The sequence below is a fragment of the Zea mays genome, chromosome 3 (assembly GCF_902167145.1).
Source record: "Zea mays cultivar B73 chromosome 3, Zm-B73-REFERENCE-NAM-5.0, whole genome shotgun sequence".
Taxonomy (NCBI): Eukaryota; Viridiplantae; Streptophyta; class Magnoliopsida; order Poales; family Poaceae; genus Zea; species Zea mays.
Window position 1 is genome coordinate 35,098,451 of NC_050098.1, and position 72,089 is coordinate 35,170,539.

Here is a 72,089-nt window from a genome sequence, read left to right on the forward strand (position 1 = left end):
CACTTGAATCACCAAGGTCTTGAGTCGGTTGTACATAGCTTGTGGCTCCTCTCCTTGGTTGAGGATGAATCGACCGAGCTCCCCCTCAATCGTCTCCCGTTTGGTCATCTTGGTCACCTCATCTCCCTCGTGCACGGTCTTGAGCACGTCCTAAATCTCCTTGGCGCTCTTCAACCCTTGCACTTTATTATACTCCTCTCGACATAGAGAGGCGAGGAGTATAGTAGTGGCTTGGGAGTTGAAGTGCCGGATTTGGGCGACCTCGTCCGAGTCATATCCTTCATCCCCTACGGATGGTACCTGCGCTCCAAACTCAACAATACCCCATATGCTTGCGTGGAGTGAGGTTAGGTGATGCGGGGATAGCATAGGGGGATCTTACTAAATTTCTTGCGCTCATGGCGCTTAGAAGTGACGGACGGCGCGTCGGAGCCGGATGTGGAGGGCGATAAAGAATAGGTCTCGTAGTAGACCACTTTCTTAATTTTCTTCTTCTTGTCACCACTCCGGTGCGACTTGACGCGGGGAGGTGATTCCTCCCTTCCTTTGGCGCCAGACTCCCTTTGATGGAGCCTTCCCGTGGCTTGTGGTCATTTCCATCTCCCTCTTGGCGGATCCTTCCAGCATCACTTCGAGTGGTTAGACTCTAATGAAGTACCGGGCTTTGATACCAATTGAAAGTCACCTAGAGGGGGGTGGATAGGCGGAAACTGAAATTTACGACTTTAAACACACTACAAGCCAAGGTTAGCGTTAGAATAAAATCCGAGTCCGGGAGAGAGGGGAAAACAAATCAACCAAGAAAGTAAAGCGGATGACACAGTGATTTGTTTTACCGAGGTTCGGTTCCAATGAACCTAGTCCTCGTTGAGGTGGTCACAAAGACCTGGTCTCTTTCAACCCTTTCCCTCTCTCAAACGGTCACTTAGACCGAGTGAGGCTTCTTGCTTAATCTCATGGGTCACTTAGACCCCGCAAGGACCACCACACAATTGGTGTCTCTTGCCTCGCTTACAAAGCTTGAGAGTAAGAAGTGAGAAAGAAAAGAAAGCCAAGCCAAGCAAACAAGAGTAACAAGGAACACAAAGAATCCTCTCACAAGTCCTAATGCGCTAGAGTTGAGTTTGAGACTTTGAGCGGATCGATCACTTGAATTGTGTCTTTGGAGTGAAGTGCATTGCTCTTGTATTGAATGCACTGTTGTGAATGCTTGGATGGTTGGAGTGGAGGTGGTTGTGGGGTATTTATAGCCCCCAACCACCAAAACAACCGTTGGGGATGGCTGCTGTCGATGGGCGCACCGGACACTGTCCAATGTGCCAGCCACGTCACCCAACCGTTAGGGTTCTGACGCAGTCGACCGTTGGAGCGCTGACTTCTGGTGGCACCGGACAGTTCGGTGCCTCACCGGACATGCACTGTTCCTTGTCCGGTGCGCCTCTGACCTCTGCTCTGACTTCTGCTGTGACAGAACCTCCCAAGTCATTAGGCTCACCTACAGTTGTCCTTGTCCATCGGACCTCGGACAACCCTGCAGGGGCACCTGATCACTTGACAAGTTCGGCATCTGAATTCTTTACCTTGCCCAAGAGCGTTTCACCCGTCACGTAGATATTACAACACATCGGAGGAACGAGTATGCGGAAGCAGTTACAACAACTTATTTTATATTAAAGTATGGATAGAGTAGTATTATTACAGACCAGTAAAATATAAGAGTGCTGGAGTAATATTATTACATATCTTGGGAGGCAAAACCCCCTCTCGATTAATAGTAAAAAGTTTTTAAAGGAGGACACTTCCTCCCGAGGCTTCAGTCTTGGTTTTCTTCCTTAGGCACCACCTTGGAACAAAAGCAACAAAAAATTGCTGCTTCCTCACCTACAACAACATGGGTTCGAAAACCCTGAGTACGGAGTGTACTTTCGCAAGTCTTACCTGTCAAAATAAAAGACTCTCAAGGATATGCTGGCTTAAGGGAGTCAAGGTAAGGCTTAATCAATAATCAAGACTCTTGTTTGCAAAAATGCTTACTAATAGTGGATCCTTAAAAGTCCAGTTTTATTAGCAAGTTAAGTCATTACCTGAGTTCTAGAGTTCTTTCTATCCTAGTTCAAGCACTTGACCTATACTAGCCAATTTCTTATCAACCCTTCTTGTTCACTGGATTGCTACGTGTAGGGCAGTGACCAAGTCTTCATGTCCGAGAAGTAACGGCGATCCGAATCGATTAATACTCAGCTGAGGATCTCCAATCACACGACATATGTAGCACTTAACCCTTGCATATGTCAACTCGCCACCGGGGTTCTTAAGACCAGATCTGGTTCACGCCAACCGAGAGCACAGATACACCACCGTCCAGCCTCTTGCCACGGAGGGTACAAGCTACTCTCGCCATCTCTCCACTCTCATTGCGTGTTATCTTATTCTGGTATTAGTCTGCCTGAGGCAAAGCTTACCCATGATGAGGCATGTGACCAGTTAAAAGGACCTCGATCAGCAAGCCTACATCGACAAGGTCCTTAATCGACTCACACGGAGACACTACACCGAGACTCCCTTCTCGTGCAAGTCAACCGCCCGGTCTCAGCTTTATCATTTCAAACCCAAAGTTTGGTACCTGGCAGAGGTACATCTTTTCCGATGTTGAACCCATCACGACCATGATGGATCCACCATCAAGTTTTATTTTGAAAACATCCCACCCACTTGAAGTATCATCTTTTGTCAAAACAAAACATTTTGTTTTTCTAGAGCAAAGCTAAGCATAAGAAAGACCTTTTTGTAAAACAGGGGATCAAGGAAAGGTAATCAAATTCTCAAGGAAGGAAATGCAACAATTTGTTTAGCACACAAATCCTATTACCTAATGCATCAAGCAAGTGAGAAAGATTTTAAAATAGCAAGGAGGTGGCAAATGCACCGGGGCTAGCCTTGTGTTATAGGTGAGTCGGGCTCTGCTCCACAGATGTCAAAATAAAAGCAGTTCTCGGCCTGAGGTTCTTCAGGTGGTGGTGGTGGTGTAGCTCTTGCTTCTTCAACTTCTACTTCTTCTTCGTTTTCTATATACCACATATACATAATCATGAATGCTCATGTAATGCTCATGAAAATGCAAAGATAATTAAAGTATATTATCTAAGGTCTTTAATACAATTTTCCTTCATGGGACTCCAGGAAACTAGGGTTTTTGGAGTCAACAGTGAAGTTCATAGGACACACATTACTAGAAGACTAGGGTTTTGAGGTTTAGGCATCAAACATTGTCCAAATCATGTCAAACTTTACACAAGGCTTCTAAACAATATCTAAAGCTTATCGAAAAAGTTTAGTGATTTTTGGAATTAGTAATCAATTTCTAAATTCTAGAAGTATAAGCTTTGGCTATTTTAAATACTCCATAATTTCCTATTTGGACTAAAAATCATGCTACTATTTTTATTAAATACTATAGAAAATTAGGAACCTAGCAAAATTGGTCTCATATTTTTATCAATTTTCTACAATTTTCTAGAAATTCTCTAATCCTGGCAGAAAAAGAAAAAGAGCTAACAATAATGGGCTGAATCTGGCCCGAGCCGGCCCAGCTAAGGCAGAACGCGCCCGCGCAGTGGTTTTGCACCGAAGCCCTCAGGGGTTTGAATAACTAGGAAAAATCCTGAGCACTGTTTGACTAGGTCGCTGACGTTTGCAAATAAACCCTCGCACTTCTATTCCTTCACACCCCGAGGTCCACGACGTGGAGCGGCGGAGAACCGAGCTCCGGCGAACTCGTACCGGCCACGACACTTAATGATCGGTGCTCTAATTTGGCTGAGACCTAATTCGACACCTAACAAGTGTTTCCCCTCAATCAATTACACAATCCGAGCTCTAAATCGTCCTGCCCACGGAGACAGTGCGAACTATGGATGAACAAATGTGTCCCCAACGATCTAGGGCAATCTAGTTTAAATCAATGGGTCAGGGAGCATCAGTGGCAGGTAAGAATGCTGAAACAATATAGCAGAGGGTATGATCGGACCTGAAACGAGCTAGCCACGGCGAAGACTCTTTCACGGTGGCGGAAAACAGATTTGGGGGGACTGAGCAATTCGTGGGCTCAGGTGAGTAATTGGTGGCACGAGCGGGTGGGTTGGATGCTGGAATACCTAACAGAGCTGAGGGGGTGCTCAAGTTATAGGATTCTTGATAGGTGGCTCGTGAATTTGAAGGAGACGTGCGGCGACTGGAGAGGGGGAAGAGTACTGGCGCAAGCGATTGGTGGCATTTACCGTGGCGGGCTCACCGGCGATGACCGGACGTGCTAGAGCAAGTCACTACAACGAAGTATAGCGTCTAGGCACATGTCATCCGAGCGGCAAACGGCTAACTCCGGTGAACTTGTCCACAACGGCTGTGACCCAGGCGGGTACAACGACCGGAGTAGAATAGTGGCCGGAGTTCATCCACGGCGCGATATTTCCTTACTCCTCTGCATTATCTAACTGCGCCGAGCACGAATCACCGCGGCGGGCGCGAATTCAGGCACATGGTCGCTTGCGGTGAGTTCTCTGCGCTGGCGTTCTGATCCGGTCACTGTACCATTGAAACTCGATTCAGAGCGCCTGACCGACCGACTTGCAATGCCTAGATCTCGAATTTTTGTGCAATAACTTGCCAATACATATGTAGCAAACTTGTAGCCCTTCATACCAGCTACAATTCTGCTATAGCAACTACCCTCAATGGAGCAATAGATCTTACTGAAAATCAAGCCCTAAGTTCATCCAACTTCACTGTTACTGAAAGTTCAGACCTAAGGATGACTGACAGCACAACTTTGGGCTTATTTTTCTCCAAACTTTGTATGTAAACAAAGCTTAGTTACTTAAGCAAAGTTGTTCTCTTATTATAGCTCTAGACTTTTGATGTGTTGACCCTAGGCAACTTCCTAATATTTTTAGAACTACAGAGCTCCAAAGTCAGCCTTGTGCACTGAATTTCAGACTTTGCCATATGAGAGGAATGGAGTGGCTTTTTGCAAATAAGCCCATTTCACATCTATTGACTTGGAAATCCTCAGATGTGTGAACCATATGCTTTAGGGTACCCTAATTCCTTGGTTTTTTACACTTAGGTCCAAAAGTGTGCAACATTTACATATACCCCCCTAGGGTTTCTATTTGGGGTTTTCAGTGGTCCTTTTTAGGGTTTCAGGCACTTCTAGGGTTTGGATGCCACTTGAGTTCATTAGGTGGGATATATTATGATTATTTCTCATGAGTTTTGAGAATTTAACTCATTTAGGCTTTATTGACACCCTAAGCTCAGTTCAGGGTTAAGTACCCTACCCTAGGGTTTTACCCATGACCAGTCATATCAATACAACTTGTTTGAAATTTTTGCCTAGTGAATGCATTCTAAGTGTAACAATCACATGATATGTTGATGATCATGATGTTATGCTCAAGTTTTAGTGGTAGTAACACCAGGGGTGTTACATCCTTCCCCCCATAAAAGTATCTCGTCCCGAGATTTAAAAGTCCTAGGGCAAGTAATGGAAAAGGAAATGTGTCATATTTTTATTTCCTTATTTTTGGTACAAGGCAGTGGTGGTGTGGGGTCTACTTCTTTATTACAACAAGTGTACATATCTCACAATTACATGAAGCTAAAAAGCCTCGGAAATTCTCTTCTAGAAAGTCTTGGGTTTCCCAAGTAGCTTCATCTTCGGTGTGTTGGTTCCATTGTATCTTATAAAACTTGAGAGTTCTCCTTCGGGTAATCCTGTCCTTTTGATCTAAGACTCGAATAGGATGTTCTGAATATGTCAAGTCTGGTTCTAAGGCAACATCCATCACTTCAACGGTTCGATCTGGAACCCGAAGACACTTCTTCAATTGAGACACATGGAACACGTTGTGCACAACAGACAATGTTTCGGGTAATTGGAGTCGATATGCCACTGGTCCACATTGTTCAAGGATAGGAAAAGGACCAATGTACCGAGGTGCAAGCTTCCCTTTTACCCCGAAACGGGATACACCCTTCATTGGTGGGACTTTCAGGTAGACATAATCTTCAACTTGAAAGTACAAGGGTTTGCGTCATTTGTCTGGATAACTCTTTTGGCGAGCTTGGGCTTCTTTCAAATTATGTATTATTCGTTGAACCTTCTCTTATGTTTCTTTTACGATATCAGGCCTGAAAAACCATCTCTCTCCTGGTTCAGACCAGTTTAACGGAGTACAACACCATCGTCCATACAAAGCTTCAAAGGGTGCCATTTTGATGCTCTCTTGATAGCTGTTATTATATGAGAACTCCGCTAATGGTAAGCAGTCATCCCATTTCTGTGGGGATTCCAGAACACATGCTCGCAACATATCTTCAAGTATTTGATTTACCCTCTCAGTCTGCCCATTAGTTTGTGGATGATAGGCCGAACTGTAGAGCAACTTAGTACCTAAGGATTTGTGAAGTTCTTCCCAGAATTTGGATACAAATTGAGGTCCACGATACGACACTATTGTCTTTGGAACACCGTGCAGACTGAGAATACGAGCAATATATAGTTCCGCATATGTGGCCATTGTATACTTTACCCTGACTGGAAGGAAGTGGGCGATCTTTGTAAGTCGATCAATGATAACCCAGATGGAATCATATCCTTTTGCTGTCCTAGGTAACCCCACAATGAAGTCCATACTAATATCCTCCCATTTCCATGTTGGGATAGGTAAAGATTGCAATGGGCCAGCAGTTTTCATATGTATGGCCTTGACACGTCTGCAAGTGTCGCATCTTGCCACATAGCGTGCAATCTCGATCTTCATCTTGGTCCACCAATAATGTTGCTTTAGATCATGATACATCTTAGTGCTTCCGGGATGAATAGAATAGCGACTAAGATGTGCTTCATCTAAAATTTGCTAGCGGACTTCATCATTTTTGGGCACAACTATGCGGTTGTTAAACCATACAACGCCTTGATCATCTTTTATGAAGGAGTTGGCTTTATCGGCCTCCATTTTCTCATGAATGTGTTTCATACCCTCACCATTTCTTTGTGCATCAATTATTCTTTGCAGAAGAACCGACTAAAGCTTCAAGTGATTTAAAGTTCCATGTTGAATCATTCCCAGGTTCAACTTCTCCATTTCTTGGCATAATGTAATGTCAGAAGTCTTCATCGTAAGACAATGATAGGAAGCCTTGCGGCTGAGTGCATCTGCCACTACATTGGCCTTGCTTGGGTGATAGTGAATTTCCAATTCATAATCCTTAATCAGCTCAAGTCATCTCCTCTGCCTCATATTCAGCTCTGACTGGGTAAAGATGTACTTCAAGCTTTTATGATCTGTATAAATATGACAGATATTCCCCAGCAGATAATGACGCCATATTTTCAGGGCATGAACCACAACAACTAATTCTAGGTCATGAGTTGGATAATGTTCCTCATGCCGGCGCAACTGTCTTGAGGCATACGCTATAACTCGGCCTTCTTGCATCAAGACACAACCTAAACCACTGCCTGATGCGTTATAATACACATCAAAAGGCTTTTCAATGTCCGGTTGAGCTAATACCGGAGCAGTGGTCAATAACACCTTCAGCTGCTCGAAGGCTTTATCGCATCTTGAAGACCAATTAAGTTCTGTATCATTCTTTAATAAACTTGTGATTTGCTTCACAAGCTTGGAAAAATCTGGAATAAATCGGCGGTAATAACTAGCCAGTCGAAGGAAACTTCGGACTTGATATATAGTGGTTGGTGGTTTCCACTCCAAAATATCCTTGACCTTGCTAGGATCAACCACAATCCCCTTGGCAGACAATACGTGTCCCAGAAATTGAATTTCCTCCACCCAAAATGCGCATTTACTGAATTTAGCATATAATTGATGCTCCCTTAAGCGCGTTAATACGATCTGCAAATGCCAAGCATGCTCCTCTTCATTCTTGGAATATATCAAGATATCATCAATGAAGACTACCACGAATTTATCCAACTCGGGCATGAATACCGAGTTCATAAGATATGTGAAGTGGGCAGGAGCATTTGTTAATCCGAAAGACATAACCAGATATTCAAATAACCCATACCGCGTAGTGAATGCGGTCTTGGGTATATCTTCGGGTCGGATACGGATCTGATGGTAACCCGACCTGAGGTCAACCTTGGAAAATACCCAAGCTCCGGTAAGCTGATCGAATAAGATATCAATCCGGGGAAGAGGGTATTTATCCTTAATTGTGACCTCATTAAGGGGTCTATAATCCACGCACATTCGAAGCGTTTGGTCCTTCTTCTTGACAAAGATGGCTGGACAACCCCAAGGTGACGAGCTAGGTCGGATGAATCCCTTTTCCAGTAGATCTTGTAATTGTGTCTTGAGCTCTGCCAACTCATTCGGAGGCATTCGGTACGACCTTCTAGAAACAGGAGCCGTACTGGGCTTCAATTCAATCACAAATTCTACATCTCTCTCTAGAGGCAATCCAGGCAGATCTTTCGGAAAGACGTCCGGGAATTCACATACTACCGGAATATCTTGGATCTCCAGTATGATGGCTTCATAGACTCTGCCAAATGGTTTAGCTGTAGTAGCTACGGGAATGGACAAGAGAACCTCTTCCTGGCCATAGCTCAACCCGATGGTTCTCAAATCAGTGTTGAGGATAGCTTTGTGCTGGGCTAACCAATTCATGCCCAGAATTACATCTATATCTTGGCCTTTTAGAACAATCATATTGTGGGAAAGTCCCGTTTAGCCAATGTTACGGGCACATGGAAAGCCACTTCTTTAGTGAATATTTGTCCCCCAGGCGAATGAATAATAAACCCTTCCCTTGATTCGATGCAGGGAATGCAATATTTTCCACAAACCTCTTGCTTATAAATGTATGCGAAGCACCGGAATCAAAGAGAATGACTGCAGGGTGATTGGCCACGAAAAACGTACCCATCATAACCGGCTCTCCCTCCGGTGTAGTGGCCACTTGTGTATAATAGATTCGCCCAGTTTTCTTCATATTCTTGCCCGCTGCATTATTTGTCGTGTTTCCCTTGCCTTGGCTGGAACTCCTCGGGTTCTGCTGATTATTGGAGTTGTTCTGCCTCGAATATGGGCAGTCTTTGATGAAATGTCCATACTTCCCACAATTGAAGCAGCCAGTTGATGAACTCGGGAGTGCAGGGAAACGAGCACCAGGGGCACTCGGCTGAGTTGTTGAAGTGGGGGCAGTGGCAGGGTGGATGAATACATGTTGTTTGAAGGGGTAGGAGGGTGGACGAGGTGAAGAATGGTTTTGATTGAAAGGTCAGATCACCAACCTTTGTCGCTTTTCAGGCCCTTGGTTGGACCTGTCACCTCCAAAGCCCTTTGATTTTCCTGGGCCTACATACTTAGCTTCAACTGCCAGCGTTGTGCTGACAGCCCTGCTGTAGGAGAGGTCGAGGCAGGTGGCCATCTTCTGTTTTAGCGGGTCATTAAGGCCTTTCATAAAACAGTTCCTCTTTTTCAGGTCAGTATTGACCTGGTCAATTGCGTACTGGGACAAATGATTGAACTTGTTGAGACCAGCTTGTTTGAGTTTCATGAATTCTTATTGCTTCATATGGAGCACTCCTTCTAGAATGTAGTGCTCCCGAAATGCCAATTTAAATTTGTCCCAGGTGACTTGATGTCCGGCAGGCTGAATGGCCACATAATTTCCCCACCAGGTGATGGAAGGGCCTCTTAACTGTTGAGCCACAAATAATGGCTTCTGGGTCTCTGTGCATCGGATGAGTCCAAACTTCTGCTCAATGACCCAAACCCATTCGTCAGCTTCGAGGGGATCTTCGGCTTTGACGAATAGTGGGGGGCGGGTTTCAGAGAAATCCAAGTACGATGTTTCGCGAGGTCCCTGTGAGTAAGTCCTCTCGCCTTGTTGTTGAAGTTGTTGTCTCGCCATTTCACGTAGGAAGCGGGTGTTGTCAGCGATCGCGGTGACCAAGGCAGCGATAGCCTCGGCCAGCGTGGGTGGTACCGGCGGTGGATTGGGTGTATCATCTTGACCACAGGATGTTCCCGCGCCGTCATGTGCATGAGTTCGAGATGGCATCTGAAGTGAAGAAATATTTGGAAAATATCGCATGCTGATACATACCATCATTTTACATTACTTAAGATGTAATGTTACAAACTCAATGTACAACTTGACTTCATTACCTATTTTACATTAACATTATTTCTAAATTATACTACTACTAGTATTTATTATCCTTAGCAGCTTCGTTGTCGGGTGTAGGGGTCCATTCATCAGCCAGGTTCATTGAAGGAGGAGGCTTGAAAAGATCCAGTTCCCCACCAAATGCTTCACCTGCTGCTCTAGAAGGTCCAGCTCCCATTCCGACAGGGTCGGCAGGTACGTCGAGGTGCAGTCACGAATACAATTCATGAACTTCCTCATGCAATGTATTGCAGTACACCTGCAAGTTATCAACGGTTGTGTTAAGCCCCTCCACACGGGCTCGAGCTTTAGCCTCCCGGTCCTAAGCAATGGAACACGAGTTGACAGCCCAATCGAGTGCCAAATCTCGTTCGGCAAGCTCATCTTGCAGATGTCGGATATCAGTTCTTAATTCATTTATGCGCTGACCATCCTCAACCCACACATTGTTTCTTTGGCGTAGCTCCATTCGAAGCTGCTCCACCTAGGCTTCTAGATCTCCATTGGGATCATTGCTGCCGCTGCTGCTATCCTCATGCCTTGGAGCCAGCTGATGGCGAGGCACGCCAATCGGTCTAGTGGACTTGCGCGCGGTTTTCCTTGTGCGCGGCGGCATATCTCCATAAGGGGAAAACTTTATTAGTACAGTTTTTAACATGGTGCATGTATAATTACAGAATCAACCTTAGTTGATTCACAACCTTCTATACATTGCACTCTACTATCTGGTCTTTAAAATAAGTACTTCAGAAGGTAGTTAGATAAGAAGGAAAGAAATTTTCTTAGATAAGTCTTTGAAAATTCTTTTTGAAAATGCCTCATAACATCTGCAAAGATGGGCTTCGCTTCGATACCAGCTGTGACAGAATCTCCCAAGTCGTTAGGCCCACCTATAGTTGTCCTTGTCCATCGGACCTCGGACAACCCTGCAGGGGCACCTGATCACTTGACAAGTTCGATATCTGAATTCTTTACCTTGCCCAAGAGCGTTTCACCCGTCACGCAGATATTATAACACATCGGAGGAATGAGTATGCAAAAGCAGTTACAACAACTTATTTTATATTAAAGTATGGATAGAGTAGTATTATTACAGACCAGTAAAATATTAGAGTGCTGGAGTAATATTATTACATATCTTGGGAGGCAAAACCCCCTCCCGATTAACACTAAAAAGTTTTTAAAGGAGGACACTTCCTCCCGAAGCTTCAGTCTTGGTTTTCTTCCTTAGGCACCACCTTGGAACAAAAGCAACAAAAATTTTCTGCTTCCTCACCTACAACAACATGGGTTCGAAAACCCTGAGTACGGAGTGTACTTTCGCAAGTCTTACCCGTCAAAATAAAAGACTCTCAAGGATATGTTGGCTTAAGGGAGTCAAGGTAAGGCTTAATCAATAATCAAGACTCTTGTTTGCAAAAATGCTTACTAATAGTGGATCCTTAAAAGTCCAGTTTTATTAGCAAGTTAAGTCATTACCTAAGTTCTAGAGTTCTTTCTATCCTAGTTCAAGCACTTGACCTATACTAGCCAATTTCTTATCAACCCTTCTTGTTCACTGGATTGCTACGTGTAGGGCAGTGACCAAGTCTTCATGTCCGAGAAGTAACGGCGATCTGAATCGTTTAATACTCAGCTGAGGATCTCCAATCACACGACATATGTAGCACTTAACCCTTGCATATGTCAACTCGCCACCGGGGTTCTTAAGACCAGATCAGGTTCACGCCAACCGAGAGCACAGATACACCACCGTCTAGCCTCTTGCCACGGAGGGTACACGCTACTCTCGCCATCTCTCCACTCCCATTGTGAGTTATCTTATTCTAGTATTAGTCTGCCTAAGGCAAAGCTTACCCATGATGAGGCATGTGACTAGTTAAAAGGTCCTCGATCATCAAGCCTACATCGACAAGGTCCTTAATCGACTCAAACGGAGACACTACACCGAGACTCCCTTCTCGTGCAAGTCAACCGTTCGGTCTCAGCTTTATCATTTCAAACCCAAAGTTCGGTACTGGCAGAGGTACATCTTTTCCGATGTTGAACCCATCACGGCCATGATGGATCCACCATCAAGTTTTATTTTGAAAACATCCCACCCACTTGAAGCATCATATTTTGTCAAAACAAAACATTTTGTTTTTCTAGAGCAAAGCTAAGCATAAGAAAGACCTTTTTGTAAAACAAGGGATCAAGGAAAGGTAATCAAATTCTCAAGGAAGGAAATGCAGCAATTTGTTTAGCACACAACTCCTATTACCTAATGCATCAAGTAAGTGAGAAAGATTTTAAAATAGCAAGGAGGTGGCAAATGCACCGGGGCTTGCCTTGTGTTATAGGCGAGTCGAACTCTGCTCCACAGATGTCAAAATAAAAGCAGTTCCCGACCTGAGGTTCTTCAGGTGGTGGTGGTGGTGTAGCTCTTGCTTCTTCAACTTCTACTTCTTCTTCGTTTTCTATATACCACATATACATAATCATGAATGCTCATGTAATGCTCATGAAAATGCAAAGATAATTAAAGTATATTATCTAAGGTCTTGAATACAATTTTCCTTCACGGGACTCCAGGAAACTAGTGATTTTTGGAATTAGTAATCAATTTCTAAAATTCCAGAAGTATAAGCTTTGGCTATTTTAAATACTCCATAAATTCCTATTTGGACTAAAAATCATGCTACTATTTTTATTAAATACTATAGAAAATTAGGAACCTAGCAAAATTGGTCTCACATTTTTACCATTTTCCTACAATTTTCTAGAAACTCTCTAATCCTCGCAGAAAAAGAAAAAGAGCTAACAGTAATGAGCTGAATCTGGCCCGAGCCGGCCCAGCTAAGGCAGATTGCGCTCGTGCGGTGGTTTTGCACCGAAGCCCTCAGGGGTTTGAATGACTAGGAAAAATCCTGAGCACTGTTTGACTGGGTCACTGACGTTTGCAAATAATACCTCACACTTCTATTCCTTCACACCCCGAGGTCCACGACGTGGAGCGGCGGAGAACCGAGCTCTGGCGAACTCGTACCGGCCACGTCACTTATTGACCGGTGCTCTAATTTGGCTGAGACCTAATTAAACACGTAACAAGCGTTTCCCCTCAATCAATTACACAATCCGAGCTCTAAATCGTCCTGCCCACGGAGACAGTGCGAACTATGGATGAACAAACGTGTCCCCAGCTATCTAGGGCAATCTAGTTTAATTCAATGGGTTGGGGAGCATCAGTGGCAAGTAAGAATGCTGAAACAAGAGAGCAGAGGGAATGATCGGACCTAAAACGAGCTAGCCACGGCGAAGACTCTTTCACGGTGGCGGAAAATAGATTTGGGGGGACTGAGCAATTCGTGGGCTCAGGTGAGTAATTGGAGGCACGAGCGGGTGGGTTGGATGCTGGAATACTTAGAGTCGAGGGGGTGCTTAATTTATAGGACTCTTGATCGGTGGCTCGTGAATTTGAAGGAGACGCGTGGCAGCCGGAGAGGGGGAAGAGTACTGGCGCAAGCGATTGGTGGCATTTACCGTGGCGGGCTCACCGGCGATGACCGGACGTGCTAGAGCGAGTCACTACGACGAAGTATAGCATCTAGGCACGTGTCATCCGAGCGGCAAACGGCTAACTCCGGTTAACTTATCCACAACGGTTGTGACCCAGGTGGGTACGGCGGCCGGAGTTCATCCACGACGCGATATTTCCTTACCCCTCTGCATTATCTAACTGCGCCGATCACAAATCACCGCGGCGGACGTGAATCCAGGCGCATGGTCGTCGGCGGTGAGTTCTCTGCGCTGGCGTTCTGATCCGGTCATTGTACCATTGAAACCCGATTTAGAGCGCCTGGCAGACCGACTTGCAATGCCTAGATCTCGAATTTTTGTGCAACAACTTGCCAATACATCTGTAGCAAACTTGTAGCCCTTCATACCAGCTACAATTCTGCTATAGCAACTACCCTCAATCGAGCAATAGATCTTACTGAAAATCAAGCCCTAAGTTCATCCAACTTCACTATTACTAAAAGTTCAGACCTAAGGCTGACTGACAGCACAACTTTGGGCTTATTTTTCTCCAAACTTTGTATGTAAACAAAGCTTAGTTACTTAAGCAAAGTTGTTCTCTTATTATAGCTCTAGACTTTTGATGTGTTGACCCTAGGCAACTTCCTAATATTTTTAGAACTACAGAGCTCCAAAGTCAGCCTTGTGCACTGAATTTCAGACTTAGCCATATGAGATGAATGGAGTGGCTTTTTGCAAATAAGCCCATTTCACATCTATTGACTTGGAAATCCTCACATGTGTGAACCATATGCTTTAGGGTACCCTAATTCCTTGGTTTTTTGCACTTAGGTCCAAAAGTGTGCAACATTTACATATATCCCCCTAGGGTTTCTATTTGGGGGTTTTAGTGGTCCTTTTTAGGGTTTCAGGCACTTCTAGGGTTTGGATGCCACTTGAGTTCATTAGGTGGGATATCTTATGATTATTTCTCATGAGTTTTGAGAATTTAACTCATTTAGGATTTATTGACACCCTAAGCTCAGTTTAGGGTTAAGTACCCTACCCTAGGGTTTTACCCATGACCAGTCATATCAATACAACTTGTTTGAAATTTTTGCCTAGTGAATACATTCTAAGTGTAACATTCACATGATATGCTGATGCTCATGATGTTATGCTCAAGTTTTAGTGGTAGTAACACCAGGGGTGTTACATCTTCCGCGAACTGTAGCGCTGTCAGGGGCACTGTGCAGTCGACCGTTGCGCCGAAGAGTCGTTGCTCCGCTGGTGCACTGGACAGTCCGGTGGCACACCGAACAGTCTAGTGAATTATAGCGGAGCGGCGCTGGAGAAACCCAAAGCTGAAGAGTTCGGAGGGTACGACACACTTGGGTTTCTTTGCTCCTTTCTTTTTGAACCCTTTCTTTAATCTTTTTATTGGTTTGCGTTGAACCTTTTTGCACCTGTGGAATATATAATCTAAAGCAAACTAGTTAGTCCAATTATTTGTGTTGGGCATTCAACCACCAAAATTATTTATAGGAAAAGGTTAATCCCTATTTCCCTTTCACCTGGTGTCTTGGAGCTCTAAGAAACAAACTTCTGTTGCCCTATCCACTGCTGATGCTGAGTATGTTGTTGTCGAACAGTGTTGTGCGCAACTACTTTGGATGAGGCAAACCCTCAGAGACTTTGGCTACAATCTGAGTAGAGTCCCACTCCTATATGATAATGAGAGTGCAACCCGCTTGGCGGATAATCCTGTTGAACACAGCCGCACTAAGCACATAGATATACGACATCACTTTCTGAGAGACCACCAACAAATTGGAGATATCAATATTTACCATATTAGCACCGAGAACCAACTAGCCGATATCTTCACCAAGCCTTTAGATGGGAAAAGGTTTTGGAGGTTGCGTAGTGAGCTAAATATCTTAGAATCGCGTAACTTGGATCGATCTATACCATACATGTGTTTTATGCCTTTGATCATGTTACTTTAAGCATTAATGACTTTACTTACTTTTGGTGCTCAAGTTCTACAAGTCATCCCCGGACCTCACAAGTCCTTATGCAAATGTTGCACATGTTTAGGGGGAGGATGTGCTACAACTTGACCCCTTTGAGACTAACATGTTTGCTTAAGTGATTTTTTTTGATATAGTCTCAAAGTTGAATTGAAAGGGAAAAGGTGAACTTGGACAAAGAAAGGGATTTCACTGCATTCTGGTATCAATGTATCTTGTCCCATGTTCTTCTATGTTCTCATTGCCTTTTGCTCTTCTTTGACACTTTGGTGAGGCAATGGGGTTAAAGGGCCAACAAGTTCTCCTGTTTTGGTGCTTAATGCCAAAGGAGGAGAAATTAAGGCCAAAGCAACTGCATCAGCCAACCACTTGTGAATTTCAAAAATTGTAGAGTTAGATTCTTGGTGTTTGATCAAAACCCTCTTATTGCAAGAACTGTTCTCTTATGGGGGAGAAATTAGATTATGGGAAAAGGGGGAGTTTTTGGCATTTGATCAAATTTACTCTTGAAAGATCTCTTGATTTGCCAAAACAAGTGTTTTTGACATAGAGACAGGAAAAATAATTTGTTTTGTGAAAATAAACCAAGTGGTGGCAAAAGTGATCCAAATATGCCAAATTCTATGATAATCTTATTGGTCTTCAATTTGACATAAATCTGCATTTTTTAGCTCTTTTAGATATGTTACTTCAAAATGAGTTGCTTTTTAATGTGTTGGCATAAATCACCAAAAATGGGGAGATTGAAAGGGTTCCGTTTTTGAGTCAAGCTATCCCGCTCCTGTCGAGGCGAAGATAGAATCGACTGAAGAGCCAAAACTGAAGATAGCAGTGGAGCGACTGAAAACCCTGAGTCCATTGCAAGAAACTAAAATGTCGAAGGTTCAAAGGATTGCTTCAGTAACTCCGAAGAGAAGGAGGATGGCCAGTGATTTGGACGCTGTTATAGAATCCACAAGGGCGCTAACTCCTGCTTCCGCCGAAGCACCTAGCACAGAAGGCGAAAATACGAAGAAATTTGTCGAAGCTAACATTACACAAGTTGCAGCTGAAGCTGGGCCCTTGGCTGCCGCCGAAGCAAGACCCGCGGAGGCTGTTGAAAAGGATGCTGAAACAAGACCTTCGGACGCCGCGAAAGCTCTGTTACTGTTAGAAAAAGAGAGGGCTACCGAAGAATCTGAGTCTCCTGCCCCTAGAGCATCTACTGAGGAATTGTAATTTATAGTGCGTCATGCTTCAGAGAAAAATTATCAAAAGAGCAAATTGCCGAAGCGCAACATTACGCTAGAGATATGCAATACCCTTGAGGATCCTTGGTGTATGGTGGGGATGATGAAGATGACTTCCTTTATTGTCTGCCTAACAACAAAGAAATTCATGTCTGTCAAGAGATGGCAGAAAATATAGGATATCCGAAGCTTGAGTTAGGATTGTCTGCAATGTCGAAGGACCAACTCGCAGATAGCCTTGCTTATAATAGTCTGAAGGTGGGAACACTTTTAACTTGTTAAAAAGCAGATTATTTTTGTAGTTTATTTCCTTTTCAGTATGTGTTCATCATTTATTTTTGTAGGGCTTAATTCTGAGCAAGGCTTTAAGGGCCCAAAAGAAAGCCGAAGATGAAAGCTGCCAGCTAACGCTTGGAAATCTTCGATCAGAAGTTATTACACTAAGGAATGAAGCTCTTGAAAAAGACAAAATACTACTCTCCTTGGTGGATAAACTGAAAACTAGCAAGCCCACCTTAACGCACAAGCCGAAGCTCATAAAGCCGAGGTTGAAGATTTAAAGAAGCTCGCTGAAATGAATGAAAATTTCGAAGTTGTGAAAACAAAACAAGAAATAAGTGAAATGGAAACAGCAAGGGTGCAGAAAAATATTGAAGAACTTCAGGATTTCAAAGAAAAATGCTACGAAGTATCCATGAATTGTGCGAAGAAACTTAAAGATAGTTTTGCAAAGGTGGGTGCATACTCATCAGAGCAAATATTTATCCGAGGCGATCCCGAAGGAGTTATTCAATCGATCGGCGAAGAGGTCGAAGCTTTTGAAGAAATACTCAGTGATCGTGGAGATTTTTGTGCCTTCGCCAGTGCCCGAGGGGTTGCAGCAGTTTTGGAGAAAACTGGATGTGAACATGTTAAGGTTGCAGCCTAGGCAGAAGCTATCTTCTCTACAGATGATACAAAGGAACCTTCAACCAAAGCTACTTTGATGGGCGGGAAGTTCTATTCCGATATCTGGATGAAGGGTGGTCGTGAGATGGCCGATGAAGCTATAAAAAAGAGTGAAAAAGAATCTCATGATGCACAAGTGGAGGCAAAGGAGGCTGAAGAAGCTACTGAACGCACATTGATTATATGTATCCCCTTTTTAAAAAAAACTTTTTGTCTCGTTGTTTGTTTATAACTTCGAAAATTCATCATTATGCCTTTTATTACCATCGGCCTTTCGCCACCACCAGAGCCATACAATCCTGAGGCGGATCCAATAATGAAAGAGGCTTTAGATGTAATGAAGATTGCTAACAAATTTGTTGACGAAGTCGTCGACAAACTTTTACATGAAGCCGCCGAGAGGATACTGAAGGAAGACTAAATTCTTATGTACTAGGAAATGTAATATTTGTATATGGGTCAAACATCAAATATTTATATGTATATTAATGTAATATATTTCTTTGTGATGCATGAAATTTGTGTACATACAATTTTTGAGCCTTCGACGAAAAAACACCTTCCCTTCTTTTCATGCTTCACAAAGAAAAATTGCCCCCTCTATTAATTGAGTACCTCATACTTTGCCACAACTGTTGTATGATAACATTGCTGGCGAAGATTTCCCTATTGTGTAAAATTGTGTCTGCCGAAGGTATACTTTGTGCTTCAGCACATTGTTTCATAATCCATCGAATATTTCTGGAGGAGCATTTTTCATTTTGCACAATTTTCTTGTTGATGCGATATGATGTATGATGTAATGCTATGCGAAATGATGTGATGATATGATGCAATATGATGTTTATGTCGAAGATAAGCACCCACACGAAAACACACCCAGACTCTACATTTCTTAGGAACGACTTTGGAGTCTCTTCACCTTTTACGTAGGCGGTATTTTAGCTCTGCATTCCCTTAGGAACGACTCTGGAGCTAAGCCTTACATCCCCTGAGGAACGACTTTGGAGCTTCTTCACCTCTGATTTAGGTGGTATTTAAGCTCTGCATCCCCTTAAGAACGACTTTGGAGCTTCTTCACCTTTGATTTAGGTGGTATTTTGGCTCTGCATTCCCTTAGGAACGACTTTTGAGCTTCGGAACTTACTCTGCGCTCCCTTAGGATCGGCTTTGTAGCTTCAAAAATTAATTCTGTCACACTCGATGATGTAACGATAATATTATTACATCAAGTTGAAAATTTATCCCTCCTGTATTGTTTTTCTTTCAAGAAAATATAAAAGGCTGAAAGAGTTAAGATTCATCAAATCATCATATTCCTTGGCCGAGCCACTATAGTCTTTTTAGTAAATATGCTTCGACTCAGGCACAATATTGTTGACTGTGTGAGCTTCGGACTCCTCCCTAAGGTCGCGCTGTTGTTGAGTATGATTGCGCCTTTCTGGCTGTTGATTGTGGATCAGTGGTGGTGGTGGTGGCAACTAGGGCCAAGAAGTTGGGGAATGGCTTGCCAAAGCAACAGAAGTCGTAGGTTGTTGATTGCCTACGTATTCTGGGATGTATGGGGAATAACACGAAGCAGTGTGGAGGACCTGCTTCGGCTGACTCTGTCGCGCCTCAGCTTCGGCAATCTCCTTCTGCTTCTAAATTGTGACCTATCATGTTCTTGTTGTGTGGCCCTTGTCCTTGCCACAGAAAAGAAAGTACAACTTTCTGGGTTGATTGCCAAACCTTCCTCCATTGAAACTTCTTCCTCCTCTTCCCCTCGGAGCCGGTGGTCTGAAAGAAGTCTGCTGCATGCTCGAAGACTGAGTACTGTGATGGCGATGCTGAACATTGTTGGCCCTTTCATCATTGGCATTGGAGTTATGAATTGACCCGACATGCCTGGGATGAAGTCTCCCTTCGAAGGCCCTGGTCATCTCAGAAAACATGTAGGCTTCCTCCCTTCTTTGGCGAAAATCAATATCGGCCCGGATGTACTCATCCATCTTCGGAAGAAGCTTCTTCAGGGTTTGTGGAGGCTTCCTGGCAAAATATTGAGTTGTAGGTCCTGGCCGAAGTCCCTTGATCATGGCCTCAATGACAATTTCATTGGGCACTGTGGGCGCTTGTGCTCTTAGGCGCAAAAACCTTCGGACATACGCCTGAAGGTATTCCTCATGGTCTTGCATGCATTGAAACAAGGCCTGAGCAGTAACTGGCTTCGTTTGAAAACCTTGGAAACTGGTGACCAGCATGTCTTTGAGCTTCTGTCATGATGTGATTGTTCCTGGCCGAAGAGAGGAGTACCATGTCTGGGCCACGCTTCGGACTGCCATGATGAAGGTTTTGCCATGACAACGGTGTTGCCTCCATACGAGGATATTGTTGCTCGTAGCTCATCAAGAATTGCTTTGGGTCCGAGTGCCCATCGTACATGGGCAACTGGGTGGCTCGTAGGATTGTGGCCATGTGATAGCCTGCAATTCTACTGCCAGAGGAGAAGCATCATCAAAAGTAAAGTTACCATGATGAAAGTCATCGTACCATTCGTCTTCGTTGAACGAGCTCTCCTGACGAAGCTCCCTGTGCTGAGGCCTTCGGTCCTGATCATCTTGAGTAAGATGACGCATTTCTTCAGCGGCTTCGTCAATCTTCCTCTGAAGGTCGGCCAGCCAAGCCATCTTCTCCTTTTTTCTTTGCACTTGCTGATGGATGGCCTCTAGATCCCTGATTTCCTGATCAATTTGCTCCTCCTGAAGAGTTGGGCTAGTGGCCTTTCTCTTTTGGTTCCTGGCCTCTCACAGAGAGAGAGCATCTAGATTTTTGTCCAGTGGTTGCAGAGCAGCCCCTGGCACCGTTTACTTCTTCAGCGACATGTCGAAGATGGATGTTCTTCCGAAGGTTGTGGAAGTGAGTTCACCGAAGGTGGGTGTCAATGTTGTTCACTTGTTCTCAAAAAGCTATAAATTAAGAACAAGGCAACACAATTGTTAATGGTTAAAGACCTTCATCCTTCGAAGCATTATTTCCTTTTGGATATAATGATCTTCAGACAAAGGTTATGAAAGGCACACCTTCTCATTTTATCATATAAACCTAAATATAAATAAGAAAGTGAAGGAATGCAGATGAATGGAGATAATAACTGTCATCTATCAATGATTCATTTATTATTATCTTCATTAAACATGAATAAACATTAACAATATTCATATTACAATGGTACCTTTGGCTTGCCAAAAGGTGAGAGATCGAGAATGGCGCGAGTGCGATTACAATTCAACGTGAACAGTACGATGTTACTGTTCATCTATTTATAAGCACAGGACGCAACCCAGATAAAAGTACATTTATATCCCTGGTAACTGCCTATAATCCTAACATGAATTATTGAGGACTATAATGTCTTTAGCCCCTTTTAGTCATCATCATGCTTTGAGCTTCATCAAAATATTAAGCCGAAGGTCCTTGGATTTTAGCTTCATCGCCCACTCTTTATCAACCTTCATTCCATCATAAGAGAAGTTATTCAACCCAAAGCCGAAGCTTTATCTCCCTTCATTCCGTCATAAGAGAAGTTCTTCATCTCAAAGCCGAAGCTTCCTGTAACTATTCATAATCATGCTAAAAACATATGGTTAGTCACATTTTTGAGGACGTTCGGAAGAGGAAGGCCCCCAACAACCCTCTTGACAGCTAAGGGGAGAACTTCTTCAGGGGAGCTTTTATTTAGCCAAAGGAAAAACATTTGAAACAGGGGGGAATTTTCAATAACTTGAAAAATGATTTTAGAAATCATATTCTTATACCATTGGCTATTTGCAAAAGAATTTGAAAAGACTTTTCCAAAAGATTTGCAAAAACAAACTAAGTGGTACAAAAGTGGTTCGAAATGTTAAATATATCAAATCAAACATATATGCTTATAATGCTTTCATTTCAAAGTAATTTATGCACATCTGTCAAAATTCAAACTAGTTACATTTCTACACTTTATATTTTCTTTGATTTGTGTTGGCATCAATCACCAAAAAGGGGGAGATTAAAATGGAAATAGCCTCAACATTTCCTATAATCAATTTTGGTGTTTGACGACTATCACAAACCTTATGGACTAACTAGTTTGCCTAGTGAATGATTTTATCGGGTGCATAAAGTTCAACATAAACATACAAAGAAAAAGACTTGAGGGAATTCTACAAAGTTTGGAGCATACAAGACTTGGTGCAGCCAGTGGTGCACCGGACACTGTCCGGTGCCCAGGCTGCAGCCCTCCGTGAACTGGCCGCTCTCGGGTTTTCTCAGCACGCGTTCTCTATAATTCATCGGACTGTCCAGTGCACCACTGGTCTATCCGGTGAGCCAACATAGTAACGGTCAACTTCACCCAACGGTTGACTGAGCAGAAGTCAGAAGTCAGTCTGCAAAGTCAGAACGCACAGGACTGTCTGGTGTGCCACCGGACTACCCGGTGCCGCAAGAGGACAGAAGACTTCAACGGTCAACAGCTCCAAACCCCAACGGTCGGCTGACGTGGCACTCACTGGACAGTGAACAATGCAGTGTCCGGTGCACCACCAAACTGTCCGGTGTGCCCATCGACAACAACAGCTTGAATAGTGGTTGGGGCTATAAATACCCCCCAATCACCACCATTCAAGCCATCTAAGCTTCTCACTCTTCTCATTCAATACAAGAGCAAAAGAATACACTCCAAAGACACAATCCAAGCTTCTCACTCTTCTCATTCAATACAAGAGCAAAGAATACACTCCAAAGACACAATCAAAGCATCAAATCCTCTCCAAGCTCCAAAATCAAATCAAGTGATTAGTGACTTGAGAGAGGGTGATTTGTGTTTCTTTTGTTGCTCTTGTTTCTTGGATTGCTTTCTTCTTCTCACTCTAAACTTTTCAAGTGTTTTGTAAAGCAAGCGAGACACACCTAATTGTGTGGTGATCCTTGTGGGGTCTTAGTGACCCGTGTGATTAAGAAGAAGCACTCGACCGGTCTAAGTGACCGATTGAGAGAGGGAAAGGGTTGGAATAGACCCGGCTTTGTGGCCCCCTCAACGGGGAGTAGGTTCCTTGGAACCGAACCTCGGGAAACAAACTGTCGTGTTCATTTGTGTTGATCTTCATCACTCGATTTGTTTCTTCCCTCTCCTCTATCTCTAAAGTTCTCTTGCTCACATTATTTTTAGTAAGCTCCAAAAGTTATCTGCATTGATTGAGCAACTCATAGCAAGAAGAACTATCTTCCGCACTCCAAATTCAACATTATTTATTTCTAACCCTAACCCCGGGTGAAGTGCATGTTCAAAGTTTATAATTTTCAGGTTTCGCCTATTCACCCCCTTCTAGGCGACTTTCAAAAACCGTGGTATTCAAGTGGATCATTGGATCACTTGAAAGGGGTTGAGTGCAACCCTCGTCCGTTGGGACACCACAACGTGGACTAGGCAAGTGTTTCACTTGGCCGAACCACGGGACAAAAATCGTCGTGTCAATTGTCTCTACTCTTGCACGATTGTCTTTACTTCTACTCACTTGATAATTGCTCTAAGTTTAATACTCATCTTGTGAAGAGCAATTAAGTGAAGAAGTTGTCTCTCTCTCTAGTCATAGCATCTTGGTTTTGACTTCACTAACATTTCATAAACCAAGTTTGTGTTGTCTAGTATTGATTTTTACAGGATCACCTATTCACCCCCTCTAGGTGCTCTCAGACGCTTCCTCCCTGTACATGTGGATACCTCAGAAGTGCTGCATCTGGAGCTCTAGGACAAACCGCGCGAGGACATGAAGGTCGTCGGCGACTGCACATCACTGCTCGGCGCGTTCTTCTACATCGAGACATCTTCCACTGTGCGCGTCTAGTGGTAATTCCATGATCTATAACCGTCGTAGTTTTCTGGTTTTATGGGGTCGAAAATTTTGTTTTGCGCTAGTGTAGCTTCCCCATAATCCATCAAAGTGGGCACACGCCAAATGCACCGTGACAGGAGCCCAACGACCCATGCACGCTGCTCTGTATGGGATAGGGAAAGCGGTTTCAGTAGGCCCACACACGCCGCACCTTCCATGCATAGAAACGCGGGGAAATCAGTTTCAGCAGCTACGAGGTGGAGCTGTTTTACTCATCCTAATCCGCCCACCAACCTAGCTACAAAAAGTCGTACCGAGGCCCCTCAAGCGATAGCGGTGGTGGATCTGCTCGCCGCCGGTGGCCTGACGCTCTCTAGCTACTCTGACTCGTCTACATCCTCCAAGGTATGCACATACGTACATCTGATTTTCTGGCTCACTGACTCCACGAGCATCTACATAGGCCTATCCACCGAGTTTGTGTTGCATTCGTGGGACCTAATGGACATCGACGCTGCCAGGATGGAGGACATCAACGGTTAGACACGATCCACGTGGAGGGCATCGGCGGCAAGTAACCAACCTTAGGCGCAATGACGGGCATTGGTGGCAAGGCACCAACCTTCGGCACGACGGCGAGCATTGGCTGCAGCGTCACTTTTGGCATGACAGCGGGTACTACAGCTGGCATAGGGGGCAACACGGCGATGTTCGGCACCACATGGATCTGTGGCACGACACCCACCGCGGAAACCGTCGGTATGTCAAGCATCAGTGGAAGAGTGGCCACGGGCACGATCGGCGGCTTCAGCACGATAGGAATGCCTAGGACGACGAAAGGAGCGACGGGGTGCGGGGAGTGAGCAAGATGCTGCACGGCGTGGCACATAGTGCTGCCGTAACCGATGAGCATGATGAGCGCCATCGTCACAAACATCGTGTCGGAGAAGAGATACGAAGCGTCACAAGTCACGCACCGTGTGGCACGTAGTGCTGCCATAATCGATGAGCATGATGAGCGCCATCGCCACAAACGTCGTGGCGGAGAAGAGAGACGAAGCGTCACAAGTCATTGCTAGCGGCTAGGAGAAGTGCTTCCTCGGGAGTGAGGAGCTACAAAGCCGTCGCGTGCTTGCGACGGGTCCTTGGCGAGCATTTTATTGTAGCCTATTCAAAGCTGAGCGTGTACTGTTTCGCCAGAGCTAGGCCAGTTGGGAACGAGATAGAGATGGTTGGTGGCCTTCCGATGCAAAACATGGACGACAAATATGTAATGGATGGCTGTTGTTCGAGGCATTTGGTTCATTAGCTCATATGTTTTTTGTAGCTGGATCGGAATTAACCACCCCTCATGCATGACGCAAGACAATACTAGACACCGCTCAACTCATGCATGGCCTATGCTTGATAATTGATGAGGCATGTTTTCTTCTCTATTAGATTATTGTGTCCATGAATTATGTGTTTAATGTGTGTGTCTAAGAGAAAATAAAAGGGCATAGGTTCAGTAGAAGATGTTGTGGATCTTTAAAACCGACAGTCATACCATGTGTTTATATGAAGTCAATGTCTTGAGTTATAAGTCATCAAGGCTGTTACACCATATATAGATGGTGAGAAGCCACTGAGCCTAATATAACAGGAAGTCGTACACATATAGTAACACACCGTTAACTGAAGGAGGACGAGCTACAGAGAGCTCTATAAAAACAGGGATTGAATTCTTTTTAACTCATATCTTTCTCGACTTTTTTGCTAAAATAAAGTGTAATATTTATTTTTATCAATTTAATATCTGGTCTATAGACAATATGCTCACTTTGATATTAATTTTATTTATTATTGGCATTTTTGGGGAGAATTCATATGACTCGTTTACTTCGCTCAATCATTGATTGCATTGCGGGTACGCCTTCCTAACCAATATCATGAAATACGATTGTGTACCATCGCAACACACGAGTATTATATTAGTTAGAGTTTAAAATTATGTGGTCTAATTTCACGCAATAAAGAGTGGTAGTGCTTTGTATTGAGATAGTGAATTTCTAGATATAGTCCAATTCGGATAACTGAGTCTTTTATTCCAAATATTAATTTTATATTCAATCAAACAATATAATTCTGTAAAGCTGATGTTAATTTCTAACTCCGTCCAAACGGGGTATTAGTCATATTGTTGGTCTGTTGTCGGAGATAGTGCTGTGAATATGGACGGGCTTTTTGGGCCAACACGAGTATGACACGAAAACAGAAGCCCAAAGCACGACCCGACATGAAATAATATGAGTCGGGCTAGCATGGTCCGAAGACGGGCCTAGGTTGGGCCTCAAATTCTGGCCCGCTGGTCCCCGACACGGTCCGTACAGATGGACCGAGCTTGGGCCGGCACAACCCAATGTAGTCCAAATTGTTTAATTACTTTAATTTAGTAAGCTACCGACTTTATATTGTTATGATATTTAGAGTATGTTGTGAAATAATGCTAGGGTTGTTTAATATCTTTAATTTATTAAGCTATAAACTTTATGTAGTTGTAATATTTTGATTTTATATTGTCAAATAAATGGGTCGGGCTTTGGCCGGCACGATTCAACAAAGACATGACGTGATTTAGGATCAGACTAGACCACTGTTTTTACATTTCAGACTGACACGATACGGTCTAAAAGTTTTTTTTAACTTTCTTGGCCTGAACTTGTTTAGCACGAAGGAACCATAGGTTTGGGTCGGACCGGCACTGCTGGCCCAATTGCCAGCACTAGCCGGAGACAGGCTTTAAAGTGGAGGGATCGGCGGGCGGGTAGTGCGCGCGGGCGTGGTGGTGGTGGGTGCTTTGACTGCAGGCCTCGGCACGGTAGGCACAAATCATTTTGGCCGCTGCGTCGCGTTGGGAGCAGTATTCTACTGTGCCTGCGTCCCGACAAGCGAAAAGAAGAGACGGGGGAGGGTGGGAGAACGGATACCGAAAGGGGTAGGAGAGTGAGCAGCCAGAGAACAGGGAGGTAGAGAGGAGGAGGAGGTAGAAGGCGAAAGAAGGGGAACCAAATCTTGGACGGGAACACATAGATTTCTTTGGTGGAGGAAGGAGGAGGGCAACAAGAGGAGGTTACAGGTATGGACACCCATCTGTTCTTGCTCCTAGATTTGGCTGTTTGTTTTTTCGGTTTGTTCTTCTCTGTTGCTAGTTTGTGACCGCGAATGGGCGTCCTTGGTCCATGTTTGCGTGCGCCGCTGGCGATTCTGGGAGCTCTGGTCATCCATCTCCTGGGATCTGCCTTTTCCCGGTGAGAGGCGCGCACCGTTCGCGGCCGGGTTGTGCCTGTTCTTCGCGCGGGTCAGTGGCATTTTCTGGAGCGTCTCTTGTGGTGTTGACGAAGTTGGCATCGTTATCTGAAAGATGCGCTCTTTCTCAGTTTGTGTTCGTGTTTTTAGTCAGCCGAGAGGAGCGTTTCCGCGGATCTCATGACTTCTTTTCCTCTTGTATATGGGTGCATGGGTTGTGCTCTAGGCTTCCATAGGAAATCAAATCCACCAATTAGTGCCCAATCCGTCAATTCTTTGTGGATTTGCTTGTCCCCCTTTGTTACAGGCTCGGAAATGCCCCTGAATTGATCCTTGGGGGGGGGGGGGGGGGGGGGGGTCCTTAATCAGGATAATTTGCTTTGACTTCACAAGAGTTTGGAGAACGTTGCCTAATATGCTTGAGTTCTGGCCGAGACGGCGAGACATATGCAGCGAGCTTCCATTCTAAGTTATAGGAGTACCATTTAGAAGGGAAGCGTTGCTTCGCGGATGAACATAGCGTCTGTATCCTTGCGATTATCTGCCAAATCTTTAGAGAAGAGGGTTAAGATAAGAAGGCCCTCCGTTTCCATGGCTAAACTATGGTACATCAAATACGAATGACTTCTTTTTGCGAGTCGTGAGCGGTTCTTGCAATGTGTCCACTATTGGGTGATCCTGTGCTCTGTCTTCTGTCGGTTGTACGCTTGGCTCATGACCATTCCGTGTTTTCAAGCTAGGAAGAACTTGTTCTATTTTCTTACATTTACCTAGATTCGTCGGATGGGTTGTACTCGTTAACAAACTAAGTTCAGCTAGATTCGTCGGATGGGTTGTACTCGTTAACAAAGTTCAGCTCGTTAGACATTAACCCTCTGCCGTTGCGAATGTTACTGCCATTGCAATATCTAGAACCATCCCTCTGATCAATTTGGTTGTTAATCCACTTACAGGTAGCCCAATAGATCTACTGCTGTTGAGGGAGTTGATGCAAAGCTGAGTTGCTGCGCGTTGGCTTTCTTTAGAGATGGCTTCAGCTGGTGTTGCCCCTTCTGGGTACAAGAACAGCAGCAGCACCAGCATTGGTGCCGAAAAGTTGCAAGATCACATGAACGAGCTAAAGATTAGAGATGATAAGGTTAAGATTCATTGGCATCTTGTTTCAGGCTTTCTGTAATTTCTTCAAGATTATGTGAAAAATTGGACCGTGATGTAGCATTTGACATGAATGGCAAATCCAGGAAGTTGAAGCAACCATAATTAATGGGAAAGGGACCGAAACTGGGCACATAATTGTCACCACTACTGGTGGCAAGAATGGTCAACCAAAACAGGCGAGTGCTTTACTGCATTTGATTATCAACAGCTGTGCATGTTTTTAGTGCGTTCTTGAATCAAATAGCTGAAAGCCAAGAACATAATTTAATGAGCTACATATTGCCAATATATTCATGATGCTATCATATAAGATTGTGGATTTGTTCTGATTTTTTTTTCAATTTCTTTTTGTATAATAATGTATCTGTTGGTTGCATTTGCAGACAGTGAGCTACATGGCTGAGCGCATTGTAGGTCAAGGTTCTTTTGGGATTGTCTTCCAGGTTAGTTGCAACAACTCCTGACTTAGATATGTTTTATTATGCAGCTATCTGTGGTATTGCTATCCCGGACTAGCAGTTTTCATGTTTTAGGTCTTTCATAGCTTGTGTGCCAAGGTCCTTTTTGTAATCAGATGCATCTCCTAATTTGCAATGCCATTTGACCTGTTCATAGGCCAAGTGTTTGGAAACGGGTGAGACTGTTGCCATAAAGAAGGTTCTTCAAGACAAGCGTTACAAGAACCGCGAACTGCAGACCATGCGCCTCCTTGACCACCCTAATGTTGTTGCTTTGAAGCATTGCTTCTTTTCAACAACTGAGAAGGATGAGCTTTATCTAAATTTGGTCCTTGAGTATGTTCCGGAGACAGTTCATCGAGTTGTGAAACATCACAACAAGATGCACCAACGCATGCCACTTATTTATGTGAAGCTTTATATGTACCAGGTAATATTTTGTCCCTTCCTCTTGGTTATTGCATTAGTTGTACTTAACTTATTTTTTGGATTCAGAATGTTTATTGCTGCAGCTAAAAAAGCTATTGTCTTTTGACCTAAATATTGGCTGCCTCTGATGGATGCGCTAGTTCTTTTTTCGTATTGATTTTGTATTGGTTTTTGGCAGATATGTAGAGCATTGGCTTACATTCATGGTACTATCGGTGTCTGCCACAGAGATATTAAGCCACAAAATCTTCTGGTATGCTGGAGATTCTTCTATTTTGCTCCTGTATCATTTTCAGATGAAATGGTTTGGTACTTAGAAATTGATTTTCAAACTTCACTACAGGTGAACCCACACACCCACCAGCTTAAAATATGTGACTTTGGTAGTGCAAAAGTTCTGGTCAAGGGGGAACCAAACATATCATACATCTGCTCGCGATACTATAGGGCTCCAGAGCTCATATTTGGTGCCACTGAGTATACCACAGCGATTGACATTTGGTCTGCTGGTTGTGTTCTTGCTGAGCTTATGCTAGGGCAGGTATGGTGTCTTCGATATTTATTGGCATGTTTATTTTTTCAAGTCAACAAAAAAAGTCTTTTGAAGTTCACATTTTCTTACAAGAACTATTTCAACAGCCTTTGTTTCCAGGTGAAAGTGGTGTGGACCAACTCGTCGAAATCATCAAGGTATCAATTTTACAAATTTGTAAACTATCTTCTGCATAGACATAAATTTTGATCACACTTGATTTGATTTTGCATCGCAGGTCCTTGGTACTCCAACAAGGGAAGAAATTAAATGCATGAACCCGAATTACACAGAGTTTAAGTTCCCACAAATCAAAGCTCACCCATGGCACAAGGTGTAATTTTTTCTACATTTTTTATAATGTTCTAAAAAAACTGTTGCTACCGGTTTACTAACTGCCTTTTTGGATATTTTATCTTTCAGGTATTCAACAAAAGGATGCCGCCAGAAGCTGTTGATCTGGTCTCTCGGCTACTCCAGTACTCCCCAAATCTGAGATGCACTGCTGTAAGTGAATGTCATGTTGTACATTACATGACAGAAATACACATCATTAGCCCTGTGCGCCAGTTCTTGCATTACCCCTGTCGACTTCATGGTTTTCTAACATTTTTATGAATCTTTTTGTCCAGGTGGAGGCGCTTGTCCACCCATTCTTTGACGAGCTTCGAGATCCTAATACTCGTCTTCCAAATGGCCGCTTCCTGCCACCCCTTTTCAACTTCAAGCCTCACGGTATGTTTCATGCCTACTCGTTTCAGCATTATTGTCGATGCTGTTACAGCCAGCTAAATGTGTATCTCCAAGTTTGTTCTTTGTATATCCACCAGCTCACATGCTTCTGCCACTTCTGTTCTGCAGAATTGAAAGGAGTCCCAGCAGACATTGTTGCGAAATTGGTTCCAGAACATGCGAAGAAGCAATGCTCTTATGTTGGATCGTGAGATGACCGTGCCTTGGGACTGGAACCTGAGGTCGCAATCGTGCATTTCCCCTGGGATGTTGGATGATCTTGAGGCATGCGAGCCTGTCGTTGAAGATGCAAGGTTACCTACTTGTACGACGTACGCCAATGCGACCTGTGTAGCTGTGAGTAGTCTAATGTTGCAGTGACATGTAATGGCGCACCCCCGTCCTACTAACAGATGCTTACTGGAGATTGCCATAGCTGATCTTGTAATTTGTTATAGGGCAGTATGAATATATTTATGGTAGCTTGAATCTATTTGTGGATTCACTTCGTTTTTCCATGTTTCCTTGTCTCCAGACCTGGACTTGGACTGCTATTGATTTTTGTTTCAGAATTCCTAGCTACCTGTTGCCTAGTGCTTCCCAGCTTGCTCCTGTCGATTATTTGCACACTGGCGATGGTACCTGTTCTTGATTGTTGCCGAAAAACCTTTTGGTTGAGATGTAGTACATTGTTATTTGATCAGTCTGGAAGTATGCTGATTTGATCGATCTTATCAGGGACGAAGCCAGATAACAAAGTCGTTGGGCAGTTCCACTAATCATCATCTAAATACACTAGTTAACAATATATTTGTATAGTATTTTCTAAATTTTATAGGGGTCAGCTGACCCCAACAAAACCTCCTAGCTCTGCCCTGGCTCTTATCAGAAACTTGCACTATTGCAGCGTTTGAGACGACTGAGGAAATGTGACGCGCGCAGATGCTGGTTCGTAGGACTTCTTTTGCTCCTTTGGGAGAGGGAGGAGTCATAAACTGAAGCCCCGGTTTGTAGAAAAATGGCTTCTCGTGAAATGTTTGGTATAGTTCTTCGGTTTCTTAAAAACTGCTCTTCGTGAAATGGAGTATGGTGGGCTCTTTTATCGAAGTTGGCTGGGCGGCTGGGGCACGTATAACCCAATTAAATGAGACATTTTTTGAGAGGTCTCTAAAGAGTTAAGTGAAAAAAATTAAGGAACAAGCTCTTTGTGAAGAGTCTTTCTCTACATAATTCTCTATACATAATGTCTTAAATATATTTATTATCCAGTGGTTCAAGGTTGTATCATACAATCTGTTAGAGTAATATTAACCCTTTACGTCATTCAGTTTCTATAACATTAATTTAACTGCCACATAGGCTAAAAGATGATGCGACGAGCAATTAAAAGAAGAAAGAGTAATAAATTGAGTATTGCATAAGACTTGATTTCAACACGATATCCAAGACACAATGAGAGAAGAGGAGTATTAGATTCAGTTAAGTAATACTGATGTTTGCATTGGAGAGGTAGTGTTCAATAATAGTTTTCTAGATGACGTCGAAGAAAGAGTAGATGATGCTATAGTAAATATTTCCTAATTATGCATTAATTAATAATTAGGTTTAAATGTGTCTTATCGTTTAGTCTTCGACTATATAATTAGTTTTATAGATAAGCTATATTTAATACTCGTAATAGACATTTAAATATCTAACGTGACACGTACTAAATTTTAGTTTCTGAAACCAAACACTCTAAGTATGCATTGCAAAGGAGCCGTAAGCTGCAGTCGAGCATTGGACCGTTCAACGGTCGTCTCTAGGGTTTTGGCTAGGCTTCAGATTAGCAAAGGAAATTCTCAGCTCTTCGTGAAATGGAGTATGGTGGGCTCTTTTATCGAAGTTGGCTGGGCGGCTGGAGCATGTATAACCCAATTAAATGAGACATTTTTTTTGAGAGGCCGCTAGAGAGTTAAGTGAAAAAAATTAAGGAACAAGCTCTTTGTGAAGAGTCTTTCTCTACATAATTCTCTATACATAATATGTCTTAAATGCATTTATTATCTAGTGGCTTAAGATTGTATCATGCAGTCTGTTAGAGTAATACCAACCCTCCACGCCATTCAGTTTCTATAGCATTAATTTAGCTGCCACATAGGCTAAAAGATGATGTGACGAGCAATTAAAAGAAGAAAGAGTAATAAAGTGAGTCTTGCATAAGACTTGGTTTCAACATGATATTTAAGACACGATGAGAGAAGAGAAGTATTAAATTTAGTTAAGTAAAACTGATGTTTGCATTGGAGAGATAGTGTTCAATAATAGTTTTCTAGATGACGTGGAGGATATAGAAACTATAAGTAGTGTTTTGGGTTGGGACTGCTCTTAGTTGTCTCTTATATTTAGAAAACCGTTCCAAGAGTTCAGGGTTGTACATGCCCTTAGAGCCACGACAAACAATATTTGATATAGTTCTTCGGTATCTTAATGAACTAGGTCTTGTTTGTTCCATCTACTAAATTTTAGTCGCTGTCATATTGGATATTTGATAGTTAGAAGTATTAAATATAGTCTAATTATAAAAATAATTACACAGATAAAGATTAAATGTTAAGACATATCTATTAAATCTAACTAGTTTATGATTCGACCATATAATGCTATAATAAAGATTTCCTAATTATGCATTAATTAATAATTTGGCTTAAATGTGTCTTATCGTTTAGTCTCCGACTATATAATTAGTTTTATAAATAAACTATATTTAATACTCGTAATAGACATTCAAACATCTAATGTGACACATACTAAATTTTAGTTTTTGAAACAAACACTCTAAGAATGCATTGCAAAGGAGCCATAAGCTGCAGTCGAGCATTGGACCGTTCAACGGTTGTGCCTCTAAGGTTTTGGCTAGGCTTCGGATTAGCAAAGGAAATTCTCAGCTCTTGCAAAAAATCATGTGGGATTTGTTGCCGCAGATCAGCAGAGAGCAGAGCTACCAACAGTCCAACACCCAATAATTTGTACTACTGCGACAAAGCAGTTTGAGGACACCCCGCCGTCCGGAATCACCACCTCCAGGGCACCAAGCACCAGCATGCCCGCGCCATCTGGTATGACTCTATCCGCCACCAACCAAGGTCAGCCGGCAACCCTCCTCTTCCCCGTCCCAGCCCGTCACTTCTTCTCCTCTCTGGTTGGCGCGTTTCGTCGAACACTGTCTGCCACCGCGCTCGTGTCCGTTCATGTCTTTCCGGTTGACTCCTCTGTTTCCTTCGTCGGCAGACAAGCATGGCGGCGCTTCGTCCCTCCTCTGCCTGACGGCACCCTCGCCAAAGGCATCTGTCACCACTTCGTCCGCCCGCATCTAAATTCTAACATCATCTAAAGTCGTGTTGTTTAAGCGATAAAACACGATTAGGAGCTGGAACGTCGTTCTTAAACACGTTTTAGGACGTTTTACTCGTTCTGTGACGTTCTAGTCATTAGTGGACCTTTCTGGCCCTTTAGGTTTACAGCCAGTGTGCGTGGAGGCCTCCTCTCCTCAGCCAGCGCATAGAGCTCTCTCAGACGGCCGCCCTCCTCAGTCGGCTGCCCACAACAGTCAGCCGACCGGCACAGGTATGTCGCCGGCCCGTCGGCCTCCACTGATCTTGGCTCCCCCTCCTCCCTCTGCCCACAGGCTATTGCGTCGCAGACCGCCTGGCCAGGCGGCCACAGGCCACTGCGCCACGCCGCCATCCTCCACCGACCTGTGACCTCTCACCTCTGCGGCTCCCCCTCCTCCTTCCGCAAGACCAGCAGCCAGTGCGAGTGTGTATATATATATATCTCTCTCGAGAAAATGACTTCCATTATTGCCAAACTAAACAAATATCTAGGCAACCTCTGCATGAAGATTTTGTAATACATGCCATAATCATTGTGTAATGCATGCCATAAGTATAATCTACAGTGTAAAAACATTGCTTTCGGTTAAACTTTGAGTAGACTGCTGTAGACGGGTCTGAGGAAGAGATGCTCTAAACAGGCGTTGGAGCTGCTAGGCTAGATGTGCCGGAGTGGTGTTTAGCCTAACATATTTGTCTACAACTGCTTTGTGGGTATTGCAATTCGTGAGATATTAAGATCCATTTATAGTATGTGTTGTTTCGTTTTTATGTAATCGTTGTGTATAAAAGGGAATTAGGCTTACACCTAGTTCCTAAATAATTTTGGTGGTTGAATTGCCCAACACAAATAATTGGACTAACTAGTTTGCTCTAGTGTATAAGTTATACAGGTGAAAAAGGTTCACACTTAGCCAATAAAAAGGTCATATGTTGGATTCAATAAAGGAGAAAAAGGACAACCGAAGGCACCTCTGGTCTGGGGCACCGGACTGTCCGGTGTACACCGGACAGTGTCCGGTGCACCACCGGACAGTGTCCGGTGCACCAGAGGACTCCAACTCGAACTCGCCACCTTCGGGAATTTCCAGAGGCACTCGCGCTATAATTCACCGGACTGTCCGGTGTACACCGGACAGTGTCCGGTGCTCCTCTGAAGAGCTGCCTCAGGAACTCGCCAGCCTCGGGAAATCAGAACGGCTGCTCCGCTATAATTCACCGGACATGTCCGGTGTACACCGGACTGTCCGGTGCAACTCCGGTGCAACGGCTATTTCGGCGTCAACGGCTACCTGCGACGCATTAAATGCGCGCGCTGCGCGCGCAGAAGTCAGGCGTGCCCATACCGGCGCACCGGACACTGAACAGTTCATGTCCGGTGCGCCACCGGACATCGAGGCGGGCCCAGAAGTCAGAACTCCAACGGTCAGATTCCAACGGCACTGGTGACGTGGCTGGGGCACCGGACATGTCCGGTGTGCACCGGACTGTCCGGTGCGCCATCGAACAGACAGCCTCCACCAACGGTCAAGTTTGGTGGTTGAGGCTATAAATACCCCAACCACCCCACCATTCATCGCATCCAAGTTTTCCAGCTTCCAACCACTATACAAGAGCTAGCATTCATTGCAAAGCACACCAAAAGAGATCAAATCCTCTCCCAACTCCATACAAAGCCTTAGTGACTAGAGAGAGAGATTTGTAGTGTTCATTTGAGCTCTTGCGCTTGGATCGCTTCTTTTCTTTCGCATTCTTTCTTGTGATCAAACACTCACTTGTAATTGAGGCAAGAGGCACCAATTGTGTGGTGGCCCTTGCGGGAAGTTTGATTCCCAAGTGATTTGAGAAGAGAAGCTCACTCGGTCCGAGGGACCGTTTGAGAGAGGGAAGGGTTGAAAGAGACCCGGCCTTTGTGGCCTCCTCAACGGGGAGTAGGTTTGAGAGAACCGAACCTCGGTAAAACAAATCCGCGTGTCTCACTTCATTATTCGCTTGCGATTTGTTTTTGCGCCCTCTCTCGCGGACTCATTTGTATCTCTAACGCTAACCCGGCTTGTAGTTGTGTTTATATTTGTAAATTTCAGTTTCGCCCTATTCACCCCCCCTCTAGGCGACTATCAATTGGTATCAAAGCCCGGTGCTTCATTAGAGCCTAACCGCTCGAAGTGATGTCGGGAGATCACGCCAAGAAGGAGATGGAGACCGGCAAAAAGCCCACTACAAGCCACGGGAGCACTTCATCGGAAGAGTCCCGCACCAAGAGGAAGGAGAAGAAGAAGAGCTCCTCCAACAAAGGGAAGGAGAAGAAATCTTCTTCTCACCACAAAGAGAAGAAGGAGAGATCTTCCTCTCACAAGCCACATCGGAGTGGGGACAAGCACAAGAGGATGAGGAAAGTGGTCTACTACGAGACCGACACTTCATCAACATCGACCTCCGGCTCCGATGCGCCCTCCGTAACTTCTAAACGCCAAGAGCGTAAGAAGTTTAGTAAGATCCCCTTACACTATCCTCGTACATCTAGACATACTCCATTACTTTCCGTTCCATTAGGCAAACCGCCAACCTTTGACGGTGAAGATTATGCTAGGTGGAGTGATTTAATGAAATTTCATCTAACCTCACTCCACAAAAGTATATGGAATGTTGTTGAGTTTGGAGCACAGGTACCATCCGTAGGGGATGAGGATTATGATGAGGACGAGGTGGCCCAAATCGAGCACTTCAACTCCCAAGCCACAACCATACTCTTGGCCTCTCTAAATAGAGAGGAATACAACAAGGTGCAAGGGTTGAAGAATGCAAAGGAAATTTGGGACCTCCTCAAGACCGTGCACGAGGGTGATGAACTAACAAAGATCACCAAGCGAGAAACGATCGAGGGGGAGCTCGGTCGCTTTCGACTTCGCCAAGGGGAAGAGCCACAAGACATGTACAACCGGCTCAAGACTTTGGTGAACCAAGTGCGCAACCTCGGGAGCAAGAAGTGGGATGACCACGAGGTGGTTAAGGTTATTCTTAGATCACTCATTTTCCTTAACCCCACTCAAGTTCAATTAATTCGTGGTAATCCTAGATATACTCAAATGACCCCCGAGGAAGTTATCGGGAATTTTGTGAGCTTTGAATGTATGATCAAGGGCTCCAAGAAGATCAACGAGCTTGATGAACCCCTCCACGTCCGAAGCACAACCGGTGGCATTTAAGGCGACGGAGGAGAAGAAGGAGGAGTCTACACCGAGTAGACAACCAATTGACGCCTCCAAGCTCGACAATGAGGAGATGGCTTTAATCATCAAAAGCTTTCGCCAAATCCTCAAGCAACGGAAGGGGAAGGATTACAAATCCGTTCCAAGAAGGTTTGCTACAAGTGTGGTAAGCCCGGTCACTTTATCGCTAAATGTCCATTATCAAGTGACAGTGACAGGGATAACGACAAGAAGGGAAAGAGGAAAGAAAAGAAGAGGTACCACAAGAAGAGGGGCGGCGATGCCCACGTGTGCCGCGAGTGGGACTCCGACGAGAGCTCCACCGACTCCTCCTCCGACGAGGACGCCGCCAACATCGCCGTCACTAAGGGACTCCTCTTCCCAAACGTCGGCCACAAGTGCCTCATGGCAAAGGACGGCAAAAGGAAGAAGGTAAAATCAAGATCCTCCACTAAATATGAAACCTCTAGTGATGAGGATGATGCTAGCAATGAGGAGGATAACTTGCGCGTTCTTTTTGCCAACCTTAACATGGAACAAAAGGAAAAACTAAATGAGCTAATTAGTGCCATCCATGAAAAGGATGACCTCTTGGACTCCCAAGAGGACTTCCTAATCAAGGAAAATAAAAAGCATGTTAAGGTTAAAAATGCTTATGCTCTAGAGGTAGAAAAATGTGAGAAATTATCTAGTGAGCTAAGTACTTGCCATAATACTATTACCAACCTTAGAAATGAAAATGCTAGTTTAAATGCTAAGGTTGACTCACATGTTTGTAATGTTTCAATTCCCAATCTTAGAAATGATAATGATGATTTGCTTGCTAAGATTGAAGAATTAAACATTTCTCTTGCTAGCCTTAGAGTAGAAAATGAAAATTTAATTGCTAAGGCTAAAGAACTAGATGTTTGCAATGTTACAATTTCCGATCTTAGAGATAATAATGATATCTTGCGTGCTAAGATCGTTGAACTTAATTCATGCAAACCCTCTACATCTAGTGTTGAGCATGTTTCCATTTGTACTAGATGTAGAGATGTTGATATTAATGCTATTCATGATCACATGACTTTGATTAAACAACAAAATGATCATATAGCAAAACTAGATGCTAAAATTGCCGAGCATAACTTAGAGAATGAAAAATTTAAATTTGCTAGAAGTATGCTCTATAATGGGAGACGCCCTGGCATCAAGGATGGCATTGGCTTCCAAAGGGGAGACAATGTCAAACTTAGTGCCCCTCCTAAAAGATTGTCAAATTTTGTTAAGGGCAAGGCTCCCATGCCTCAGGATAACGAGGGTTACATTTTATACCCTGCCGGTTATCCTGAGAGCAAAATTAGGAAAATTCACTCTAGGAAGTCTCACTCTGGCCCTAACCATGCTTTTATGTATAAGGGTGAGACATCTAGCTCTAGGCAACCAACCCGTGCTAAGTTGCCTAAGAAGAAAACTCCTAGTGCATCAAATGAGCATGACATTTCTTTTAAAACTTTTGATGCATCTTATGTTTTAACTAACAAATCCGGCAAGGTAGTTGCCAAGTTTGTTGGGGGCAAACACAAGGGGTCAAAGACTTGTGTTTGGGTACCCAAAGTTCTTGTATCTAATGCCAAAGGACCCAAAACCGTTTGGGTACCTAAAGTCAAGAACTAAACTTGTTTTGTAGGTTTATGCATCCGGGGGCTCAAGTTGGATACTCGACAGCGGGTGCACAAACCACATGACAGGGGAGAAGAATATGTTCTCCTCATATGAGAAAAACAAAGATCCCCAACGAGCTATCACATTCGGGGATGGAAATCAAGGTTTGGTCAAAGGTTTGGGTAAAATTGCTATTTCACTCGACCATTCCATTTCCAATGTTTTTCTTGTTGATTCATTAGATTACAACTTGCTTTCTGTTTCCCAATTATGTCAAATGGGCTACAACTGTCTATTCACTGATGTAGGTGTCACTGTCTTTAGAAGAAGTGATGATTCAATAGCATTTAAGGGAGTGTTAGAAGGTCAGCTATACCTGGTAGATTTTGATAGAGCTGAACTTGACACTTGCTTAATTGCTAAGACTAACATGAGTTGGCTCTGGCACCGTCGACTAGCCCATGTTGGGATGAAGAATCTTCATAAGCTTCTAAAAGGAGAACACATTTTAGGATTAACAAATGTTCATTTTGAGAAAGACAGGATTTGTAGCGCATGCCAGGCAGGGAAGCAAGTTGGAGCCCATCATCCACACAAAAACATCATGACGACCGATAGGCCACTGAAGCTCCTACACATGGATCTATTCGGCCCGATTGCTTACATAAGCATCGGCGGGAGTAAGTACTGTCTAGTTATTGTGGATGATTATTCTCGCTTCACTTGGGTATTCTTTTTACAGGAAAAATCTCAAACCCAAGAGACCTTAAAGGGATTCTTGAGACGGGCTCAAAATGAGTTCGGCTTAAGGATCAAGAAAATAAGAAGCGACAACGGGACGGAGTTCAAGAACTCTCAAATCGAAGGTTTCCTTGAGGAGGAGGGCATCAAGCATGAGTTCTCTTCTCCCTACACACCTCAACAAAATGGTGTAGTGGAGAGGAAGAATCGAACTCTATTGGACATGGCAAGGACCATGCTTGATGAGTACAAGACTTCGGATCGGTTTTGGGCCGAGGCGGTCAACACCGCCTGCTACGCCATCAACCGGTTATATCTACACCGAATCCTCAAGAAGACATCCTATGAACTCCTAACCGGTAAAAAGCCCAACATTTCATATTTTAGAGTCCTTGGTAGCAAATGCTTTATTCTTGTTAAAAGAGGTAGAAAATCTAAATTTGCTCCTAAGACTGTAGAAGGCTTTTTACTTGGTTATGACTCAAACACAAGGGCATATAGGGTCTTTAACAAGTCCACTGGGCTAGTTGAAGTCTCATGTGACGTTGTGTTTGATGAATCTAACGGCTCTCAAGAAGAGCAAGTTGATCTTGATGAGATAGGTGATGAAGAGGCTCCGTGCATAGCGCTAAGGAACATGTCCATTGGGGATGTGTGTCCTAAGGAATCTGAAGAGGCTCCAAAAGCACAAGATCAACCATCCTCCTCCATGCAAGCATCTCCACCGACTCAAAATGAGGTTGAAGCTCAAGTTGATGAAGTAGAAGATCAAGCAAATGAGCCACCTCAAGATGATCAAGGGGGAGATGCAAATGATCAAGAAAAGGAGGATGAGCAAGAACCAAGGCCGCCACACCCAAGAGTCCACCAAGCAATACAACGAGATCACCCCGTCGACACCATCCTCGGCGACATTCATAAGGGGGTAACTACTAGATCTCGTGTTGCACATTTTTGTGAACATTACTCGTTTGTTTCCTCTATTGAGCCACACAGGGTAGAGGAAGCACTACAAGATTCGGATTGGGTGGTGGCGATGCAAGAGGAGCTCAACAACTTCACTAGAAATGAGGTATGACATTTAGTTCCACGTCCTAATCAAAATGTTGTAGGAACCAAATGGGTTTTCCGCAACAAACAAGATGAGCATGGTGTGGTGACAAGGAACAAAGCACGACTTGTGGCCAAGGGATACTCCCAAGTCGAAGGTTTGGATTTCGGTGAAACCTATGCACCCGTAGCTAGGCTTGAGTCAATTCGCATATTATTGGCCTATGCTACTTACCATGACTTTAAGCTTTATCAAATGGACGTGAAAAGTGCCTTCCTCAATGGACCAATCAAGGAAGAGGTCTATGTTGAGCAACCTCCCGGCTTTGAAGACAGTGAGTACCCTAACCATGTCTATAAGCTCTCTAAGGCACTTTATGGGCTCAAGCAAGCCCCAAGAGCATGGTATGAATGCCTTAGAGATTTCCTTATTGCTAATGGCTTCAAAGTCGGAAAGGCCGATCCTACGCTATTTACCAAAACACTTGAGAATGATTTGTTTGTATGCCAAATTTATGTTGATGATATTATATTTGGGTCTACTAACGAATCTACATGTGAAGAGTTTAGTAGGATCATGACACAAAAGTTCGAGATGTCTATGATGGGGGAGTTGAAGTATTTCTTAGGATTTCAAGTAAAGCAACTCCAAGAGGGCACCTTCCTAAGCCAAACCAAGTACACTCAAGATATTCTAAGCAAGTTTGGAATGAAGGATGCCAAGCCCATCAAGACACCCATGGGAACTAATGGGCATCTCGACCTCGACACGAGAGGTAAGTCCGTGGATCAAAAGGTAATACCGGTCGATGATAGGTTCTTTACTCTATTTATGTGCATCTCGACCGTATATTATGCTTTCCGTTTGCATGTGTGCAAGGTTCCAATCCGACCCTAAGGAATCCCACCTTACGGCCGTAAAACGAATCTTGAGATATTTGGCTTATACTCCTAAGTTTGGGCTTTGGTATCCTAGGGGATCCACATTTGACTTGATTGGTTATTCGGATGCCGATTGGGCGGGGTGCAAAATCAATAGAAAGAGCACATCGGGGACTTGCCAGTTCTTGGGAAGATCCTTGGTGTCTTGGGCTTCAAAGAAGCAAAATTCGGTTGCTCTTTCCACCGCCGAAGCCGAGTACATTGCCGCAGGCCATTGTTGCGCGCAATTGCTTTGGATGAGGCAAACCCTGCAGGACTACGGTTACAAATTAACCAAAGTCCCTTTGCTATGTGATAATGAGAGTGCAATCAAGATGGCGGATAATCCCGTCGAGCATAGCCGCACTAAACACATAGCCATTCGGTATCATTTTCTTAGGGATCACCAACAAAAGGGAGATATCGAGATTTCTTACATTAATACTAAAGATCAATTAGCCGATATCTTTACCAAGCCTCTTGATGAACAAACTTTTAACAAACTTAGGCATGAGCTCAATATTCTTGATTCGCGCAATTTCTTTTGCTAGATTGCACGCATAGCTCATTTATATACCTTTGATCATGTCTCTTTCATATGCCATGACTAATGTGTTTTCAAGTGAACTTCAAACCAAGTCATAGGAATATTGAAAGGGAATTGGAGTCTTCGGCGAAGACAAAGGCTTCCACTCCGCAACTCATCCTTCGCCGTCACTCCAAGCAACTCTCCATTCTTGGGGGAGAAAGCATGAGCACAAAGCAAAAGGACTTCGTCTTTGGTATAATCTTAACTCATTTATTTATGACCAAAGAGGAAGAAAGCACTTTGAGGGCTCTAATGATTCCGTTTTTGGCGATTCATGCCAAAGGGGGAGAAAGTATGAGCCCAAAGCAAAAGGACCGCACACCACCACCAAAATCAAAAACTTCGTGTTTTCAAGAATATTATCAATTAGTATCCTATTGTGTTCAAAAGGGGGAGAAAGTAGTATTTCAAAAATGATATATCAAAACCCTCTTGAACACTAAGAGGAGGATCTCATTTAGGGGGAGTTTTGTTTAGTTAAAGGAAAAGCATTTGAAACAGGGGGAGAAAATTTCAAATCTTGAAAATGCTTTGCAAAATCTTATTCATCTACCTTTGACTATTTGCAAAAGAACTTTGAAAAGGATTTACATAAAGAATTTGCAAAAACAAAACATGTGGTGCAAACGTGGTCCAAAATGTTAAAAACGAAGAAACGATCCATGCATATCTTGTAAGTATTTATATTGGCTCAATTCCAAGCAACCTTTGCACTTACATTATGCAAACTAGTTCAATTATGCACTTCTATATTTGCTTTGGTTTGTGTTGGCATCAATCACCAAAAAGGGGGAGATTGAAAGGGAATTAGGCTTACACCTAGTTCCTAAATAATTTTGGTGGTTGAATTGCCCAACACAAATAATTGGACTAACTAGTTTGCTCTAGTGTATAAGTTATACAGGTGAAAAAGGTTCACACTTAGCCAATAAAAAGGTCATATGTTGGATTCAACAAAGGAGAAAAAGGACAACCGAAGGCACCTCTGGTCTGGGGCACCGGACTGTCCAGTGTACACCGGACAGTGTCCGGTGCACCACCGGACAGTGTCCGGTGCACCAGAGGACTCCAACTCGAACTCGCCACCTTCGGGAATTTCCAGAGGCACTCGCGCTATAATTCACCGGACTGTCCGGTGTACACCGGACAGTGTCCGGTGCTCCTCTGAAGAGCTGCCTCAGGAACTCGCCAGCCTCGGGAAATCAGAACGGCTGCTCCGCTATAATTCACCGGACATGTCCGGTGTACATCGGACTGTCCGGTGCAACTCCGGTGCAACGGCTATTTCGGCGCCAACGGCTACCTGCGACGCATTAAATGCGCGCGCTGCGCGCGCAGAAGTCAGTCGTGCCCATACCGGTGCACCAGACACTGAACAGTTCATGTCCGGTGCGCCACCGGACATCGAGGCGGGCCCAGAAGTCAGAACTCCAACGGTCAGATTCCAACGGCACTGGTGACGTGGCTGGTGCACCGGACTGTCCGGTGCGCCATCGAACAGACAACCTCCACCAACGGTCAAGTTTGGTGGTTGAGGCTATAAATACCCCAACCACCCCACCATTCATTGCATCCAAGTTTTCCAGCTTCCAACCACTATACAAGAGCTAGCATTCATTGCAAAGCACACCAAAAGAGATCAAATCCTCTCCCAACTCCATACAAAGCCTTAGTGACTAGAGAGAGAGATTTGTAGTGTTCATTTGAGCTCTTGCGCTTGGATCGCTTCTTTTCTTTCGCATTCTTTCTTGTGATCAAACACTCACTTGTAATTGAGGCAAGAGGCACCAATTGTGTGGTGGCCCTTGCGGGAAGTTTGATTCCCAAGTGATTTGAGAAGAGAAGCTCACTCGGTCCGAGGGACCGTTTGAGAGAGGGAAGGGTTGAAAGAGACCCGGCCTTTGTGGCCTCCTCAACGGGGAGTATGTTTGAGAGAACCGAACCTCGGTAAAACAAATCCGCGTGTCTCACTTCATTATTCGCTTGCGATTTGTTTTTGCGCCCTCTCTCGCGGACTCGTTTGTATCTCTAACGCTAACCCGGCTTGTAGTTGTGTTTATATTTGTAAATTTCAGTTTCGCCCTATTCACCCCCCTCTAGGCGACTATCAGTGTATAAATATTTTATCGAATAATTTGGGTGTCGTCATAACACACAGACATAAACATGTATTGCTTCACCATCATACAATTTTCTTTGTATTTAACAACACACCCTGTTGTCATCCATGTATTCCTTTGGTACCTGTACACATTTCAAATCCATATCCAATAGTGATTGTTTGTATCATGGATTTTCAAATATAGTATGCTCTATGCTGAATCACAACGAGTACATGTTTGATCCAATATATTTGGATTATGTTACTTTTTCACCATATTTTGCACGTGTGATTGGTTTGCTTGCTTGGTCTGGTGCTTCATGGTTGTGTCGCATATGTGATATATAAAGTATAGCAACACATTGACATCTAATTATCATATATAGAAATCTATATGGTATTGATCGTTGTAATGTAATAAAATAGCTAGATTAAAATAATAAAATTTATGTATGGTTAGGATCACAAATAAATTACGAAACTTTTTTATAATAATATATTACATGAAAACGAAATTTAATAAAATTTATGTATAACTAGGATCACAAATAATATTACGAAATTTATGTATTGGTGGGTGCCAAAGTGACATAAATTATTTAATAAAATGTTAGTCTATAAAGATTACATGAAAACGGACAACATATATATCCTCAATATCTTACAAATTATTTGCCAACAATTATATCTAGTAAACTAAAGTATTTTTTTTTCAACTAATATAGTGGATTACCGAACAACTTTATATATTGTGACGGTGGGCCGCAGCAGCTATTGCTGCAAAGTAGTATTACCGAACAACTTAATGGTTGATTTGGTGGACAGGTTCCTTGTCCACTAAACTAAAACTTTATTTTGGTTTTCGTATTTATTAATTTAGGGATTAAAATAGAATAAAATAAAGGGATAAAAAATAAGTCCTAGAAATCAAACACCTTCTAAATACTCCTGTGAAATAGATGTTTTTGATAAATTCACCTAAGGGTTGGAGGACCGACCTGAAGGGACAGGGCTAGGTACATGAAAGACACCTTCAACATTGGCAGTCAGCGCTCGATTGCCTAGCAGGCTCCCCTCCTCCTTCGGCGACGGTATTCTTCAGTGCCCCCTCCTTGGTCCCTGGCGCGGCGGCGCCTGCAACAGGGACCTCTACGGCTCCACGATTCCACGCCTCGATCTCTCTCTAGTCCTCGTTCATCTCTGCTGGCTTGCTGGGTAACCGTGGCTTCGATGTGGGATTGCTATTACATCAGTTCAGTTGTGAGATGATTAGCGTCACTTTCCACTCCCCAGTCCTTGTTGTGATTGTGATCCGATCTTTGGGAGACTAGGGTAATGGGACACTGGGACTTATAGGTGCCTGCTGCTTGGTTTGTTGTTGAATGGTGAATGCTGATGAGAAACCTAATCTAATCGTCCGATTAGTTGGTGATTAATCGCGGGACGATCACTCTGCCACTCTGCCACATCACTGCTTTGGAATTCCGGCCAACAATTTCGGCCCATCGGCCCAGCCCAGGCTTCCTTTTTCCCATCCCACGTGAGCACAGCCAAGCCAACAGCAAAGCCCAGGCTGCCCAGCACACGCGACGCGAACCAGCTGCCGAGGAACTCTAGCGGAGCACTGTGCAGGCGAAGGCGGCGCGCTACCAGTGACGGGGGGATACGGCGGCATCGTCCCCTCCTCCATCCCTGGTGCGGCGGCGCCAGCCTGCAGGTACGGTGAAGGCTCCATGTCTCCACGGCTCCACCAGTCCATCTCTTCTCTCCAGTCCCCGATAGGCTGTATCTGTTTTGCTGATTTGCTTATAGCTTGAATGATGAATGTTGAATACTGCTGCCTTGAATTTAGATTTAGACTGTTGTGAGGTGATGTTGAATGCTAATGAGCATATCTCTGCAGGTGTTGAATGCTGATTTGTTGTGGCTGATTAATCGGGTTGATCATCGATTAATCGTGATTAGTCGGCTGATCGCCCCTCTGGCGATCAGAAACGATCAGGCAATCTGAAAACATTGGCCGCCAAACCTCCAGAGCGACTCCCGCGAGCCGTGAGCACCATAGCCAAATCAACGCACCAGAAGCTTTCACGGAGCTGTCTCGTCCACGAGTGTTTCAGCTGACTCCTATTCCCTGCGTCAATGGCGAGCTCTGGCGATGAAGGGCGTGTGGTGGTGGACCTCGGCTCCGCGGCGGAGTCGGTGGCTGCCGACGAGGAGGCACACGCCACGCCTCTCCACCAGATTGAGTCCCTTTGCATGCGCTGCGGCGAGAACGTGAGTGCTCCCGTATCTCGCCTCTTCTGTTTGGGAGCTTTTTGGAACCGTGATATCACCAACACTGATATTCTAAAAATAGGTATCCCGAACAACGCAATTGAAATTTTAGTATTATAATCCGTTGAACTTTGGATTTTTGGTATCTGAGTCAGATTTAGCCGGAGCTGAACTCGTTACGGCAGTCCGTTTCTTAGAACGGATCCACGGCCCATTACAGTGAGGGGTGAGATGGTAATTACAAGGGGAACATACCAAACCCTAGATTCCTGGACGGGTAGTCTAACACCCCCCGCAGTCACAACTCTATCCTGTACAGATGTTGAGACTGGATCGAAAGTCTAAGAATACACTTGACGGTAGTCCCTTGGTGAAGATGTCGGCGAACTGCAGCGTGGTGGGGACGCTGAGAACCCGAACGTCACCGGCAGCGACACGCTCGCGGACGAAGTGTAGGTCGATCTCTACGTGCTTCGTGCGCTGATGCTGCACAGGGTTGGTGGAGAGGTAGACCGCACTGACATTGTCGCAGTAGACGAGAGTGGCGCGCTGAAGAGGACTGTGGAGCTCGTGGAGGAGCTGGCGTAGCCAGGAGGCCTCTGCCACACCGTTGGCCACGGCACGGTACTCGGCCTCAGCGCTGGAGCGAGAGACGACGGGCTGCCTCTTGGCGGCCCAAGAGACGAGGTTGGCGCCCAGGAACACGGCGTAGCCGGAGGTGGACCGGCGCGTGTCGGGACAGCCAGCCCAGTCAGCGTCGGTGTAGACCACGAGCTCCGACGTCGGGGATGGGCGGAGTAGAAGGCCGTAGTCGAGGGAGCCGCGGAGGTAGCGCAGAATCCGCTTGAGCGCAGTGAGATGGGGCTCCCGCGGAGTGTGCATATGCAGGCACACCTGCTGGACGGCGTAAGCGATGTCGGGCCTGGAGAACGTGAGGTACTGGAGCGCGCCGGTGAGGCTCCGGTATGACGTCGCGTCAGCGACCGGAGGCCCGTCGTCCTCAGAGAGCTTCGCCTGAGTGTCGACAGGCGTGGAGCAGGGCTTGCAGTCAGACATGCCAGCCCGCTCCAGGATGTCGATGGCGTACTGGCGCTGGTGGAGGAAGAGACCCTGAGGCCGACATTCGGCGGTGATGCCGAGAAAGTGGTGTAGGGGGCCCAGGTCCTTCATCGCGAACTCCCGCTGAAGGGCGACGATCGTGCGGTGTAGAAGGTCGGCGGTGGATGCCGTGAGCACGATGTCGTCGACGTAGAGCAGGAGGTAGACGGTGTCGTCGCCGCGCCGGTAGATGAACAGGGACGTGTCCGACTTGGCCTCGACGAAGCCGATGGAGGCCAGGTAGGAGGCAAAGCGACTGTACCAAGCCCGTGGCGCCTGCTTGAGGCCGTATAGGGACCTATTCAGCCGACAAACCAGATCCGGACGGTCAGCGTTGACGAAGCCGGTGGGCTGGCTGCAGTAGACAGTCTCCGTCAGAGTGCCATGGAGGAAGGCATTCTTGACATCGAGCTGATGGATCGCCCAGTCGCGGGAGAGGGCGAGGGAGAGGACGGCGCGAACAGTGGCAAACTTGACGACAGGGCTGAAGGTCTCGTCGTAGTCCACTCCGGGGCGCTGGGTGAAGCCCCGAAGGACCCAACGGGCCTTGTAGCGGTCGAGGGAGCCGTCCGAGGTCAGCTTGTGGCGAAATAACCACTTGCCGGTGACCACGTTGGTGCCTGGTGGACGCGGCACCAGGTCCCAGGTGTGGTTGGCCAAGAGGGCCGCGTACTCCTCCTCCATAGCACGACGCCAATGTGGGTCGGCGAGGGCAGTGCGAACGGAGGAGGGCACCGGGGAAGCGTCGGGTGGAGTGCTAGACGTAGCAGCTGCCAGGATTAGCCGGTCGATGGGGCGGAGAACGCCAGCAGCGCGCCGAGTCACCATCGGGTGGACGTGCCCGGGGTCGCGGTGGATGGCGACCGGGTGGTAAACGGACGACTCAGAGCGAACCGCCGGAACGTCGTGAGCGGCTGGTGGGGCCGGCTCGCGGCGGTGATAGACGACGGCGGGGTCGGCGAACCAGGCCGCGCTCGTCGACGGGCCCGAGGCGGGGGGCGCCGAGGTAGTGGCGTGACCGCGGCGATGGTAGACGAGTGCGGGGTTGGCGAAGCGAGCCGGAGTCGACGGGGCCGCGCGTGGCGCAGGCGGGGTCGACGGGGCCGCGCGTGGCGCAGGCGGGGTCGACGGGGCCGCGCATGGCGCAGGCGGGGTCGACGGGGCCGCGCGTGGCGCGGAAGAGGTCGTAGTGGCCGCACGAGGAGCAGGTAACGGCGCAAGACGGGGAGCTAGAGGTGGGGGAGGAATCGGATCGGACTCGAGGAGGGAGTCAAGATCGGTGGGTGGGGTGGAGCCAGCAAGGGGAAACACATCTTCGTCGAAGATGACATGACGAGAGATGATGATGCGGTGGGAGGTGAGGTCCAGACACCGGTACCCCTTGTGGTCAGGGGAGTAGCCAAGGAATAGACAGCGGGCGGAGCGAGGAGAAAGCTTATGTGGAGCGGTAGCGGAAGTGTTAGGGTAGCAGGCACAGACGAACACGCGAAGGTGTTCATAGGAAGGGGCTGTGCCGTATAGGGCGAAGTGAGGGGTAGGGTGGCGCACCGCCTTCGAGGGAAGACGGTTGAGGAGGTGGGTGGCAATGTGCAGGGCATCTGCCCAGTAGCTGGCAGGGAGAGACGCCTGGAAGAGGAGGCAGCGAAGCATATTAGTGGTGGTGCGGATCATGCGTTCGGCTCGGCCGTTCTGTGCAGAGGTGTAGGGGCACGAGAGACGCAACTGGACGCCATGAGTGAGGAAGAAAGAGCGAGAGGCGTTGTTATCGAACTCGCGACCATTGTCACACTGCAGAGCACGGACCGGGCGACGAAACTGAGTGGATACCCAGGTGAAGAAGTGTGTGAGGGTGGTGAATGTGTCCGACTTCAACCGAAGCGGGAAGGTCCAGAGAAAGTGGGAAAAATCATTCAAAATCACCAAATAGTATTTATAACCAGAAAGACTGAGTACAGGGGAGGTCCAAAGATCACAGTGAACCAGGTCAAAAGCCTGCTCAGCCCGAGAAGAAGAAGTAGTAAATGGGAGATGAGTATGTCGGCCTAACTGACAAGCATGACAGAGACCCTCAAAATGTCCCCTGCTACATGAAGGATCTAGACTACTGGTAATCTTGGACATGACGTCGGGTCCAGGATGGCCGAGACGACGATGCCATGTGGTGGAGGAGGTGGTGGAGACCAGGACAGGGGGTGGAGACACGCCGGCGGTGGAGGGCTGGAGCATGTAGAGCGGCCCCGAGCTGTCACAGCGGGCGAGAAGGGTCCTGGTGGCCAGATCCTTCACAGAAAAACCAGAGGGGTCAAACTCAATGGAACAGGAGTTGTCAGTGGTGAATCGACGAACAGAGTGAAGATTGTGAGTGATGTGGGGAGCTACGAGAACATCGTTGAGGTAAAACGGCCCAGGGAGAACCGAGGCACCTACTGAGGTGACTGGCAGAGTGGAACCGTTTCCAACGACGATCGAGGATGGGTGAGAGGGGAGGGGGGATGAGAGCGAGAGAGCGTGCCTGTCGTGGGAGTGGTGTGGTACAAGGCACCGGAGTCGATCACCCAGTCGGAAGGAGGTGGGGTCATCGCCATGGTGCTGAAGGCAGTAGCGAGGGAGGCGTTGTCCCAACCACCGGCCGGCGGGGACCAAGGCGTCGAGGTGTGGGTCCCCGGGGGCAGGAGCGCAGGCGGAGCCTGGGGCACGACGGGTACACCGTAAGGAGGCGTGCCGTAGTGAGGTGCAGTCAGGAGGGCCGGCGCCGGAGGACAGGAGGCACTCGGTGCCTGGCCCGGCCACATGGCGATGGTCCCGGTCCAAGGGTTGTAGAATGACGGCCACGCGTGGCCGCCACCCCGGCCGGAGGGACCACCACGAGAGGAGCCGCCACTCCCACGGCCGCCCTTGCGAGAGCGACGACCCCCGTCGGTCGTGGAAGTCGAACGAGGGGCCGCCGGGATGGCGGGTGGAGGGCGGGTAGGAGCCCCGGTCGACGGAGGACGGGTGGCCTAGCCCCCTGAAGGCGGCAGACCGCTGGTAGGAGTGCTGTAGAGAGCCGAGGCAGGAGTGGGTGCCTCATTCGCCATGGTGAGCTCCTCAAGGAGAAGCTCGTTCCGCACGGCGTGGAAGGTGGGGAAGGGCACGCTCCGTTTGATGAGAGCCTTCAGGTGGCCGTAGCGAGGGCTGAGGCCACGCAGGAGGTTCAGCACCAGGGTACGATCGGCAACTGGCTCACCGAGATCGCGGAGAGAGTCAGCCAGGCCCTTCATCTGGCGGCAGTATTCTCCCACGGAGAGGTCCCCCTGAGAGAACAGGTGGAACTGGGCGTCGAGGTGGAGCGCCCGCGCATCCCGATTCCCGAGGAACTGATCCTCGAGAGCGAGCCACGCCTGGTGCGCAGTGTTCGCCTGGTCGCGGATGATGTCCTGGAGCTCAACGGTGATGGTGCCGTGGAGCCACGAGAGGACAACGCTGTCCATGAGGCACTAGGAGCGAGGCGGCGGAGCGTCGTGGTCGATGAGGACGTGGTCGTCGAGGACGAACCTCCGCAGCGTGAGAAGGACCTGTCCTCGCCAACGGGGGTAGTGGGGAGACGCCGGATCCAACACCACGGACACGAGAGCCCGGATGTTGTGCAGACCTGCGGCTTGGGAATGGAGAGCAGCGATGAGGTCGGTGTCGAGGTCAGAGGCGAGGGGGTCCTCCGGGGGTTCCACAGAGGCGACCGGCGGGCGGCCGAGGAGGCGCTGCGTGGTGGCCATCTGGGTGGTCAGAGCGGCACCCAGGGCACGCTCACGCTCCAGGGCGAGGGAGGCGGCGCGCTCACGCTCCCGCGAGGCCATCACAGCCGCCTGGATCGAAGCGAGGGTGTCGCCGAGTGTGGAGTCGGTACCGGGGGGTGCCGCGAGGGCAGGAAACCCCGGTGGAGAGCCTCGACGATGGGCCGGGGAAGAGACGTCGCGGAGGGGCCTGAGGCCGACGATGTAGGGAGCCTCGGCATCTGCCACGGAGCGGCCGGGGCCCATGGGGTGGGTCTGGCCGGCAGCAGGGAGGCCCAGGGAGGCGATGCCGGCGGCCAGGGAAGCAGGGGCCACGCCCAGACCCGCGGCCAGGGGCGGGTGCGCCAGGCCGGCGGTGTGCGCGTCCGGGGGGAGGTCCGCCATGGGTCAGAGGGCGCGGCGGCGGGCAGCAGAGGGCTGCGCGCAGGCAGGTGGCGCAGGCTGGGGCGCGACCGGCAGGGGAGGAGAGGCGGCCAGCAGAGGAGGGCCGGCGGCGGCTGGCACGGGTGGTGCGCGCGGGACAGGGCGCGCGCGGATCCGGCGGGTGGAGGAGACGACGCAGGTGGACGCCGGAGTTGGGCGGCGCGGCCGGGAAGAGGTGGGAAGCAGAGAGGATGGCGGCCGTGGTGGCCGGGAGCGAGTCCGGCGGGAGCGCGGCGGACGAGCGCAGGCTGTGGAAGGTCCGCGTCGCGTCGCAGTCGCAGAGAGGTGGAGAAGGCGTCGGCGGCTGGGAGGCAGCGCAGGGGAGCTCCGGCGGCTGGGCAGGGAGGGAGGGGGAGGAGAGGCCGGCGGCTGGGGGGGGGGCCCGGCGGGGGGAGGAAGGCCGGCGGCTGGGGGCCGGCGGCGGCTGCAGGGCTAGGAGAAGCCCCTGGCGGCTGTAGCTGCTGTTGGACAAGACCTAAACCTAAACCTAATTTGATACCATGTTGGAATACGAACCCATACCCCTAACCAGGGATGGGGAGTAGTATTAATAGACTTAGTAACTGGGCCAGGGCCATTACAGTGAGGGGTGAGACGGTAATTACAAGGGGAACATCCCAAACCCTAGAATCCTGGACGGGTAGTCTAACAAGAACACCTCTGCTGCCTTTATTTCTGTACCATGGATTTTGCATGTATTTTTCATAGTTGAATCTTGAAACTTCCACCGGAAAATTTCCTTCTTTATTGTTAAGGTACTTATTGTGAATAGCCATTAACCACCCGGAGAGGCTGCAATGGTTGAATATCTTGGTAATATGCAATAATTAGCTATGTGACAGTTTGTTGGAATACATGTCTCTGATTCTGTTGATTTTTTGGATCCTATATTTATTCCAGAGCTATTGATATTCATGATATGAGGCCTGCCCAGGATGTTTATTAAGATTTGACCATTGTTGGTTGATTCAGAATTCCAGATATTGTATTTCACCTTTGAACTGTTGATTTTTTTGGGGATGGGGCTACATTGGTATCGAACAAGACGTAAGTCTTTTTTTTGTTCTGGATGGTTTCTAGTTGGAGCTATGGTTTATGGCTTCACACCACTAAAACAGGCATTGTTTGGTTGAATTTACCAAACATGCTTGCATTGACATATCAGGATAACAGGACCTGAAACATAGCTGCAACCCTTTTATTAGGTTCCTGAATATAGGAATGGAACATTTGTGGTATCCCTGACCTGTCTGCTGCTTAACACTGCAATTAAAAAGTATATGTGAACCTTGACTTTTGCTAGAAATCCCATATTTCCGGGAGGTGATTGTTATGGCAACAACATGTGACATGTGTGGTTATCGCAATTCAGAGGTCAGTTTGGTTGTCCTACCACTGTTTTGTAAATAAGATTTAGTTACCTGACTGGCACATTTTGACACTTGTGATTTCAAAACTCTCTTCCTCTTTGTTCATCAGCTGAAGCCTGGGGGTGAAATTCCAGCTAAGGGAAAGAAAATTACGCTGCGTGTTCAAAATGCACAACAGCACAAGACCTTACTCGTGATGTCATAAAGGTTTGGATGTTTCCTGTTTACAGCAACTTGCATGCCTGTGCTTGAGATTGATGATCATATGACCACAATGACAAATCTAGAGTAAAATCCAGGGATGGGGTGTGCCATACTATCACAAGTATATATTTCCTAATAATACAATTAATGAGTAGTTCAATACAAGGGCCCCTATGTACCAAAAATATTTGCCAAAATGAGAAAAGTAGTGTAGTTAGTGAAGGTGTGATGGCAAAATAAAAACAAAGTCATCTGATTCCAAGGTTCTTGAAAGCTTAAATTTGAAAGTACTATAGGTTTTAATTCTCTATCAAGAACTAGTAGTGTTTTGGCGAACATGTATAAATAATTCTTGGGTAACATTTTGCTTAATATTAAACGATTCAGCCAAAATTCACACCATCAATATATGTGATTTATGGTGGTCAATTGGAACATGTATAATGTTTCCAGAAGTTTATTTGACACTATACTGAAGTTTATTATACACTAGGAGTCCCATGCAGACTGCATTTTTTTCACACAAATTCTAGAAAGCCCTAATTGAAGCCTAAACCATACTATTTCATCAAAATTTAACCAAGAAGCATCTAAATTAAATTGCAGAAACTCAAAATAGAGAATTAGTTAGAACGATCCATTTCCGGAAAAGTTTGGAATCATAAAAGAAGGCAGTGCCAATGGTTCAAAGGCTAGAAAAGTCCAAAATGGATACTGGACACCCTTTGTTGGCCAAAGCAGAGTTAGTCGTGTAGAAGGATGAAGTGTTATATTGCATAGAGAATGGGTACAATATATAGTCTCAACCCTAACCCTAATGGGCCGGCAGCCCAACAGTGGTGCCGGCCCCCACACACTCACACACACAGTCTAACATCCCCCCGCGGTCGCAACGGGGGCACCACACACGATGAGACTGGAGTAGAGGCCGAAGGTAGGAGCTGACGGGTTGAAATCCCCCCGCAGTCGCAGCGTCGTGATGGTGCGAATGTTGCGGCTGAAGTAGTGACCTGTGTGTGCTCCAAGAAGACGATAGCCCCTAAATGCTGAGGTAGCCGAAGTCGAGGTGGTCACGGTCGGGAGACGCGCAGCAGAAGCCTGATCTTTGGGAGGGGTCGACGTTCGAGCGTCAACGATCGGCAGGGCGACACAACAAAAGGGCACCGGCAGGCCGACCTTCCTGCTTCTTCGATCATCCGGGCGTCAACGAGCCCCGCCAGGGAGGCCGACAGTAGCGCACGCGTCTGCGCCGGTCATAGTGTCCGCGCCCGCGGCAGAATAGAAGGGGGAAACGGTAGATTCGGCCGGAAAGGCCACGACAGCGACGGATCCAGCCAGGAAGACGCGATCCAGCCAAAGGGACGGCGGATCGAGCCGGAAAGGCCACAACAACGTGGATCCGACCGGGAAGGCCGCGGCAGCGACAGATCCAGTGAAGGCGAAGAAAGGGGTGGGCGGCGGGGCGGGTCCAGCCGGGTAGGGGCCCGCGCCAGATTTGGCAAGAGGTGTGAACGGCGCCGGCGACGGGAGAAGGTCGAAGAGGAGGCACTGCTGGGTGACGATGCAGTTAGAGGCGCCCGGTAGGCGCGACCATCGACGTGGTCCGAGGATCAGCCCGCCAATGTCAGCGAAGAGGGAGTCGACGACTAGATCCAAAACCATGGGGCGCGCGCGCCCAGCACGGCAGCGACGTCTGCGTCGGGGGACTCAGACCCTTTCGCGACTAAGAGCACGTGCAGGACGGTGATGGAGAGGTGGCCGGAGCTGGAGGCCGTGGTGGCTGCTTCTCCGGCCCAGTAGTCCCCGCCGCGGCCGAAGCAGAAATAGAAAGCTAGCAGGAGGGAGGCGAGCAGGACGAGGAAGCCGAGCGCGATGGCGATGGAGTAACCGAGGCCGAGGAGAGGAAGGACACCGCGATGGTCTTGCTGCCGCCGGTGGGGACGAAGGCGGCCATCGAGGGAAGGGGCACCGCCGCTGGCCCGCGCTCGCACGCCAGCTCGTGGCGGCGTCCGCGCCGGGGTGGCTGGGCCTGGGCGGCGGCCAGTGGGAGGCGCGGTCCGACTGCTGCTGCTGGAGATGGCAAGCTGAAGGCGGCGGCCGAGCGAGAGATTGCCGGCCATGAGGGAGGAGAGTGGCAGCTCCATGGAAAATGGCTCCCGCGCCTTGCTGCCATGGGGGAAGAGAAACCAGCTACTGTGGCGGCTAGTGGAGGGCCAGCCACGGCGGATCTGGGCCGCGACTGGTGTGTGTGGCGGCGACGGCGGCGCTGCAGTCGCGCTGGGCCTGGCGCGCCGCGTCGGGGCCGCCGCGCCTGGACGCACCCCGCGCCAGGGCCACCCCTGGCCGGAGGAGCTGCGCCCGAGCCCGCTTGGGGACCACTTGTAGCACGGCGGGCGGCGGGGACGAGGAAGCCGCCGCGAGCTCCCCCATGTCCGACGCGCGCGCTCCTTCCGGCTTCAGAGGCGGCCGCCACGGGCTCCAAGGTTGCCCTCGACGTCGCGCGCTTCAGAACGGCGGGAGTCGCGGCGGCCTAGCGCGACGGGGAACCGGGGCCGGAGGAGGTCGGGGCGGAGGAGGAGGGCTGAAAGGGAATCAGGGTTACACCTATTTCCTAATTGATTTTGGTGGTTAAATTACCCAACACAAATAATTGGACTAACTAGTTTGCTCTAGTGTATAAATTATACAGGTGCCAAAGGTTCACACTTAGCCAATAAAAAGACCAAGAATTGGGTTCAACGAAGAGAGCAAGGGTTAACCGATGGCAGCCCTGGTCTGGCGCACCGGACTGTGTCCGGTGCACCAGGGGACTTCAAGCCAAACTCTTCACCTTCGGGAAAATCCAGAGGCGCTCCGCTATAATTCACCGGACTGTCCGGTGTACACCGGACAGTGTCCGGTGCTCCAGGAATGAAGCATCTCTGGAACTCGCCAGCTTCGGGAATTCGCTCCGCTATAATTCACCGGACATGTCCGGTGTGCACCGGACTGTCCGGTGAGCCAGCGGAGCAACGACTACTTCGCGCCAACGGTCACCTGCAGAGTCATTTAATGCGCGCCAGAGCGCGCAGAAGTCAGGCACGCGCGAAGTGGCGCACCGGACACTCTACAGTACATGTCCGGTGTGCCACCGGACATTCAGGCGGGCCCAGCAGTCAGAGCTCCAACGGTCGGAACCCAACGGCCTAGTGACGTGGCTGGCGCACCGGACACTGTCCGGTGGCGCACCGGACTATCCGGTGCGCCATGCGACAGCAGCCTCCACCAAACGGCTAGTTTGGTGGTTGGGGTTATAAATACCCCAAACCACCCCACATTCAAGTCATCCAAGTTTTCCACCTTCCAACCACTTACAAGAGCTAGGCATTCAACACAAGACACACCCAAGTGATCAAATCCTCTCCCAATTCCACAAAAGCATTAGTGACTAGTGAGAGTGATTTGTCGTGTTCTTTTGAGCTCTTGCGCTTGGATCGCTTTCTTCTTTCTCATTCTTTCTTGTGATCAATATTCACTTGTAACCAAGGCAAGAGACACCAATTGTGTGGTGGTCCTTGCGGGGAAGTTTTGTTCCAAGTTGATTTGAGAAGAGAAAGCTCACTTGGTCCGAGGGACCGTTTGAGAGAGGGAAGGGGTTGAAAAAGACCCAGCCTTTGTGGCCTCCTCAACGGGGAGTAGGTTTGCAAGAACCGAACCTCGAAAAACAAATCCGCGTGTCACACTCTTTTATTCGCTTGCGATTTGTTTTGCACCTTCTCTCTGACTTGATTATATTTCTAACGCTAACCCGGCTTGTAGTTGTGATTAACTTTGTAAATTTCAGTTTCGCCCTATTCACCCCCCTCTAGGCGACTTTCAATTGGTATCAGAGCCCGGTGCTTCATTAGAGCCTAACCGCTCGAAGTGATGTCGGGAGAACACGCCAAGAAGGAGATGGAGACCGGCGAAAAGCCCACTACAAGCCACGGGAAGGCTTCATCGGAAGAGTCCCACAAAAAGGGGAAAGGGAAGGAGAAGAAAGCCTCTTCCCACAAGTCGCATCGGAGTGGCGACAAGAAGAAGAAGATGAGGAAGGTGGTCTACTATGAGACCGACACTTCATCACCTTCTACCTCCGGCTCCGACGCGCCCTCCGTAACTTCTAAGTGCCATGAGCGCAAGAAGTTTAGTAAGATCCCCTTACACTATCCTCGCACTTCTAGACATACTCCATTACTTTCCGTTCCATTAGGCAAACCGCCAACCTTTGACGGTGAAGATTATGCTAGGTGGAGTGATTTAATGAAATTTCATCTAACCTCACTCCACAAAAGTATATGGAATGTTGTTGAGTTTGGAGCACAGGTACCATCCGTAGGGTATGAGGATTATGATGAGGACGAGGTGGCCCAAATCGAGCACTTCAACTCCCAAGCCACAACCATACTCCTCGCTTCTCTAAGTAGGGAGGAGTACAACAAGGTGCAAGGATTAAAGAGCGCCAAGGAAGTTTGGGACGTGCTCAAGACCGCGCACGAGGGTGATGAACTAACCAAGATCACCAAGCGGGAAACTATCGAGGGGGAGCTCGGTCGCTTCCGTCTTCGCCAAGGGGAGGAGCCTCAAGACATGTACAACCGGCTCAAAACCTTGGTAAATCAAGTGCGCAACCTCGGGAGCAAGAAATGGGATGACCACGAGGTGGTTAAGGTTATTCTAAGATCACTCATTTTCCTTAACCCTAGTCAAGTATAATTAATTCGTGGTAATCCTAGATATACACTAATGACTCCCGAGGAAATAATCGGGAATTTTGTGAGCTTTGAGTTTATGATCAAGGGCTCACAGAAGATCAACGAGCTTGACGGTCCCTCCATGTCCGAAGCACAACCGGTCGCATTTAAGGCGACGGAGGAGAAGAAGGAGGAGTCTACACCGAGTAGAACACCCATCGACGCCTCCAAGCTCGACAACGAGGAAATGACGCTTGTCATCAAAAGCTTCCGCCAAATCCTCAAGCAAAGGAGAGGGAAAGACTACAAACCCCGCTCCAAGAAAGTGTGCTACAAATGTGGTAAGCCCGGTCATTTTATTGCAAAATGTCCTATATCTAGTGACAGTGACAGGGGCGACGACAAAAAGGGGAGAAGGAAGGAGAAGAAGAGGTACTACAAGAAGAAGGGCGGCGATGCCCATGTTTGTCGCGAGTGGGACTCCGATGAAAGCTCTAGCGACTCCTCCGACGAGGACGCTGCCAACATCGCCGTCACCAAGGGACTTCTCCCAAACGTCGGCCACAAGTGCCTCATGGCAAAGGACGGCAAAAAGAAGGTTAAATCCAAATCCTCCACTAGATATGAGTCTTCTAGCGATGATAATGCTAGTGATGAGGAAGATAATTTGCGTACTCTTTTTGCCAACTTAAACATGCAACAAAAAGAGAAATTAAATGAATTAATTAGTGCCATCCATGAGAAGGATGATCTCTTGGACTCCCAAGAGGACTTCCTAACAAGGAAAACAAAAAGCATGTTAAAGTTAAAAATGCTTATGCTCTAGAAGTTGAAAAATGTGAAAATTTATCTAGTGAACTAAGCACGTGCCATGAGACTATAAACAACCTTAGAAATGAGAATGCTAATTTGTTAGCTAAGGTTGATTCTATTGCTTGTAATGTTTCAATTCCCAATCTTAGAAATGATAATGATGATTTGCTTGCTAAGATTGAAGAATTGAACATTTCTCTTGCTAGCCTTAGAGATGAAAATGAAAAATTGCTTGCTAAGGCTAAAGATTTTGATGTTTGCAATGCTACCATTTTGGACCTTAGAAGTAGAAATGATATATTACATGCTAAGGTTGTAGAATTAAAATCTTGCAAACCCTCTACATCTACCATTGAACATACTTCTATTTGCACTAGATGTAGAGATGTTGATATTAATGCTATTCATGATCACATGGCTTTAATTAAACAACAAAATGATCATATAGCAAAATTAGATGCTAAAATTGCCGAGCATGAACTCGAAAATGAAAAATTTAAATTTGCTCGTAGTATGCTTTATAGTGGAAGACGCCCTGGCATTAAGGATGGCATTGACTTCCAAAAGGGGGACAATGTCAAAATTAATGCCCCTCCTAAGAAATTGTCCAACATTGTTAAGGGCAAGGCTCCCATGCCTCAAGATAACGAGGGTTACATTTTGTACCCTGCCGGTTATACTGAGAGCAAAATTAGGAGAATTCATTCTAGGAAGTCTCACTCTGGCCCTAACCATGCTTTTATGTATAAGGGTGAGACATCTAGTTCTTTGCAACCAACCCGTGCTAAGTTGCCTAAGAAGAAAACTCCTAGTGCATCAAATGATCATGACATTTCATTTAAAACTTTTGATGCATCATATGTTTTAACTAACAAATCCGGCAAGGTAGTTGCCAAGTATGTTGGGGGCAAACACAAGGGATCAAAGACTTGTGTTTGGGTACCCAAAGTTCTTGTGTCTAATGCCAAAGGACCCAAAACCATTTGGGTACCTAAAGTCAAGAACTAAACTTGTTTTGTAGGTTTATGCATCCGGGGGCTCAAGTTGGATAATCGACAACGGGTGCACAAACCACATGACAGGGGAGAAGAAGATGTTCTCCTCCTACGAGAAAAACCAAGATCCCCAACAAGCTATCACATTCGGGGATGGAAATCAAGGTTTGGTCAAAGGATTGGGTAAAATTGCTATATCTCCTGACCATTCTATTTCCAATGTTTTCTTGTAGATTCCCTAGATTACAATTTGCTTTCCGTTTCTCAATTATGTCAAATGGGCTACAACTGTCTATTTACTGATGTAGGTGTCACTGTCTTTAGAAGAAGTGATGATTCAATAGCATTTAAGGGAGTGTTAGAGGGTCAGCTGTACTTGGTAGATTTTGATAGAGCTGAACTCGACACTTGCTTAATTGCTAAGACTAACATGGGTTGGCTCTAGCACCGCCGACTAGCCCATGTTGGGATGAAGAATCTTCATAAGCTTCTAAAGGGAGAGCACATTTTAGGATTAACAAATGTTCATTTTGAGAAAGACAGGATTTGTAGTGCATGCCAAGCAGGGAAGCAAGTTGGTGCTCATCATCCACATAAGAACATTATGACGATCGACAGGCCACTGGAGCTCCTACACATGGATCTATTTGGCCCGATTGCTTACATAAGCATCGGCGGGAGTAAGTACTGTCTGGTTATTGTGGATGATTTTTCTCGCTTCACTTGGGTATTCTTTTTGCAGGAAAAATCTCATACCCAAGAGACATTAAAAGGATTCTTGAGACGGGCTCAAAACGAGTTCGGCTTAAGGATCAAGAAAATAAGAAGCGACAACGGGACGGAGTTCAAGAACTCTCAAATCGAAGGCTTCCTTCAGGAGGAGGGCATAAAGCATGAGTTCTCTTCTCCCTACACACCACAACAAAATGGTGTAGTGGAAAGGAAGAATAGAACTCTATTGGACATGGCAAGAACCATGCTTGATGAGTACAAGACTTCGGATCGGTTTTGGGCCGAGGTGGTCAACACCGCCTGCTACGCCATCAACCGGTTATATCTACACCGAATCCTCAAGAAGACATCATATGAACTCCTAACCGGTAAAAAGCCCAATATTTCATATTTTAGAGTCTTTGGTAGCAAATGCTTTATTCTTGTTAAAAGAGCTAGAAAATCTAATTTTGCTCCTAAGACTGTAGAAGGCTTTTTACTAGGATATGATTCAAACACAAGGGCATATAGAGTCTTTAACAAGTCCTCTGGACAAGTTGAAGTTTCTTGTGACGTTGTGTTTGATGAGACTAACGGCTCTCAAGTAGAGCAAGTTGATCTTGATGAGATAGGTGATGAAGAGGCTCCGTGCATCGCGTTTAGGAACATGTCCATTGGGAATGTGTGTCCTAAGGAATCCAAAGAGCCTCCAAGTGCACAAGATCAACCATCCTCCTCCACGCAAGTGTCTCCACCAACTCAAAATGAGGATGAGGCTCAAGTTGATGATGGAGAAGATCAAGCAAATGAGCCACCTCAAGATGACGGCAATGATCAAGGGGGAGATGCAAATGATCAAGACAAGGAGGATGAAGAACCAAGGCCGCCACACCCAAGAGTCCACCAAGCAATCTAACGAGATCACCCCGTCGACACCATCCTTGGTGACATTCATAAGGGGGTAACTACTAGATCTCGTGTTGCACATTTTTGTGAGCATTACTCTTTTGTTTCCTCTATTGAGCCACACAGGGTAGAGGAAGCACTACAAGATTCGGATTGGGTGGTGGCGATGCAAGAGGAGCTCAACAACTTCACTAAGAACGAGGTATGGCATTTAGTTCCATGTCCTAATCAAAATGTTGTAGGAACCAAGTGGGTTTTCCGCAACAAGAAAGATGAGCATGGTGTGGTGACAAGGAACAAAGCCCGACTTGTGGCCAAAGGATACTCCCAAGTCGAAGGTTTGGATTTCGGTGAAACCTATGCACCCGTAGCTAGGCTTGAGTCAATTCGAATATTATTAGCCTATGCTACTTACCATGGTTTCAAGCTTTACCAAATGGACATGAAGAGTGCCTTCCTCAATGGACTAATCAAGGAAGAGGTCTATGTTGAGCAACCTCCCGGCTTTGAAGATAGTGAGTACCCTAACCATGTTTATAAACTCTCTAAGGCGCTTTATGGGCTCAAGCAAGCCCCAAGAGCATGGTATGAATGCCTTAGGGATTTCCTTATCACTAATGGATTCAAAGTCGGAAAGGCCGATCCTACACTCTTTACCAAAACACTTGAAAATGATTTGTTTGTATGCCAAATTTATGTTGATGATATTATATTTGGGTCTACTAACCAATCTACATGTGAAAAGTTTAGTAGGATCATGACACAAAAATTTGAGATGTCTATGATGGGAGAGTTAAAGTACTTCTTAGGATTTCAAGTGAAGCAACTCTAAGAGGGCACCTTCCTAAGCCAAACAAAGTACACTCAAGATATCCTAAGTAAGTTTGGGATGAAGGATGCCAAACCCATCAAGACACCCATGGGAACCAATGGGCATCTCGACCTCGACACGGAAGGTAAGTCCGTGGATCAAAAGGTATACCGGTCGATGATTGGCTCTCTACTCTATTTATGTGCATCTCGACCGGACATTATGCTTTCCGTATGCATGTGTGCAAGATTCCAAGCCGACCCTAAGGAAGCTCACCTTACGGCCGTAAAACGAATCTTGAGATATTTAGTTTATACTCCTAAGTTTGGGCTTTGGGTTTGGTATCCTAGGGGATCCACTTTTGATTTAATTGGTTATTCGGATGCCGATTGAGTGGGGTGTAAAAATAATAGAAAGAGCACATCGGGGACTTGCCAGTTCTTGGGAAGATCCTTGGTGTCTTGGGCTTCAAAGAAGCAAAATTCCGTAGCTCTTTCTACCGCCGAAGCCGAGTACATTGCCGCAGGCCATTGTTGCGCGCAACTACTTTAGATGAGGCAAACCCTTAGGGACTACGGTTACAAATTAACCAAATTCCTCTTCTATGTGATAATGAGAGTGCAATCCGCATGGCGGATAATCCTGTTGAGCATAGCCGCACTAAACACATAGCCATTCGGTATCATTTTCTAAGGGATCACCAACAAAAGGGAGATATCGAGATTTCATACATTAATACTAAAGATCAATTAGCCGATATCTTTACCAAGCCTCTTGATGAACAAATTTTAACAAACTTAGGCATGAGCTAAATATTCTTGATTCTAGGAACTTCTTTTGTTGATTTGCACACATAGCTCATTTATATACCTTTGATCATGTCTCTTTCATGTGCTATGACTAATATGTTTTCAAGTGAATTTCAAACCAAGTCATAGGTATATTGAAAGGGAACTGGAGTCTTCGGCGAAGACAAAGGCTTCCACTCCGTAACTCATCCTTCGCCGTCGCTCCGAGCAACTCTCAATCTTTGGGGGAGATAGCATAAGTCCCAAGCAAAAGGACTCCGTCTTTGGTATAATCTTCACTCATTTATTTACGACCAAAGGGGGAGAAAGTAATTCTAAGGGCTCTAATGATTCCGTTTTTGGCGATTTATGCCAAAGGGGGAGAGAGCATGAGCCTAAAGCAAAAGGACCGCACCACCACCAATTTAAATTTTTTTGGTCTTTCAATTGGTACTAATTTTAGGAAGAGTTTTTATGGTCTTTCAATTGGTACTAATTTTAGAAAGAGTTTTTAAATTGATATGATTTTCAAATTGGCATCTCTTTGTGTTCAAAAGAGGAAGAGGGTAATATTTTCAAAATCAATATCTTAAAACCCTCTTGAACACTGAAAGGAGGAATTTATCAAGGGGGAGTTTTGTTTAGTCAAAGGAAAAGCATTTGAAACAGGCAGAGAAAATTTCAAATCTTGAAAATGCTTTGCAAAATCTTATTCATTTACCTTTGACTATTTGCAAAAGAACGTTGAAAAGGATTTACAAAGAATTTGCAAAAACAAAACATGTGCTGCAAGCGTGGTCCAAAATGCTAAAAATGAAGAAACAATCCATGCATATCTTATAAATATTAATATTGGCTCAATTCCAAGTAATCTTTGCACTTACATTATGCAAACTAGTTCAATTATGTATTTCTATACTTGCTTTGGTTTGTGTTGGCATCAATCACCAAAAAGGGGGAGATTGAAAGGGAATCAGGGTTACACCTATTTCCTAATTGATTTTGGTGGTTGAATTGCCCAACACAAATAATTGGACTAACTAGTTTGTTCTAGTGTATAAATTATACAGGTGCCAAAGGTTCACACTTAGCCAATAAAAAGACCAAGAATTGAGTTCAACAAAGAGAGCAAGGGTTAACCGAGGGTAGCCCTGGTCTGGCGCACCGGTCTGTCCGGTGTGCTACCGGACAGTGTCCGGTGCACCAGGGGACTTCAAGCCAAACTCTTCACCTTCAGGAAAATCCAGAGGCGCTCCGTTATAATTCACCGGACTGTCCGGTGCTCCAGGAATGAAGCGTCTGTGGAACTCGCTAGCTTCAGGAATTCGCTCCGCTATAATTCACCGGACTGTCCGCTGAGCCAGCGGAGCAACGGCTACTTCGCGCCAACGGTCACCTGCTGAGTCATTTAATGCGCGCCAGAGCGCGCAGAAGTCAGGCACGCCCGAAGTGGCGCACCTGACACTCTACAGTACATGTCCGGTGTGCCACCGGACATTCAGGCGGGCCCAGCAGTTAGAGCTCCAACGGTCAGAACCCAACGGCCTGGTGACGTGGCTGGCGCACCGGACACTGTCCGGTGGCGCACCGGATTGTCCGGTGCGCCATGCGATAGCAGCCTCCACCAAACGGCTAGTTTGGTGGTTGGGGTTATAAATACCCCCAACCACCCCACATTCAAGTCATCCAAGTTTTCCACCTTCCAACCACTTACAAGAGCTAGGCATTCAATACAAGACACACCCAAGTGATCAAATCCTCTCCCAATTCCACAAAAGCATTAGTGACTAGTGAGAGTGATTTGTCGTGTTCTTTTGAGCTCTTGCGCTTGGATCGCTTTCTTCTTTCTCATTCTTTCTTGTGATCAATATTCACTTGTAACCAAGGCAAGAGACACCAATTGTGTGGTGGTCCTTGCGGGGAAGTTTTGTTCCCAGTTGATTTGAGAAGAGAAAGCTCACTCGGTCCGAGGGACCGTTTGAGAGAGAGAAGGGGTTGAAAAAGACCCGGCCTTTGTGGCCTCCTCAACGGGGAGTAGGTTTGCAAGAACCGAACCTCGGAAAAACAAATCCGTGTGTCACACTCTTTTATTCGCTTGCGATTTGTTTTGCACCTTCTCTCTGACTTGATTATATTTCTAACGCTAACCCGACTTGTAGTTGTGATTAACTTTGTAAATTTCAGTTTCGCCCTATTCACCCCCCCTCTAGGCGACTTTCAAGGGCCGCGGTCGCGCCGTGGGCAGGGAAGGTGAGCTCGAGCGGCCGACGGTGGGGAGCACGAGCAGCGACGACTGGGACGTGGCCTGTCGTGGCTAGCGTGACTGGGAAGGGAGCCGCCCCGGGAGGGAAGGATGAGCCTCCCGGGGCGGCGGCTGGACCTGGGGCAGCGGCTGTGGGGTTTGGGGCAGCCGACGGCTACTAGAAAACCCTAATTCTAACCTCTGATACCATGTAGAAGGATGAAGTGTTATATTGCATAGAGAATGGGTACAATATATAGTCTCAACCCTAACCCTAACGGGCCGGCAGCCCAACAGTGGTGCCGGCCCACACACACTCACACACACAATCTAACAAGTCGCATAGTGGACAATAGGTTGACTGGGAGCATAGCATGCACAATGGATGACACCATGGTGTTGCAGGGCCGAGCTTGCAGTCTAACCAAGTGATTTGCTTCTGCATTAGTGGGTCCATAGCCTGGTGCTATGGGGGTGTGTAAGTGGTAGAAAATAGATAGCAACAACTCGAATTTGTTCAATATGCTCTGGGAGGAGCTTAAGGTTGCTTCACCCCTAGACTAGGTAAGGGAAAGGTTATTTGACATTAATGACCTGATGTCATATCAAGTAAAATATATTTGCAACTTCCGAGTCCTTCAGAATCTAACCCTGTGCTGTGCATGTTGTTTTTTCTTTCCTTTTCGGCTTGTCATTCTGTAGTGTATAATATGAACTCCCCTGAACTAATATGTTGGCATTTCTTTACCTTGTTCATTACACAGATTGATAATTTACGATTCTATTGGAGGCACATACTTATATAGACAAAAGAACTTGTTAGACAGAACCCATTTTCTAATATACAACTTTGTTTATTTGGGTTTTGTTTTTCAGTCAGATTCAGCTAGCGTAAAAGTACCTGAACTTGAGTTGGAACTTTCATGTGGAACGTTGGGTGGTATGGTCACAACTGTTGAAGGTTTAATTGTGAAAATATGCGAGGGTAGGGCTGCTTCACTTTATTGACCCATTCTCTTTTTATGATGAAAATGGTATGTACACACTTATTGAAGCTTAGAAGAAGATTTAAATGTGACATGTGTTTTTGTTTCCCCTGATTTTCTTTCGTTTACAGCTCTGGAGAGAATACATGGATTTCAATTAGGCGATAGTACACTGGAATGGAAAAAGAAGAAATGGGATGACTTCAAGGAGAGACTATCCAAGGTAATTCCTTTGCTCTCTCTCTCTCTCTAGCTTGAGGGTTTTACCCTAATGAATACGATTTGTCAATGTATTTTACCAGCTTCTGAGTTTACAAGAAGCCTGGACTCTAATAATTGATGATGGATTGGCGGCTTCATTTGTGGCCCCCGCTACTGATTCGTTAGAAGATGACAGCCAACTAACCAGTAAGTTAACCTCATCAACAATTCAGATACACGATGGTGCTCCCCTGATACCCAATGCTGCAAGTTAAAGGATGCGTGTATATATACTCATACTGAATGTGTTCTTTGTGGATTGTAGTTGAAGAGTATTAGAGGAGTTGGGAGCAGAATGAGGAACTTGGCCTGAGTGACATGGATACGTCCTCTGTAGACGCGGCTTACAACACGACCATCACATAATTTTTTAGTTTTCTTGTGCCGAATGTATTTGTTACGCTAGCTTGTATCATTATCAGTTTACTTTGATGAACTTTGAGTGTGTATACTAATATCAGGAACTTATATTTCCTCTAACGATAAACATGGAGCGGTAATACGTCGAACGATGTTTGGGATATTTTATAGTTTTGCAGAGCACCAGCTTGATGAATTTTGAGTTGTGGCCACCCACTGTACCCCGCCACCCCGGTAGCCAGTTACAATAGGTGCTGCGACTCTGATTGCGACTACAGGCTTGACAAAATATTCTGGCTTGTCAGTTCGACTTAGCCTGTTTCAATTATTTCATGAGCTGAGCCATCATTTTATCTTGGTTTATTAATGAATGAGCTAGCTCGAACGACTAGCATTTGTTAGCAAAATCGAATAATGGAGGTGTTTTGAAGGAGGACAAGAAGTGGCTCCTACTAATTTGATTGGTGGCTACTACTATGTATCAATCATGCTCTTCTAGCGGTCACAATCAAGGGAAAATTCGATTCATATCATCAAAAGAACCAACCTTTACTAGCTTGACCCTGACGGATACAAGCCTTAGGCCACCCGGTCTATAGCTGGGCATGATCAGCTTGTCTCTATTTACCTTTACATTCTCAGCTTAAAATGTATTAGAGCATCTTCGATAATGCCTCAAATTAAAATATAGGGATTTACTGTTAGAGCAGAATATTTTGTTGGTGCCCTAAATTCTACAAAATATACTCATTTTTAAATTATAGGGTATTTTTATCGGTTACGCTGTTGAAGATGCTCTTAGAATACCGGTATGATTAAATTATAGGGTATTTTTGTCTTGATCCTAAATTCGGAAGAGGTGGTTAATCAGGTGTACAACAATGGTGCTGTTTTCAATTCTCTTTCTAGGTCTTTCAAGTTCCTGAGATGGTCTAGACTTGCCCATGCTGAGGTGGTGGCCTTTCCATCCCCTGTTCTTGTGGAGTTCAAAGGGGTTCGAATTCATGCTTGGGATTTGGCTACTGCTCAGAATTTGTTGAGGGATCACTGCACTGATGTGGAGCTCCATCCTGATACGGTGAATCGACACGACTTCTCTTCCTTCAAGGTTTTTGGATGGTGCCGACGTCCACACCTCATTCCAAATTTGTTGGAGCTCTTTGTTCCAGAACCTTTGATGATGACGCCTGGCTCTACCTCACTTGAGAGAAGATTGCTTGCTTACCAAGTGACTACCCATGCGTCTCTGATCTCTCCGCTGGTGCATAGCGCTGCTGCACCTCCGCCGCCGGCGTTTGATGATGATCAGGACACCGGGCCTCGTCGGCGTAGGCTGAACAGTTCAGTTCAGATGGGGCATGCTGAGTCCGGGGAAGCACTTGCAGCACGAAGGCCCGTCCGTGAAATACTTGGTGTTGCCCCGGTCTCTGTTCGACATGTGGAGGCTGGATTGTATGGCGGTGGCGTTTCTTCTCCTAAAGGAGCGCCTTCCATTGCCTTGGTTACTGGGGACACACATGCAAACGCTGTGGAGCCGGTGATTGGCTGCATTGATGCTGGGTTGTGTCTGCCCCTGGAGAATGTTCATGGGCCTGACACTGTGACTTTGGGTGTGGCGGTTTCTAGCCTGTTTCCTTCTAGTTCTAGGAGCCCAGTGGGTCTTATGCCATCATCAGAGATTCCAGGTGCTCACGATGGCCCGGGTGGAGAGGTCTTCTTGTCCATAGTCGATGTTGACGTTGACTCTTCTGTTCCGGCGGTGGAGACTTTGAGTGCATCTTCATCCCTCCCGGGTGGTCCTGCCATCGCTACCCGAGTGGGGAATGTGTTGAAGCCATCCATGAAGGCTGTTGGGGCAGGGCTCAGGATGTGGCCTTGTCCCCCCATCAAATATTTCAGAAGGAAGCCCAGAGGGGCTGCTGCTCAACAATCCCCTCTCTCGGCTGCTCAGTCAGCGACCACCGCTGATTTCATCGCCAGAATGTCCAGGCCGGCCGCTCGGGTCCTGTGTGTGTCGCAGAAGCGGCAACGTCGCCCCAGGGCACCTCATGAGGGATCTCTTCCTCGGCGGAGCAGGCGCTTGGCTAGAGCAGATGTTGAAAAGGTAATGGCCCCAGCACGAGTTTCGAAAGGAAAATGGAGGATTGCTAATGAGCTCGGCCTTCTTGGTGGGGATCCATCTGAATCGCTGTCCCTGGAGGTTCTCGATAATTATGCCAAGGTTTTCGGTGAGCGGTTGACTAATTTGCAAGTTAAAGCTCTTGCGGCTCTCTTCAACTGGACTGTCCCAGAAGACTTGCAGGGTGCGGTGGTGCAGGCCTGATCGCCTCTGTGTGTATTGATGGTCGTTTTTTCAATGGTTTTCCAAATGGATCCGTCAAAAATTGTGTGCTGGAACGTGCGGGGTCTTAATGGCTCGGCCCGTCAGGATGTTGTACGTTGTTTGGTGGACTCAGTCAAAGATGATGTTGTTTGCCTCCAGGAAACAAAAATGTCAGTTTTTTCTCGCTTGTTTGTGTTCCGTTTGCTTGGGTCTGAGTTTCAGAATTTTGTTTTCACACTTTCAGTTGGGGCTAGTGGAGGGATTCTAGTGGCCTGGAAGAATAATATCAGCTCATGTGGCTCTAGGATTGATGACCATTGTGTCTCGGTTAATTTTAGCCTTGAGACTAGGTCATCTTGGTGGTTGTCATGTGTCTATGCCCCTCAAGGGAATCATGATAAAATTCAGTTCTTACAAGACCTCAGATTGATTAGGACCCACTGTTCTGGGCCATGGCTGGTTGTTGGCGATTTTAACATGATTCTGAGTGATGAAGAAAAGAGTAATTCCAATGTTGATCGTGCTATGATGGGCAGATTTCGAAGGTGGAAGGACGATCTTGCCCTACTGGAGCTTCCTCTGATTGGGCGCAGGTTTACTTGGTCGAATGGGCAAGCCTGTCCTACTTTAGTCAGATTGGACAGGATGTTTTGTACTGCTGATTGGGAAGATTTATTTCCAGATTGCCTTCTTCAGAGTGCCGCAACTCAAGATTTGGATCACTGCCCTCTCTTGTTGGGCCTGTGTGATATTAATAAAAGGAAAGGGCGCTTCCATTTTTAGGCCTTCTGGATGAAATTGGAGGGTTTCCAGGATGTTGTGGCTAACGCATGGAGTTCGATTCCCGCAGGCCAGTGCCCTCTTGTTAGTCTTTCCAAGAAATTACAAGCTACGACAAAGGCTTTGCAACGTTGGAGTGATAATAAAGTGGGGGATTTAAACTACAACTTGAAATGGCTCGGGAGCTCCTTCATAGGCTGGAGATGGCTCATGACAGCAGGACTCTATCTCCAAGTGAGGATTGGTTAAGGCGTACCCTTAAGAAGCACATCTTGGTGCTCTCCTCCTTGTCGAGATCTATAGCCCGTTTTCGGTCCAGAATTAATTGGTTGAAAGAAGGGGACGCTCATACTTCCCTGTTCCATGCTCAGGCTAGACTAAGAAAGAAGAAGAATTTTATTGGTTCATTATCTACAAGTGAAGGGCTTATTTTGACATCACATGAGGATAAGGCTGATGATTTGTTCCATTTCTATGATGGCTTGCTCGAGACTGCTTTGGGGAGAGAAAACTCTCTTAATCTTGATGCCCTTGGGATGCCTTCTTTCAATCTCAATGAGTTGGATGTGCCTTTCTCAGAGGAAGAAGTTTGGGGTACTGTAAAATCTATGCCGTCGGATAAAGCTCCGGGCCCGGATGGTTTCACCGGTCGTTTCTACAAGGCTTGTTGGGTAACAATCAAAGCTGATGTTATGGCAGCGATCTCTTGTGTTTAGGCTCGAAAATTTAGAAACATGGGGCTGCTCAATTCAGCGTTTATCACTCTTTTGCCTAAGGTTGAGGGTGCAGCCCAAGTGAAAGATTTTCGTCCAATCAGCCTTGTCCATAGTTTCGCGAAGTTAGTAACAAAGATGATGGCCAACAGATTGGCTCAGCATTTGAATGATATGGTTTCTCCTAATCAAACAGCGTTCATTAAGAAAATATTTATCTTAGACAATTTCATGCTAGTGCAGCACACTGCAAGGTTTCTTCATCGTCAAAGGCAAGCCCGCATTCTTTTCAAACTCGACATTTCTAAGGCTTTTTATTCGGTCTCTTGGGCTTTCTTGCTGGAAGTCCTACAGAAGTTGGGTTTTGGGCAGATCTGGCGTGACATCATTTGTGGGCTGTTAGCCTCTTCTTCGACGAGAATTTTATTAAATGGTGTTCCCGGGGACTACATTGCTCACCAGCAGGGTCTTCGGCAGGGGGACCCTTTATCTCCAATGTTGTTCATCTTAGTCATGGACACTCTCAACTTGCTAATCCAGAGGGCCTCTGATGAAGGGCTGCTTCACTCTCTTTCCACGAACAGTTTGCAGCACCGATTCTCTTTGTACGCGGATGATGCGGTGGTTTTCCTCAAGCCGGTGCCTTCATACATAATTCTGATTCTGGAAATCCTTAGGATTTTTGGGGATGCGTCCGGTCTAAAGACCAACGTTCAGAAGAGTAATGTTTTTCCTATTCGATGTTCTGATGCGGATCTTGCTTGTGTTCAGGAGCTCCTTCCATGTTCCATTTCGGAGTTTCCTTGTCAGTACCTTGGCCTCCTGCTTTCTCTTGGAAAGCTTAGGAGAAGTCAAATTCAAGCAATTGTTGATAAAACTGCAGCCCAGTTACCTGGGTGGAAAGCTGATCTGATGACAAAAGCTGGTAGAGCCATTTATGTTCAATTTGTGATGACATCAAGAATGACTTATGCTGCTCTGGCGTTGGACATCCCTCCTTGGGCTGTTAAAGCAATCGATAAGCTTAGACGAGGCTTTCTGTGGAGAGGGAGGAAGGAGGTGAATGGTGGTCATTGTCTGCTGACTTGGCCCAAAGTCACTAGACCCAAGGACCTAGGGGGTCTGGGCATAAGTGGCCTTCGGATCATGAGCTGGGCGCTGCAGGCTAGGCCTTGGCTGCAAAAATCTGATAGGACTAAGCCATGGTCGGACTTTCAGATTCAAACTTGCGACATTGTGCAAAGCTTGGTGGCTGCGGCTGTTATCACTCATTTGGGAGATGGGTCTGATACTCTGTTTTGGAAGGATCGTTGGCTGAATGGCAAATGTATTAAGGAGGTGACACCTGCTGTATTGGGTATGGTGCCCAAGCGCATTGCTTCTAGGCGCCTGATCAAAGACGCCTTGCCTGATCTCAATTGGTTGGCTGATCTGAGGGGGCTATTTCTGTTACAACCCTTGCTAATCTCATGGACCTTTGTGACTTGCTAGAGGGGATGGTTCTTCAGCCGGATGTTCTCGATGTGCATGCCTGGAGGTTCAGTGAATCGGGTG

The 72,089-nt window shown here is 46.4% G+C and overlaps 1 protein-coding gene and 1 long non-coding RNA gene across 4 annotated transcripts; both read left to right on the plus strand.

Moving 5' to 3' along the window:
- The first annotated feature begins 26,509 nt into the window (after positions 1–26,509).
- On the plus strand, positions 26,510–31,089 carry LOC100283734 (uncharacterized). 3 transcript variants are annotated; one of them, NM_001156633.2, is made up of 12 exons: positions 26,561–26,881; positions 28,005–28,189; positions 28,293–28,385; positions 28,593–28,652; positions 28,825–29,097; positions 29,275–29,349; positions 29,440–29,637; positions 29,736–29,786; positions 29,867–29,962; positions 30,052–30,135; positions 30,261–30,363; positions 30,490–31,089. In NM_001156633.2, exons 2-12 carry the CDS (start codon positions 28,079–28,081, stop codon positions 30,570–30,572), a joined length of 1,227 nt encoding a protein of 408 aa, NP_001150105.2. In that variant the 5' UTR covers positions 26,561–26,881; positions 28,005–28,078; the 3' UTR covers positions 30,573–31,089. The 3 variants fall into 3 exon arrangements, with proteins under 3 accessions (XP_008672929.1, NP_001150105.2, XP_020405348.1); XM_020549759.3 differs by having other exon boundaries at positions 26,566–26,881; positions 29,749–29,786; positions 30,490–30,942; XM_008674707.3 differs by having other exon boundaries at positions 26,510–26,881; positions 29,275–29,637; positions 30,490–30,942.
- A 14,131-nt stretch (positions 31,090–45,220) lies between these two features.
- Positions 45,221–45,987, plus strand: LOC109944937 (uncharacterized). The gene is made up of 2 exons (XR_002268327.2): positions 45,221–45,709; positions 45,896–45,987. It is a non-coding gene; the product is annotated as an uncharacterized lncRNA (long non-coding RNA).
- The last annotated feature ends 26,102 nt before the right edge of the window (positions 45,988–72,089 follow it).

Excerpts from the sequence above, each read along its gene's own strand:
- LOC100283734 (XM_008674707.3), top strand. The coding sequence starts at position 28,079 with ATGGCTTCAGCTGGTGTTGCCCCTTCTGGGTACAAGAACAGCAGCAGC. Across the intron at positions 28,190-28,292 it reads TAAAGATTAGAGATGATAAG|GAAGTTGAAGCAACCATAAT; the intron begins GTTAAGATTCAT and ends TGGCAAATCCAG. Across the intron at positions 28,386-28,592 it reads AGAATGGTCAACCAAAACAG|ACAGTGAGCTACATGGCTGA; the intron begins GCGAGTGCTTTA and ends TTGCATTTGCAG.